The sequence below is a fragment of the Equus asinus genome, chromosome 26 (assembly GCF_041296235.1).
Source record: "Equus asinus isolate D_3611 breed Donkey chromosome 26, EquAss-T2T_v2, whole genome shotgun sequence".
Classification (NCBI taxonomy): Eukaryota; Metazoa; Chordata; class Mammalia; order Perissodactyla; family Equidae; genus Equus; species Equus asinus.
The window spans coordinates 42,358,565-42,429,233 of NC_091815.1; the positions used below are offsets into that span (position 1 = coordinate 42,358,565).

The 70,669-nt window shown below is 47.4% G+C and overlaps 2 protein-coding genes across 17 annotated transcripts in view; both read left to right on the top strand.

Annotated features, from left to right (window-relative positions):
• The first annotated feature begins 4,307 nt into the window (after positions 1 to 4,307).
• On the top strand, positions 4,308 to 29,455 carry ZNF274 (zinc finger protein 274). Of its 6 annotated transcripts, none has more exons than XM_014865588.3 (8): positions 4,309 to 4,651; positions 5,108 to 5,181; positions 5,899 to 6,025; positions 6,791 to 6,886; positions 21,710 to 22,192; positions 25,970 to 26,070; positions 27,230 to 27,356; positions 28,130 to 29,455. In XM_014865588.3, exons 2-8 carry the CDS (start codon positions 5,149 to 5,151, stop codon positions 29,035 to 29,037), a joined length of 1,875 nt encoding a protein of 624 aa, XP_014721074.1. In that variant the 5' UTR covers positions 4,309 to 4,651; positions 5,108 to 5,148; the 3' UTR covers positions 29,038 to 29,455. The 6 variants fall into 6 exon arrangements, with proteins under 6 accessions (XP_044616114.1, XP_014721074.1, XP_044616116.1 ...); XM_014865589.3 differs by lacking the exon at positions 4,309 to 4,651 and adding an exon at positions 4,665 to 4,975; XM_044760179.2 differs by lacking the exon at positions 6,791 to 6,886 and having other exon boundaries at positions 4,308 to 4,651.
• A 13,235-nt stretch (positions 29,456 to 42,690) lies between these two features.
• Positions 42,691 to 70,669, top strand: part of ZNF544 (zinc finger protein 544) — a 31,069-nt gene continuing 3,090 nt past the window's right edge. The window contains exons 1-8 of one of the 11 annotated variants that reach the window (XM_070499319.1): positions 42,694 to 52,429; positions 52,819 to 52,917; positions 61,619 to 61,759; positions 62,561 to 62,947; positions 64,175 to 64,266; positions 65,039 to 65,165; positions 65,462 to 65,545; positions 69,552 to 70,669. The exon at positions 69,552 to 70,669 is cut by the window's right edge and continues 3,090 nt beyond it. In XM_070499319.1, coding sequence (XP_070355420.1) covers positions 62,905 to 62,947; positions 64,175 to 64,266; positions 65,039 to 65,165; positions 65,462 to 65,545; positions 69,552 to 70,669 — 1,464 coding nt within the window. In that variant the 5' untranslated portion in view covers positions 42,694 to 52,429; positions 52,819 to 52,917; positions 61,619 to 61,759; positions 62,561 to 62,904. The other 10 variants (XM_070499320.1, XM_070499327.1, XM_044760164.2 and 7 more) reach the window with 10 other exon arrangements.

Here is a 70,669-nt window from a genome sequence, read left to right on the forward strand (position 1 = left end):
TCCCAAACATTTTATGTTTTTATGATTCTACTGTGAAAGGAATCTCCTTTTCAATATACTTGTTAAGCTTATACTTTTGTGTGTATGTGTGTGTGTTGACTTACGTATCTTTAATTCTTATTCTCTCTGGTTTAACGCAATCTCATTGATTTTTAAAGTTTTCCAATTGGATTTTTTGTGTGCTAATGTTATCTGTTAATAAATGCACTTTTGTATATTTTTTTCCAATAGTTATAGCACTTAGGTCTGTTTCATATCTTATTTGTGGTAACAAGAACATCCAGAAATTTTAACATTAAGACTGCTGAGAGCAGATACCTTCTTTAGTTTTGGATGTGTATGTCTATCCATGGCTATTGACCAGAGGAGTGAATAGACAAGAGAAAGACTCAAGAAGAAAGATGGGGGTCGATTTTCATCAGGGAGGAAAAGGGTGACTTCCTAAGGCAGAGAGAAATGTTGAGATGGGTTGTATTCAGGGCCAGCAGTAAGCATGTGGCTGGCTTGTCTCTTGTCTGTGCCCTAGTGGCCAAAGGATGAGACACTCCCACACTGAGCATGGCAAGAAGGAAGGAGCCCAGTCCTGGGTGATGCCGGTGGACAGCTTAAACCAGTACCAGGAACCATCTGTTTACAAACCTTCAGTTCTGCAAGGAAATAGTCTGTTATTTACAGTAGTTGGATTTCGAGTATTTACAACCAAACACACCCTATGGGATACAGGACACAAAGGTACGAACTGGATTATTCCAAACCTGATTTACTGGTTTGTCCAGGCTTCTGTGGACTTCCTGCATTCCTCTTCGAGGCAGACTGTCTTCTGGAGGCTGTTTTCAGTCCACCCTTGCTCAGAGCTCAGACTCTTTGCCTTTCCCATGCACTACGAAGAGTTTGGATTATCTTGATGATGACCTCATCTTTGATGTTGGTGAGAACAGGCAAAGAGTAAATGTGTAGCAGTAATAAATAGACCCAAAAGCCTGTTTTATGGGAAGTAGTTATGATACTAATAATTTACAGGTAAAATTCTGATTAATTTATTTCTGCTTGTCCATCCTGAAGTTCTCAAGCTCTGAGGAGTTCCAAGAAGCGTCCTAGAGGCTCATGTTTTAAAGACAAAAAATACATCTTCTTTTTTAAAATGACTTTTAAACATGTGTTCCCCTTCACAGGGAATAGTCTGAGCTGCTCTGTGTGATGAAACAAGAATAGCGAATGGTGAGTGGAGATCAAATCGCAGGTCCACGATTCAGTCGCGTGGCTGGTTTACTGCTCAACTAAATGTCACCAGCTGCCATAGTGATGTGGCCAATACATAGTTTTATATCTCTTATTCTTATATATTGTTTAAGTTAAACCAATAGTGGACTACTGATTAAAGAAAGCATATAGAAGAATGTTAATATATTTTAACAATTCAGTTATCTCAATAAACGTGTCTATACGGAGTATATGAAGTGAGGAAAAGTACAAATTAAACTTTGCAATTGAATGAAACAACTATTATTGCTAATCCAGCCATTTTCATGTAAGATCCACAATGCCTTTTCTGCAATTCTAAATTCCAAAACTTTTTCTAATAAAAACTTTCTTTCTGTATTATGTATCAGCAAAATTTACCTGAACTAAAAACGCTATTTACACCTTGTCTTTCTCCAATCTAGTGTGATTCTTCACGTATTTTGCTACAGATACACTCAAGTGTTTGATGGCAGATGCTGCCCCAGACCTGTCAGGGACGTTACGTACTGCGTGGTGTGTGCACCTTACTCTGCTGCTAAAATCCACATCCTTGTGAATTCCAAAATACTTTTGGCCTTGAAGGTTTTAAACAAGGGATTGGGGCCCTGTATGCAAGCAGGATGCATAACATGTTTCACAGTTTCGTGCATAACAGTTAACATTTCTTCAGAAATGTTTTTTACATAATCAAATTACAGCAAATTAAATAGCATGCTTAATTTGCTAAACAAGAAAAAAAACATGCAGTTATTATTAAAAGTTGTATTAAAGTGGCTTTTGTGAGTCAATCTTCAATAACGGACTTTTTAATTTATTTTTGGTGAGGAAGATTGGCCCTGAGCTAACATCTGCTGCCAACCTTCCTCTATTTTTGTTTGTGGGATGTCACCACAGCATGGCTTGATGAGTGGTGCACAGGTCCATGCCCAGGATCAGAACCCACGAACCCCAAGCCATTGAAGCAGAGTGTGAGAACTTAAGTACCATGCCACCAGGCCAGCTCCAATAATATACTTATTTAAAATCACCTTTGAAGGTAAAGTCACGTTTTCATCCTATACCAATAAACAGTTTGTTTCCTTAAGATGTTAAAGGCCTCCATCAAACTTGACAGTGAACCACTAGAAGCATCTCAGTCACATCCAAAACAAAACAATAATAATAATATGACTAATTAACATGGTTCCGTCACACTACCTAGGGCTATATAACATCGACTTTTTTAAAGTCAAAATATGGGAAAGGAGGGGCCAGGCTAGTGGTGCAGCAGTTAAGTTCACACGTTCCACTTTGGCAGCCCGGGGTTCACTGGTTCAGATCATGGGTGCAAACCTACACACTGCTTGTCAAGCCATGCTGTGGCAGGCGTCCCACATACAAAGTAGAGGATGATGGGCACTGATGTTATCTCAGGGCCAGTCTTCCTCAGCAAAAAGGACTGGCGGCAGATGTTAGCTCAGGGCTAATCTTCCTCAAAAAAGAAAAAAATGGAAAAGAGGCCAAATTACTTATGGAATGAGGATGATGTCTTCTCTACAATAGCCAAGAAAAATCCAAGGAAATACTGTTAGAATAAAAGATATCTGCATGGTTTCTGAGTAAATACTAACGTGCAAAAATCAACAGACTTACTGTCTAATTGCAGCAAATAAGATGAACGATGTGCAGCCTGCAGGTGGATGCTCTCCACAGTGGCCAGAAAAATTAACAACTCATCGAACAAGCTCAGCAGGCAGTGGATAGGACAACCCAAAGGGAGGCATAGGGTTGCTGAGACCTGCTAGGAAACTCCAAGAAAGAGCAGAGTACCAGGCCCTGGGACCGAGGGGCACAAGAGACCTCTAAGCACCAAGGGTGAGAGAAAACATCAGAGCCTGGGCTCTGAGAAGACAAGACCACACGGGGCCTGGGGACTTGAGGAAGATGAGAGAACACCAGACACTGGACTCTGAGGAAGACAAGAGAATATTTCCTCTTAGGCTCCCAAGGAAGACCACGGCACGCTGGGCCCAAGGAAGACCAGCACACACCAGGTCCTTAGCAATGACAACTGTTCTCATTTCCTAGACACAGGCAACTCGGCTCACAGAAAGGACACTGGGCAAAGGATCCTGCGCAGCCCACTCCTCCTCCCTGACAAAGATTCTTTGCTTAACCAAACTTTAGTCAGGTTCTCCTGAACCCTCTCCTGAACAAGCCTGTCCGTGTACTTCCTTGGAGAATCCAGTTTTAGCAAGAACCTGCTAAATCAGTTTATCAAGAATTCTCTACCCTGATATCTGATCAAACCCCCCATCCCACTCCCCCAGGTGCTATATGATCACCTTGGCCTGCCTCCAGCAAGAATCCTGCTGGGTTGGTTCAGCCAGAATGCCCCCCAGACTTGATGTCTCTTCTTCCCAATTTTCTCTGCCACAACGCCACCCTGCAATCCAACTTGCCCCCCGGCTATCAACCTCACTTGTTCTGGCTGTATTCAAAACGAGCCCAGCTCTATACTGCAGCCTCTCGACCCCTGTGGCAATAGGTTTATCGAATAAAATCTATTTTCACTGCTCTAACTTCGCTCCAGCTCGGGTTTATTTTTGACAGGCCTCACCCACCCGCGCCTGCCCCCTCCCATAACTTGGGTGACCTTTCAGGCCCGGCCCCTCCGCACACTTCCGGGCAGACACGCCCTTCTTTTCCTCCTAGGACCCGGGGCGAAGTTTACCCCGCTCCAGCCCACTTCCTGCTCTCCCAGTCCTGCCCCTTCTTCCTCTCCCTTAGATATGGATGAACATTAAGGCCCCTACAAGCACTTCCGTGCATCCTGTCTCCCTCTTCCCGGAACTTGGGAGGTCTCTGGCTCCTCCCCGTGCGCTTCCTGCCCGCCCCTCCTCCTCCCCGCGGAACTCGGGGGACGTTAGCCCCGCCCCCTGGGCGCTTCCCGGCCCTCCTTCTTCTACCCTGGGCGTGAGGAGCAGCCAGCCCCGCCCCCACAGTTCCGGTTCTGCCCGTCCCACGGCCCCCACCAACCGACTCTGACCCACCCCTCCACTTCCGGCCCGCCTACCCTCCCACGCCTTCCCCTTCGCCAACTTCCGGCTCTCCCCACGCGTGGTCGCCCTCGTGGCGGGGCACGACCCTCTCCTGGACCGCTTCGCCGCCCACGCACTGCTGGAGCCCCGCGGCGCGGCGTGCCCCACCCGAGGCCTCCTCCTGCCCGGCTGGACCGCCGAGGGACGCCGGCGAGGGCCCTCTCCTGCCTGCCCTGGCTTCGCCTGGCACCCCGAGCTAGCCAGCCAAGATGGCCGCCGCCTGGGAGCGGTCGGGCGCGGTGCAGGGGTATCTGGGAGTTGTAGTCCCGGCCGGCGCGCTGACGCACTTCGCGGCGGGCCGACGGGCGCCATTGTGCGCCGCGCGCGGGGTGAGTGCGGCGCGAAACCTGCGCCTGTCGGGGGCCTTGCGGGCCGATCGGGAGCCGCCGCGCGGGACGCGCCCAGCCTCAGGCCCTTCCCCGCCAAGCGCAGGAGAGGGGCCGGCGTCGCCTGCAGTCCTCCTGCAGCAGAGCTGGAAGGGGCGGCGTGGTCGGGGCCGAGGGGCCGAGGGCGGGCAGCTCCCTGCGGGCGTGGTGGGCGTGACGGCCAACCCCGCCTGCGTGCGGACGGGGCGGGGTCCACCCCTTTAAGGGGGGAGGGGCGAGGGCGGACTCAGCTGGGCGCTAGGAGCGGCTGTGGGTGTCCGGGAGCAGGTGGAGTCGGCCCCTCAGGGTGTTTTCGGAAGCGGGGGAGGACGTGTCGTTTCCCGTTGGGGGTCGTTTGGGGGCACAGGGGGCCCTCCACGTAGCCCTCACGCCCCTCATTCCCTCGTTCGACCTTCTCAGGACCGTCCGCTCCCACGAGGCACGTTGAGGAAGAGGAAGGGATGGCCTCCGGGCTTCCGACGGCCTGGTTCTGTGTGAGTAGAGGCTTCCTGGAGTTCCTGAGTCTGCCGCGGCCCTGGGGGCGGGGTGGCCGGAGGGCAGTGGGACGCCACCCTCCCTGAGATGCCCCAGGTCCCTCTGGGAGGAGGAGGAGGAGAGGAACTGGGTGGGTATGAGACTTTGCGGAGTGCAGGAACCGTGGGCTGCTTAGCTTCCCCAGGGAGTGGTTAGAGGTTAGAAGTCAGAGGACGGGGTTTCTAACTTATCCAGCATACTGGGAGGGGCGTCAGCGGAGGTCAGACTCAGAGTTAGATTTCAGCAGTTCCTTTGGCGTCAAAGCTAGGTGTGATCTGAGCTCAGTCGCCAGGAGAAAAAAAATGAGGATGGACTCTGGGCAGGTGAAGGAGTAGAAGCAGCACGGACGGTGGGTGGGGGCTGAGGCTGGGGTGCCAGGATTCAGCTCGGGGCACAGGCGCTGATGCCTGTGTTGGAATCCCCAGGTTGAGGAGTAAAGGAGAGGTTTTCAGAGAACGGAGGATCCTCTCTGTTCTCTCGTATTGTTTTCTTTACTGTGACCTGAATAGGGTCAAGTTCGGGTTTACTCGGTTTCGGACAAATGCAGGAACACACAAAGAGACAGCTGGAATGCTCTCAGGTCATTTTGTAGCCTGCCTTCACTACTCCAGCAGCCTCCCCCTCCTGTCAGTGTGGGTGACAACAGGCCCTGGCCTTAAGGAACTTGTGGGTTTTAGGAACCAGTGACCTTTGAAGATGTAACCCTGGGTTTTACTCCCGAGGAGTGGGGACTGCTGGACCTTGAAAAGAAGTCCTTGTACAGGCAGGTGATGCTGGAGAACTACAGGAACCTGGTCTCAGTGGGTAAGGCTGGTCTCCGTGTCAATAAAGATCTGTGCTTTGCAGCACCAATGTGGTGCCTCTGAAGTGTGTGTCTGCTTGGGCTCAGGCTGCAGGGATCAGAGTGCAAGTGTCAAGGCTGGGGCCTGAGGGAGAGGGATTTACTTTGTACCCGTAGGAACAAGGCTACTTCACGTCTGACTTTTGAAGCTTCACCTAATCCATCCCTCAGAGGCCTTGAATACCAGGGAGGTGGGTCTGTCAGGGATCTTTTCAGGTGCAGTAGTGGATGCTTAATTGTTTTTCTGACAAGAATTACAGAGGACGTGGTGTCAGTGTCCAGCAGCTCAGGAGTGTCACCAAAGATCCTGATCCCTTCCATTTCTCTGTGTTAGTGTGTGAACTAACCATTTCTAAGTTAGTAGCTGCATGGCTGTGGCACCAAACATCACGTCCCTGTTCAAGGCAGAAAGAAAGAAGGGGAGGGGCAGACCTGGCTACTTCTCTTTTCACACCTGTCACGCTCAGCAAGAAAAAGCCTCAAGGCTGGTAGCTGACAGACTTCCCTGTGTGTCTTGCTGGCCAGAACTGTGTCCCACTGCCACCCTTACTGGCAAGGGAGTCCAGGAAAGCAAGCAGCTGGCAAAGGGGATGAGCGGGGTTATCATCACTGCCCTAGACTAGAAGTTATGCCCTAGCGGGAGAATTCGGGGACTGCATGTGCCACAGCAGTTAAGCATTTTCTCCCGAACACAGACCCCCAAGCCCTGTCTCTTTTCCCTTGGGCAGAACATCAGCTTTCCAAGCCAGATGTGGTATCTCAGTTAGAGGAGGAGGAAGAGCTCTGGTCGGTGGAGAGAGGAATTCCTCAAGACACCTTTTCAGGTGAGAACCAGGCACACGGGAGTCCTGGCAGGGAATGGGCCGACTGCTTAGTCAGGGAGTGGTGTCTTAGAAAAGGTAGATGGGAGAAACCGTAGGTGGGGTGCTGTGGTGAGTAGCCGCAGACATGTGCAATCAAGCTCTGCATTTTCTTCTGGCCTCAGAGTCGGGTATACTGCTTGGTTGAATGTGAACTTGTTGCTGGTGGCAGGTGGGCAGGAGAGCCGCCCTCACTCTGCTCCACTCATTCTCTACTGCCCTCCCCTCCTGTAATGACCAGTAACTGGTGTGTTTCTGAGCAGTTTTCATGTATGTTTACATGTATGCATATGAATACACGTTTATGTTTTGGGGGCGTTATCATAGTCACTACAGACAGGCCTGCTTCATTCATTTTGACAGATGCAGTGTAATCCTCATCTGGTTTTTTCTTTTTGATGGACATTCACGTTGTTGCAAAAAACTTCTTTGCATACATTTTTTGCACATTTAACTTGGTTTTTTTGTAGGTAGGATTTCAGGAAATGGAACTTCAGAGGCAACCAAGATGTAAGCTAAAAATCTGATAGCAACAAATTATCATCTAAAATCCTTTAAAGTACACATAGCTGTTTAAGTACATGAGAGCTCCCTTTACCCTTCATCGCTAGCAATTTATAGTGGTCTTTTTAAGGTTTGCAGATTGATGGGAAAAGATAATGTGTTCAGTTTAGTTCACATTTCCATCATGAAGTTACACATATTTTCATAAGTTTGTGGACCATTTATATTTTTTCTTTTGTGAGTTCATATACTTTCCCATTTTTTTCCTGTTGGTCTTTTGTGTGTGTCGGGGGGGCTCTGTATTATTGATGTTAATGTTGCAAATACCTCAGGCCAACGTTTATTTTCTACCTTTAGTTTCCATGAAGAAGTTTTATGATTTCAGGCATTTTTTCCTTTCAAATCTGTCTTTATTCTTATTCTAGGTTTCTTATCATACATAGGCAGGTTGTACAAATACTCTCTTGTATTCCAGTATTCTTTTTTTGTTTAGCTGTTAGATTTATCTGGAGTTTCCTAGTGTATGTGGTGTGAGGCACAAGTGTTTTTTTTTTTTTTGGTGGAGGGGTTTGCTGAGGAAGATTCACCCTGAGCTAACATCTGTGCCAGTCTTCCTGTATTTTGTATGTGGGTCGCCACCACAGCATGGCCACCGACAAGCAATGTACATCTGCACCTGGGAACCAAACCTTGGCAGCTAAAGCAGAGTGCACTGAACTTAATCACTAGATAACAGGGCTGGCCCCAGGGGCAAAAGTTCTTTCAACACCATTTCTGACTGGGTTCTTCTGCTTATTGGAAACACCATCTTTACCATGGACTAAATTCTCATCATTAGCATGTGCAGGCCTTCTTCCTTGCCCCTTTTGCTCCCTTGATCTGTCTCCGAGTAAACATCATATTGCTGTACTTATTATAGTTTTATAACAAAATTGGATAAATAGTAGTTCCTCTCATTTAAAAGAAAATTCTTGGGACTGGCCCTGTGGCCAAGTGGTTAAGTTTGCATGCTCTCCTTTGGTGGCCCAGGGTTTTGCCAGTTCAGATCCTGGGTGCGGACATGGCACTGCTCATCAGGCCATGCGGAGGTGGCATCCCACATGCCACAACTAAAAAAATATATACAACTATGTACCAGGGGGCTTTGGGGAGAAAAAAAGGAAAACTAAAATCTTAAAAAAAAAAAAATTATTAGTTGTCCTCAACCACCTAGTTTGCCAGATGAACACTTATATCAGCCTGTTAGGGTTCGTTGAGAAAATCCTGTAGAATGTATATTACACTTGATTGGATTTAGAAGTTCCTTGATGCCGAATTGGTCTGTCTTGTCAAGTTTTGGCTTAAGTGTACAAAGAAGGGTCTGCTCACCTCACTGCGCTGTGTCAGGCCTTCCAAGGACTGTCGGCCTTTACGTTGCTGTTATCTGCTCAGGTTAATCTTCCCTTGGATTCTTGCGTAGTTCCTGATGAACCGGTCATGCTGCTGAGTTCTCTTATTATTTGTAATATTTTTGTTAGATTTTCATTAATTTTTTCTAGTACAAAGTCATTTTACCAGCAAGTATAAAGGAAGAGGCATTTGTGTTAATACTTTTTTACTTTTTTTTTCCTCCCCAAAGCCTCAGTATATAGTGTATCCTAGTTGTCTTTCTAGTTCTATGCAGGATGCCACCACAGCATGGTTTGATGAGCAGTGTGTAGGTCTGCGCCCAAGATCCAAACTGGTGAACCCCGGACTGCTAAAGCAGAACCGGCAAACTTAACCACTACACCACTAGGCCGGCCCCATTTTTACTTCTTTTGCACAATCACATAATTAATTCATCACAGTTGGTACTTCTGAAATACTGTGAAGCCGAAAGTGTGAAGAGTGAGTGTCCGGTCTCTGAATGGGCAACCGTTTGGGTTTTGACAAGCACACTGTTGGATTCTGCTTTCATTTAAAACAGTTTTTACCTGGATAAAGAAAAGGTCATCCAGCCCTTCCTAATACATGAAAATCAGTAATTTTCCCTCCAGGGCCTTCCAAAGTGACCATACGGATTTCCTCCTTTGAACAGTTAACGCAGTGACATAACAAACATGGAAGCACCCTGGGTGTAATCTGCTGCTGGTGTCCGTTGACTGACTTTTTAGGACAAAAGCATCAATATTGATGAATTAGGTCCGGGAGGTGGTTTTCTTTGTCAGCTTTTGTATCAGAGTGCACTGGCTTTGTAAAGAAAACTCTGGATGCTCTCCCCTTTATTCTCTGTGCTCTAATGCAAGTGACACTGGAGCTACCCGCTCCTGGCACTATTCAGCTGTGAAATCTGGGCCTGGCCCCAATCTTTGGTGATGACCTTCTGTTTTCCACAAGAGAGACTGGAGTCTCTGCGATTCTTCCTCCCCTGTTTCTGGACTCTGTTTCAGCTTGATGGCTCAGCATTAATGTTTTCTGTTTCTCTTTCCATATTCAGTCATTCCTTTCATTCACTACATTGAAAACCCGTTCTAACCATTAGCACCAGTCGCTAAACTGTACCTCCTCTGGGAGGACCCCAGCAGCACAGGCAGTTTGCATCTGTTCACTGCGGTTTCTGTTCCCTTTGGTGGCTCCCTTGATCCAGCCTCTTAATGTTCCCTCCCATCTTTGTGACTCTGTCAGGTCTGTCTCTCGTCCTCCCTGGAGTTTAAGTCCTACGTCCTGTGTGGGCAAACCTCCCAGCCATGCACTTTTGGATGATCCAGTAGTTCCCTGAATCTAGCTGCCATGGGAGGTGTTGGGCACCTGTGGTTCTGCACATCTCAGGAGAGCTGGCTTGACAGGTGACAGGAGATTCTGGTGGGGTGCAGGGAGGCTTGTCAGGTCACCCTTGCAGGCTAGGCCTGAGAGGATAAGTGCCTGGCTCATCTCCGCTCTGTCAGAGTCCTTTATGTGATGTCTTCCCTCCCCTGCCTCCCTCCTTTCACTCACAAATACTTGTGGAAGGCCTTTTGTGTCCCCTGCAGTATACTAAACACTTAGATAGTAAGCCAAAGACCCAACATAATCCCTGCCATTGTGGACGTCGTAGCCTAATAGATGATCGCCTTCTACAGACAGGTTACACAGATGTAATTGTGTGAGCACTGAGAAAGAAGAGCATGATGTAAAGCAGGGAGCAATGGGGAGTTAGTCTAGAGAGGTGGTCAGGGGACACTGCAGGTGAAGAGTTGAGCTGATCTCTGAAGAAAAAGAAGTTGCAGCCCTGTAAGAGTGGCAGTGAGGACAGCTTCCAGGCCTGGACAGAGATGCTGTTTGGGGAGACCATGAGAATGGAACAAGCTCAGAATATTCAGGGAAAGCTGCCCAGTGAGCTGGGAGGAGGAAACAGGTGTGCTGACATGCAAGTTAAGTTTGGCAGAGCACACAGGGCCTCCACTGTGAGGGGAGTTTGATTCTCATTGAGCAGGTGTGTGGCGTGGCTGTTCGCGGCTCCCTCTGGGTGCTTGTGAAGAAAGCTGTGGTAGGGCACAGAAGGAAACAGGCAGGGGGCCGTGGTGGTATCTCGGGAAGAGATGGTGTTAGCTGGCCTAAGAGTAGCTAGCATGGGTTTCTCCCCATCCAGTGGGGAGATTCATCACCCCATCCCCAGGTGGATTTAGTTTGACTAGGTGAGTAATTGACCAAGCGGGCAAGGGTAAGCAAGCCACCTGGAATCCCTCATAGGTGAAGGCTTCAAGGGATTTCCTGCAACTATTCTTTGTAATGTAGGTATCAATATCTCGTTTTAAAAATACAGTAAAAGAGGAGCCGGTCCAGTGGCGCAGCGGTTAAGTTCACACGTTCCGCTTCTGTGTGGCCTGGGGTTCGCCGGTTTGGATCCTGGGTGTGGACATGACACCGCTTGGCAAAAGCCATGCTGTGGTAGGCGTCCCACATATAAAGTAGAGGAAGATGGGCACGGATGTTAGCTAGCTCAGGGCCAGTCTTCCTCAGCAAAAAGAGGAGGATTGGCAGTAGTTAGCTCAGGGCTAATCTTCCTTAAAAAAAAAAAAATACAATAAAGGAGAAAACTATTACTCCTGAGTTTTTGGCCTTAGTCAATGATATGGGGAAACCTGGTAAAGGCACAGACTCTTGAAGGGTGGAAATAGAGGTTTTGTGTTTACTTTTTAAGTTGAAATAATTTAAACAGAGTTACATGAATAGTACAGACAACTTTCTAGTAGCTTTCACTTAGACTCAGGAGTGTTTGGAACTGTCTCATGTATTCACTGGTTCTGTTAGTGACATATGAATGGAGCGGGGACTTAGACATCCAAGTAGAGGTTTGTAAAGCTGGTGAATGCACTTGTCAGGACCTCAGGAGGAGGTCCAGGCTGTGCATAAAACCATGGGACTCACAGGTGTTTGGAATGGCTGTATTGTCCAATGGGACAACCATCTGCTGCAGTGGCCTCTTCCTCCCACACTGGTGTGGCTGTGCCTCTCCTTAATGCAGAGAACTAGGATGGAATGGAAAGCTAGGCCTTTCTGATGCAAATCAGTTTGCGTGCCTCTCCAGCTTTCCATGATAGCAAAAATGGCAGCATAGGCATTGGCTAAAGTAGGTCAGATGGCATTTGTCTTCAAGAAGGCATTGATTTGGAAAGATGCTTTGAAGGAATGTGGAGGAATATTTGATGGCACTCAGCCATCCCTCTGTTCTTGTTTTGTTTTGTTTTGTTTTTTAAGATTTTATTTTTCCTTTTTCTCCCCAAAGCCCCCTGGTACACAGTTGTGTATTTTTAGTTGTGGGTCCTTCTAGTTTTGGCACGTGGGATGCCGCCCCAGCGTGGCCCACTGAGTGGTGCCATGTCCATGCCGCCCAGGATTCTAACCATTGAAACCTCTGGCCGCCAAAGCGGAGCGCGCGAACTTAACCACTTGGCCGCGGGGCCTGCCCCTGTTCTTTCAAGAAAGTATTCCCACGTGTGGTTTTGGTGGAAAACTTGAGACATAGGGGCCAGCCTCGTGGCATAGCAGTTAAGTTAGCACGCTCCACTTTGGCAGCCCAGGGTCCATGGCTTCAGATCCTGGGCACAGACCTGCACACTGCTCATCAAGTCATGCTGTGGCAGAGTCCACATATAAAATAGAGGAAGACTGGCACAGATGTTGGCTCCAGGACAATCTTCCTCAAGCGAAAAAGAGGAAAATTGGCAACAGTTGTTAGCTCAGGGCCAATCTTCCTCACCAAAAATTTTTTAAAAACTCACAAAACCTTGAGACATAATCTTCGTTTAATCATTAGGAAAGCAATGGAGTGGGCACTATTTTGAAGGTCATGATTGTAGGAAAGCCTGCAGGACATTTAACTTTTTCAGCTGGTCAAGAAATTAAGCAGGAGATGAGCCCTACAAATATGAATGTGGCAACTCTCAAATTAGTACAAACATCAATAGAAAAAATATACAAGGAGATCATTTTGTTGGGAAGAGAAGGAAATCCTTCTCTGGATTTCCTTTGTGTAGCCTGAGAGGATTCACATGGGCATTAAATGTGGGGTACATAGGAAATTAGTTGTTTTTACAGAGGATAATTCATTCAAGAACAAGATTGAATAAATTAGTGTAAGAAAGCCTGTTTTCAGCCCTGCTCAGCCTTCTTTAACTGAGAAGGCTCACATGGGAGACTAAAGTGCAGAGACCCTGAGTGGAGGAAGTCATTTTCATGAGTTTTTTGACATGAGAACTCAAATAGAGAAGAAATCTCAGAAATATGATCATAGCAGGAGAGGCTTCTGGCCAGATTCTGTTTTACTTGAGAGAGTTCGTACTGGACAAAAAAAAAATTCCAGTTTGATTGAATTTGGAAAAGTTCTTATACCCAATAATTACATCTGTGAACTCTGAAACCATGGGAATGTGATTGCTGTGGAAAAGGTTGCATATGTAGCTCTCTTACTCAGCCCTAGAAGTCGTACTGGAGAGGGCCTGAGAGTGTAATCAGTGTTAGGAAGGCTTCAGGAGTCACAGAACCCACTGGCAAGAAGCCCTTCAGTAGGAGTCCTCATTGTGTTCAGCATCAGAGGACTCATATGAGAGCAGACTCTCAATGTAATCTGTGCAGGCAAATTATTAGCCTTAGCTCTCACCTTATTTGACAGAAGAACAACAATAAAATTCACACTGGAAAGAACCACATTGAATAATAAAAATGAAATGTCTTACCCTATTTTTATACCAGGTAAGTCATACAGAAGTCAAACTCCATAAAACTTTGATCTCCTAAGTACATAAATGGAGTAAAACAGGTCCTGTCTTTGCTAACTTGTTCTGTTATCTGATCTGAACATCTAGAACAAATATTAAATAACATGAGTGAGAGCAGGCGTCCTTATTTCAGTTTCCCATATATATCCCCAGTTGCTAAGACAATGTGTGAATCTCTAGCTCAGGAAACTGTTGGGTAAATAAATGGTTGAAGAAATTGCAAGAAACAAGAGGGCATCTTCAAAGAGGAGAGTTCGAAGACGAGGCCGGCTTTGAGACAAGAGGGTGGGTAAAGGATGATGAGAACTCTTGAGAGAAAGGGCTACGAAGAACTTTGAGAGGCTCACATCTTTGGGGACGGGGTCAAGAGTATAGAATCTTGAGTGACTATCAAACATGTTTTGGCAGGAATCCAGCCTAGCAGAGTGTTCACATATTGTGTGATCTGTATTCAAGAATACTTTATGTTCTCTGTCACCTTCCACATAGATGCTCTCTAGGACTCATGTAATCTTGATCTCTTATCCGGGAACTGCTCTCTGGCAACCAGATGTAGTTCCTGGGGTAATTTCAAGGCCTGAAATGCCTTAACTGTTAATTGAATAAGAAGGAAAACAAATGAACTAAGCATTTGACTCAGATATTTTTTGGGGGAAAAAAATACCACCGAAAGTTCTAAGGAAAGAGGAAAAATTAAAAGATAAAAGCAGGAACAAATCAATCAGAAATGTAGGAGAAAAAAAAGAATCCAAGAGCTTATTTCTGGATAGACAAAATGCAAAACCAACTTTGATTAAACAGGAATAAGTAAAAGGCAAGCTAAAAACTTGTTCAGGGGAAAAAACTCTTTACAGATACTCAGCAACACATGTAGTTGTTTTCATCACAGTACTTGGCACAACTGTTGCAAAGGGTGAGCCAGCTCTACATGCTGATAGGAAACAATCTCCAAGATACATATGTGTGTGTTTCTTAAATATATTATCTTTTAATGTATCTTAACATATATAAAGATATATAGCTGCACATAATATTGAGGTCTATTTTTTTCCTTAAAAATAGACATACACACACAAATATGAATGTGTGTCGACTGGTTATCACTGGGAGAATGTAGAAACTGATAGGCTGTGATTGTCTCCTGAGAAGGAAGCTGGGTGGGAGAGTGAGTTTCCACTTTAAAGGTGCTGCCCATACCTACGCTCCTAAAATGGAAACAGCTATCGCCTGTCTGCTGTGTCACCAGTTCCTGACACAGCACAGGTGCTCAGTAATTATTTGCTGAGTGTAGGAATGAAGAAACAAGATGGAAAGATTTCTGGCAAAGTATAAAGTTGTCAGAATTGGTCCCAGGAGAAATGTTAAAATTAACTTTGGAAGAAAGTGGTCAGTTGCACTTCCTTACTGACCTAGGCAATGAGTATTTTCCAACTTCCTGTTAAAAGATACTTTCCATGGAACATGAGCAGTTCAATGACAGAAGAGAGGCTGACATGTTAACAGGTTCTGTCTGCAAAAGTATACATAGCATTGTTTTTACCAAAGCACAAAATGACAAAAATGTTAGAAAGGAGGAAATATTTGTAGTTCATAACAATTAACCACCTTTAAACACAAAAAGGTAATTCTCTGAAATAGCTATAATAGAGTTTAGCAGTGTGACGAATTACAAAATAATACAGAAGCTAATAGCTTTGGCTTATACCAGGAATAACCAATTTAATACCAGATGGAGGAGAGATTTTGTTAATAATTTTTTGAAATAGTACCTAAGAATAAATTATTAAGGAATGAGCAGGCTTTATTTGGACAAAGTTGTAAGTAAGTGGGACATGGAAGACTTGAACAGTAGAAGCTTCAGTGTCTTTTGAGGGCTTACAAAGCCTAGAAGTGTATGAGGTCCCTTTCTTGACTCAAGTCCTATAGTCATGCCAGCCAGCAGCCTCTACAGAAGTGCTGGAGCCACTGTACCTGTGGGAGCAGGAGAGCAAACCTCTGACCTGGCTGGTCTGGGAAGAAGCAGGTGGGATGTAAACCAGGTGTCCTCTTATCCCGTGGCTGCAGTCCCACCCACTGCTCTGGCTCCCAAGGTGAAGATGGGAACTTTGTAGCACAGCAGTCCTCCCATAATTTACAGATTGGACACTATTACAAGGCTAGTGAGATTTCCTGGAATTTGACAGACGTATGGTAAAATCCAGACAGAAGGCTAAAATGCCCAAAAGTCCCGGTGAAGGAAATTCCTTTACCAAGTCACTTAGAAGCTGTGTTGAGTCGTCAACTACTGCTTGAGCACCTGCCAAAATGCCAAGTATGTTACAGGGTCGGGTCCCAGTGACAAACAGGGTCTCGAGGCCCGACTGTGGGCCTACATTCATCCCGGAGCTGCCACAAGCTCATGTCTCTAAATTTAAACCAACTAACATATACTTAGCACTTCACCTCCTCAGTCACACTGGCCATCTTTCAAATGTTCATTGGTCACCAGCTAATGGCCACTGTGTTGGAAAGTGCAGACCTAGAACATTTCCTCCAACAAAAAGTTCCAATGGGCAGTACTGCTCTAGAGAAGGTGGAGAGGTGATCATAAGTGAATTAACCGGATACTTTGAGGTGGCAATCACTGCTGGGAAGAAAAATGAAACCATGGGATATGCTGGGGGAGTGGAGAGGCGTGAGTGTTCAGTACTAGTTAGAACCAGGCAGGAAGACAGCTCCAAGGAGGTGACATCCAAGCTAAGAGCTGGGTGGCAATGGGGAGCCAGGTGAAGATGGGAAAGACTGGCAGGCAGGGCTGTGGCAAGTGCGGAGACCTTTGGACAAGACATTTGCGGGGGCACCTTTGATGAAAAGTAAGATGGTGGCTGTGGGAAGCCCCCTTTGGTGTAAAGGGCGTAAAAGAACAGGGTTTGGATTCCAGCTGCTTCGTTGCCCAGTGTGTGGCCTTGGGCAGGGCTCCTAGCCTCTCCCAACAATTTCCTTTCTGTAAAAGTTGGACTCTGTCACTTACTGGGACTGTGGTGGTGTAAAGCCCAGGTCCTGGAGGGCCATCATGAAACAGTAGTTACTCTTATTGATTCGAAGACTCACTAATGTAAGGATGATGATCAGTGCCTTTGGCAGATCCTCCTTTGGGCCTGGCTTTGGGGGCTCTGATGCACAAAACCCAGTTGGCAGCCTCAGCAGTCCAGTTGGGGAGACATACTTAGAAGGTGATGCAACAAGGTGCCCAGGAGAGCTGAGGAATGAATGATAGGGAGAGGAGAAAGGGTGGGGAGCTAGGGGCATTCTGGACAAGGAGGGAAAGGCACAGGGATGAGGGGAGCTGAGGTAAGCACTCCTCTTGATCCTGGGCATCGTTAGTATATTTGTGAACTGGTAGCCCTAGTATACCTGGTTAGTCAGTCAGCATTCACTAGGAAACAGCACTGAGGGAGACAGCTTACCCTGGAAGGGAAGCTGCAGAGAGAGAGAAAGAACACGAGAGAAGAAAACAGCAGCTCCCATCAGCCTTTACTACACACCGTACCTGGCATTGGGTACCTGACCACTTAGGGTGGGAGAACTGAGGCCCAGATGGGTTAAGCCCCTTGGCCACAGGCTCAGTGAATTTGTGTAACAACCCACTAGATAGACAGGGAGTTGCAGGTGAGAGAACTGAATTGTCCAAATTCCCCCAGGGGTCATTCAGCTGGTGAGTTGAAAGCCAGTACCTGGGGTACAGTTCCACCCCTGCCAGCTAGTAAACTTAAGAACTTTCATTTTCTCTGTGAAGTGGGGCAAATAATATTTCCTGGAGCAGACAGCAGTAAGGATTACCTTAGAGGGCTTGGGGAATGGTCCAAGGGATGAGAGATTGAGAACTGAGGTGCCTAGAATGACTTACCCATCAGCTTCCAGGCTTGTGGCCTAGCACATACTGCATGGCACTCAGTAGGTGCTTTATGGTAACTGTGCAGAACCTGTGTTGGCCTGAAGGGCTGCTACAGCAGGGAGAGCTGCACTGGGGATCCACTGGGCTCTCAGCACCATAAAGACTGGCAGAGTTTCTGACACGCAAACCCACATAGGCTCTACAGCTTAAACAGTTAACATTTTTGAGTGAGTATTCAATGCAAGATTTTGAGAAAGCACCCTGATGCCCCACAGATAAGAGGAGGAACAAAATACATGATCAAGATTAAAGGGGAAATAAGTAAATTAGAAATGGATTGGGGATGGGGGTGTGGAGTAGAATAAAAAGAAACCAACATTTTCTTAAGGGAGAAAGCACTAAATAAAAAATCCCTCTGAACCAAGGAGTACAGAACAAAGATAGAAATTAGAAAGCTATGAAGCAATCTGGAGAATGAAAATTGCTTTTAAGTGTCATGCATGATTACTGCTCAGAATGTTGCCTGTGGCCTAGCACAGGGCCCTAGGGAGTCGTCCAGCCGCCCCCGCCCCCCCCCATATCGGGGCACTCCTCAGGCTAGTGCTGCTGGGACTCCGGTGAATTCCTATCCCTGGCTTCTCCAGTTATCCTCAGAGGGAAACTTCAAGCCCTAAGAGCTTTAACTGAAAGGAAAAATAGGGGCCAGCCTGGTGGCATAGTGGTTAAGTTCCACAGGCTCTGCTTCAGCGCCGGTTTGCAGGCCTGGATTTCGGGCGCGGACCCTACTCCGTTCGTCAGCCGTGCCGTTGCGTCGACCCGCATATAAAGTAGAGGAAGACTGTCACACATATTAGCTCAGGGTGAATCTTCAACAGAAAAACAGGGGGCCCGCCCAGTGGGGTAGCGGTTAAATTCACGCGCTCTGCTTCGTGGGCCCGGGGTTCGCAGGTTCGGTTCCGGGTGTGGACCTACACATCACTCATCAGGCCACTCTGTGGCATGCGTCCCACATAACATGGAGGAGGATGGGCACGGAGGTTAGCTCAGGACCAGTTTTCCTCAAAAAAAAAAGGGGGGGGGGAATGAGCTGGCTCCAAATTAGTGGTGGGGGGGAGGGATAAAGCCCCCAGAGTCCTAGGGAAGAGGCGGGGACTCAAATGCCTAACGTAAGCCCAGTGTGTGATAGGGAGTAGCCGGTGAGGCGAGGGAAGAGCGAGCCCCCAAATGAAACTACTCCAGAAGTCCATCTCGGGCAAGAGGTGGGAAACGAGACCAAATGCCTCTGATGATTCTTATCCAAAAAAAAAAACCACACCTTAAACACAGGGAGGGAGCGGCTGGCGGCGGCCCGGGACCTGCTTGGCAACCCCGGGGCGGGTGGGGCTCCCGACCGGCCGGCTCGCTCCTCGGGCGGTGCCCGGTAGTCAAGCCCGAAGAGCGTAAACAGGAAGCCGCAGGCAAGCGCGGCCTGTGTCCGGGACAGGGCGCCCACAGGGACCGGGACGCGGAGGGATTCGGAGCGCGGGGCGAAGCGGCCTGGGGGCCGGACGCTCGCCCCGACCCTGCGGCGCCCGAAGGGGAGCCCTGCCGCTCGGGCCGGTGTGTGCGGAGGCTCCCGGCACGCATACGCGTCACGGGGGTCGGGGGAGGGGACGAGAGCCCAACCGCTCGCCGGGCGGACCCATCCCTCAAGGTGACGGCGCCGGAAGTCTGCACCGCGGAGGCTCCCGGGAGTTGTAGTGCGCGGGCGCGTGTCGCACGTCTGTGCGCGGCCGGAAGTCGCGGCCGTGGGGAGGTGGCGGGCGGTGCCCGTCGCGCCACCGGAGAAGGGGCGGAGGCGGGCAATCGCGGCCCGTCCTTTTCCTTCCGCGCCGGCTGCCTTGTGATGATAAACTTAATTTTCTTTTCCCGCTCATTGTCTCTGTTGATTCCCGTCCTGGGGGACAATAAGAACCCTCGTGCCGTTGACCTTCCCGCCCTGAGCTGACAGCCTGGCCGAGCCTCCTCTGTTGTGTGCGGGACGCTTCCGCAGCGTGGCTGGCGGTGCAGCAAGGCCGCGTCCAGATCCGAACCCGCGACCCCTGCCGCAGAGGCGGAGCGCGGAACCTTAACCGCTCATCCGCCGCCGGGCTCTCTTTCCTTTATTCTTAAACGCAGCTGCAGTTGCTCCACGCTAGTCATTTCCTGCTCCGCTCCTTTTAAGTTAGTGTGACAGAAACTTTCCTGTTGTCATTCTCTCACTAAAACTGATGTAATTTTTAACGCTTACGGGGGAGTTTTTGACCATTTTCTCGAGCCGTGTCTTAATACGACCTGTGTTTTCCAGTTTTGCTCCATCCTATGCCACGCTGCTCAGGAAGCGCGTGTTGAGGACAAGCAAGCAGAGGCTGTTTACTCAGAGGCTGCATAGCAAGGGGCTCAGCCCCCATCGCTGTGTCCAGTAGAGGCTGTAAGGCAGGCAGGGAACGGGAATGTTTATGCGAAAAAAGAACGTTGGAGGTTATTGACTTGGGCAAAAAAGAGAAACCGGCAGTGATTGACCGAGTCCTGCCCGTCTGGGCTTGTTGTCACCGAGGCTGTGGGTTGCAGTTCTGTTCTGTGTGGTCTGGTCCTTGTCTCTCAATATTCTTTCCCTCGTGCTTCTACGTCCGTCTTGTGTCCGGATAGCTCCCTGGCCGTGAGTAGGTTAACCTGCTGAGAGTCCCTGGGCACCCTCTGCTGAGGCCTTGCTTCGTGCGCTAAGTTCCTTCCCGGGTAGAGTTTTGCTAACCCCTTATGCTCACAACAGCGAGGATGAAAGTGCAGGTTTACCTTGATGTCAGCCGTGGCCTTTCTGTTTTTATAAAACATCGTGAATCTAGTTGGAAGTAAATTATAATCCATGGTTATTTATGCTTTTTCTATTTTTTTTTATTTAAAAAATTTTTTAAAGAGAACATGATTTGTTTTTTAAAGATTGGCCCCTGAGCTAACATCTGTTGGCAGTCTTCTTTTCTTCTTCTCCCCAAAGCCCCCCAGTACATAGTTGTATATTCTAGCTGTAGTTCCTTCTGGTTGTGCTGTATTTATTTTTCTAAAGCCTCTAAGTCATTTAGAATTAGCGTCTCTTTTCAGAGTCTGGAGAGCTTGCTTGTTTTCTGTCGCTTTGAGCGCCCTCCTTAGCACTTAAGGGCGATCCCGGAGCTCTGCTCAGCAGATGCTGCTGTGGACTCTGTGCCAGGACCCAGAGCCCTGCCCTTTCCAAACAGCCTGGTTCTTGGCTCCCATGGAGACAGGATCAGGTACTATTCTCCTCACGGCTGCAGGCATCTACAGCATCACACGGTCTCTGCATCCCTCTTTTCTCTTTGCTCTAATTTTTTATTTTTCTGTATTGAGATGTAATTTACATACCATAAAGTTCACCCTTTGAAAGTGCACAATTCAGTGGTTCTTACTATATTCACAAGGATGTACAACCATCACTACAATCTAATCTCAGAAGATTTTAATCACCCCAGAAGAGAAACCCTGTATCCATTAGCCATCAGCCCCCAAACCCCTCTATTCCCCCATTTCCTAGAAACCACTAATTTATTTTCTGTCTGTCTATATTTGTCTATTTCGGATGTTTCCTATAAATGGAGTCATACGATATGTGGTCTTTTCTGTCTGCCTTCTTTCACTTAGCATGATGTTGTCAAGGTTCGTACATGCCATAGTGTGTATCACTATATGTCTTTTTATTGCCAGATAATATTCCATTGCATAGATAGACCACATTTTGTTTATCCATTCATCATTTGATGGATATTTAAGTTGTTTTCCCTTTTTGGCTATGATGAATAATGCTGCTATGAACATTCTTGTACAAGTTTTTGTGTTGACATATGTTTTAGTTCTCTTGGATATATACCTAGGAGTAGAACTCTTAGGTCAGAGTATAACTCTATGTTTAGCTTTGTGAGGAGCTGCCAGACTGTTTTGCAAAGTGGTGCAGCATCCTGTGTTCCCACCAGCAGTGCATGAGGGTGCCAGTTTTTCCACATCCTCACTGACAGTTGTCACCATCCGTCTTTGGTAACAGCCACCCTCGTGAGTATGAAGTGGTATCTCACTGTGGCTTGAATTTGCATTTCCCTGGTGGCTCATGCTGTGGCACATGTTTCCACGTGCTTGTTGCCATCTGTCTTGTTCTGCTTTGACTTCCAGAGTGTCCTGAGGCTCAGTTGGACCCTCAGTTGGATCTTCTTCCTGCTGGGAATCCCCTGATGAAGATTGAGGTCATCGAAGTCCTCACACTGAACCAGGAGCTCGCTTGTCCCCGGAATGCCCAGATCCAAGCCCTCTATGCTGAAGAGGAGGGCCTGAGCGCAGACGTCCTCAGGGAACCCACTCAACAGCCGGGCGAGCATCCAACTGACCCCGAGGCTGCTCGCCAGAGGTTCCGGGCATTCCGCTTTGAGGAGGTAGCAGGGCCCCGAGAGGCCCTGACCCAGCTGCGTGAGCTGTGCCGCCAGTGGCTGCAGCCTGAGGCGCACTCCAAGGAGCAGATGCTGGAGCTGCTGGTGCTGGAGCAGTTCCTAGGCGCCTTGCCTGGGAAGCTCCAGATGTGGGTGGAGTCACAGCACCCAGACAACTGCCAGGAGGCAGTGGCCCTGGTGGAAGATGTGACCTGGATATCTGGGGAGGAAGGTGAGTGCAGGGGAAGGGTGAGGAGAAGGGCACTCCTGCAGGCACCTTTGAGGATCAGGGGATCAGGGGAGAAGAACTCCAGGCTTCTGGTGCCGGAGTCCTGCTCTGGCTGAGTCCAGGTTCTTGAGGGAGGGACGGAGTCGGCGCAGGGAGGGAAGAGACGTGAGACTTGGGTTGGTGTAATCAAGTCCAGCTTTACTGTGCACAAGTGTCGTTTTTATATTTTTCAGGATTAGTACAGAAATAGCTCTATAGATATTCTCAGAGAGATAAGGAAGTAAAAAACGAGCACAAGAATATTTATTAGCATTCTGTTCTACAGAGCATAAGGTTAATGATCGTCTTCTCCGCAATTAACTATTGTTTGTTGTCTCTAAGCTAAAAGAGATAGGTACCTTGACATCTGTTGTAATTCATGGTAAAGTTAAATCAAAGAGAGAAGGTCCAGGCCTCTGGACAGGACAGCATTCCGTCTGTTTACGTCCTGGGGGAGCCATCCCTGCCTGATGGTTAATGGGAACAAAAGGCAACTCCAGGGTATCTTATCCCCAGGGCTATTTGCATTCTCAGCGGGTAGTTAAACATTTTTACATTCCCGTGCCCCTTAGGGGGTGAAAGCATTCCTTTGTCTTTCAGGAGGAAGGGCTAATAGTCCCTTGAGCACACTGCCCGGAGAAAATATTTTGTTAGTAAGGTAAGGGGCTGAAAAGCTAAGCTAAACTATGTATCTTCAAGAATAAAAAGCAGAAACAAGTATAGTCATAACCTTGATAGAAAGCATGCATGCATTTCAGAAAATATCAGGGGTGTCAGCTGGCCATCCTTCACCGAGGGGCGTCCCTGCACCCCCCGGCCCTTCTCAGCCCAGACCCTGTCAGACGGCTGTATAGGCGTCGGTAACACGGCTCCCGGCATTCCGGGGGGTAGGGAAGGGGTCGTGTGCACTCCGTCATCTGCCTCCCTGGCGTGTTCCCGAGTCAGAGCTTTAGGTGCTTTCTTGCTGATGTACGTACTCTTGCCCCTCATCTTGGGACCCATTTGTGGAGTGGAAGGTCTCAGGCCCCACCTGAGAGCTACTGAAACCTTCGGGTGGGGCCTGGCACTGCATCCTTTAATAAGCCCTCTACAGGTTTCTGACAGGTAAAGTGCTGCGTTTTCCTCCCTTTGGGATCCGTGCCGCACACGAGCCAATAGAAGAGCTGATTTCAGTGACTCAGGGATGTTCCCAGAGTGTCTTCTATTCTCACGTGCTCAAGGGGGCTGACGATAACATGGTGACCAAGACAGATAGGACCAGGGGACTCATGAGCTCAGCCGGCCTCCGGTCAAGTAGGAAAGACGAGAATTTGACAGGTGAACGTGCATGTGACAGTGGTGGGGCCAAGAGGCGCTTGGGGTGCAGCCAGGGTGCCATAGCTGACCCATGACTTGGAGTGGAGGTTGGAGGCGGCAGGAAGGATGTGCCCAGCAGGAGGAGCGTCACCTGTGAGGCCCAGGATGCGAGCAATCACAGTATGTTCAGAAACCCGAGAGAAATTGGGTAGGTCTGTGGTAGAAGGGGCAGAGGCATAGCTAGCAGGATCTCCGGTGGGATTTTCCTGTTGTCCTAAACCGGTGGAACCAGTCCCTGAGTTCTCAGGGCAGGTGGCACCATCTGAGCGAGCTTTAAAGATTCCCCGGGCCGCAGCTTGTTGGAGGGGGGATGGAGAACAAGGCAAGCCAAGAAACGGTTGGGCCACCAGAGCTGTTGCCATGCCCGGTGGGAGGTGTGTTGGCTTGGGCAGGAGTGATGGTGGTGGCGGGCTGGGGAGAGTGCGCGTATGGGACGTATTTGGGAGTGAGACTCCACGAGACCTCACTTCTGTGGGGCTAAGTTCCATAGACCACACTTTGCTCTCTGCTTCCCACACATGCGATGGCTTCCAGCGTCTGGTGGGTCCCTGGAAGATGTTTCTTGAGCAAACAGATGATTGACTAATTGACTTTTGTGATGGAGGGGGAGGAGAGGAATCAGGGTGGACAGTGGGATTCAGAGAACAGGGCTCCCTGGAGGAGCAGGTGTGGGAGGGAGTGGGTGGGCAGGAGTGTGAGTCATCTCTCATATGCACTGAGTCTGGGGTGCTGTTGTTAGCGGGACAGTGGCCTCCAAAGGTGTCCATGTCCTAATCCCTTGAACCTGTGAACATGTTACCTCACGTGGCAAAAGGGACTCTGCAGATAGGATTGAGTTAAGGATCTCAAGATGGGGGGATTGTCTTGGATTATTCGGGAGGGCCCAGTGTCATCACGGGTCCTTATGAGAGGCAGGCAATGGGGTCAGAGTCAGGAGACCTGAGGACAGGAGCAGGGGGGATGCAAGGAAAGGGCCATGAGCCAAGTGTTTTAGGCAGCCTCTAGAAACTGGACAAAGCAAGGACTATATTCTCCCCTGGAGCCTCGGAAAGGAATGCAGCCCTGCCCACATCTTGATTTTAGCGCAGTGACACTTGTGTCAGACTTCTCATCTTCTTAATCATAAGATAGCAAATCTGTGTTATGTTGAGCCCCTGTTGTGGCAATTTGTTAGAGCAGTAATAGGAAACCAATACAGCTGCCAAGGTGGCAGTTGTGAGCTCATGAGATGAAAGTCAGCAAGTGTGTCCTGCGTTTACACCTTGGGGGTGACTGAAGTTGGTCAGGATTGCAGAGGATGCTGGGGAGAAGCCTTCCAGAAAACCCTGCATTTGTGGGCCCCGAGTTAATTGGGACTCTTGGGTGTGACTGCCACACCACCTTGCACAGGATGGCCCAAGGGAGAAGGAGAATTTATTGAAGAAGTCCCAGGGTGAGCTAGCTTTAGGCGTGGCTGGACTCAAGGGCTCCAGTAGTGTCCTCAGGACTCATCCTCTCTCCTGTATCTCCTATATCCCTCCTATGCTTGTGCTGGTCTCTGTGGGCTTCACTTACAGGCAGGCTGTCTCTATGTGGAGTCTCCCTGCCAGTGGAATTTCTCTTTCCTAAATGTTCCAACAAAAGCTTCTTTGGCTCTCATCGGCTGGCTGTGGCTTCCATGTTCACCCCTGATGCTGTCATTGTGGCCAGGAGAAGCAGTAGCCTGGTGGCCAGCCTGGGTCACAGAGCATGTCCCGCTTGATAGTGGAGGTGGAGTCATCAGTATAGAAGCCTGTGGACCGTGTGGGGACACAGGAAAGCTGGCTGTGAAGGCGCTGTGGTTGAGAGGGGCCATAAAATCAGACAGAGTATTTGCTAAGGTGGGGGGAATTTGGTAAATTCACATCAAGATGGGTGTGTGTTGGGAGAGTGGGTCCAGCTCTGGGGATGAGGGGAAGTCACACCCTCCATATAGCAGGAGTTGAGGGGAACGGGGTCGGGGACTCAGAGGCCAGAAATGGGGTCTTGGTTTCTGAGGAAGAAGTGTGAGGCCAGTTGCTGAGGTGAGTGTGGAGATGCGGCAGGTTCCTCAGAGGAGGGACTGGTCTGGAGCAGTCCTTGGAGAGGAAGGGAGGGGACCAGGGGTCTCAGCAGTGGGGAACACCGGTGCACTGTGATCGTGTGGGTTGATGCATCCTGGGCTATCCAGGTTGGGAGCTTTGGGCCCCGGCGGTGAGGAAGAGCGAGTAGGGAGCTGAGCTGGTGAGAAGAAGGGACAATCACAGGATAAGATGTGGCTGCGGTGGCCCCGCGTCCCCAGACACAGAGATGTAGGCAGAACCTGCTCCCCCCTGAGGGGGCAGCTGGCTCCACACTGGCTGATCCCTGTGCTGCTGTCTCCCCCAGTGCTGCCCAGCCAGGACCCCACCTGCCCTCTGGAGACCACAGCTCTGCAGGAGGAGGAGCAGGAGGCTGTGGCTGCCCGGCCAGCAAAAGCGCTGCCTGAGGTGAGTGGGGAGGGTCACCCTCTTCTCTGGTCACAGCATCCCCCGTGAGGTGGGCCCACACCGAGGCCTCCCACAGGCCAGGCCTTTCAGTTTCTGAGGGTGAAGCACAGGCCTGTCCTCCAGCCCCCCTGGTGTCACTGGAGACCAAGAAAGGGCACAGTGACTGGGAGTCAAGACATCTGGAGGCAAGAGGGAGGGACCAAGTGTTTACAGACTCATGGGAGGCAGGATAGCCTCAGGCAGGGGCCCCAGCCACATCTGGATCCCACATCTGGATCACAATTAGAACCAGAGAGCTCTCATCCTTCAGAAATACAGATTTAGGTGTTTGTGACTAAAACAAAGTCTGGGATTTGCTTGAAAATGACCCAGAGCTGGGACATGAATGAAACAGGACTGGCCCAACTGTTGAGGCTCAGAGTGTGACCAAGCGGTGGCATGTGTGTCGGGGTGGGGGGGGGGAGTGGGGGGGGTTGGTGAGGGCTGTTTCTGCTGTGAGTGGCTGAGGCTCAGTTTATTGGCTCTCATGTAACGAGTGGTCTGGGGTAGGCTGCAGGCAAGGCTGTGTTCAGGGGCTCCCAGATGATGGAGGAACCTCTCTCCAACGCCAGTCTCATGGGTCTGCTTTCTCCTGGTCCTTTTCAAGCAGGCTTTGCCCTTGTGGGCAAAATGCCTCCCAGATCCAGGGAGAGGGCCGGGAGGAGGCCTCTTCGTCCTAGAGTCCTGGTCGCCTTCTCAGAAAGGACTGACCACAGGGCAGCCTGGGTGACCGCTCCACACTTAGGGACTGGTTCCGCCACATGGGGAGGGCCTGTCCTGGAAGACGTGAGTCTGCCCCGGGTGGGGCAGTCTCCTGTGGAAAGTTGTAGGAAGGTGGGCTGGACACAGCTGGGGAGGGCAGAGGCAGTTTGCTGTGGCACTTCTAGCTCCTAGCAAAGTAGGCGCTCTGCCCCCAGCCTGGCCCCAGACTCTGGTTTCGTGAGAAAGGACCCACTGCACCTCTTAGGGGCCCCAAGTCAGCGTTTCTAGGCAAACCCCAAAGCAGGGGCATCCTCAACACAGCAGGCTCCGTCGGAACGTCTCGGCCAGCCTTTCTTCTGTCCCCATGAATGATTCCCTGACCCTCCTGCTGAGGAGACACAAGTGTGTGACATTGCAGGAGCCAGTGACCTTCCTGGATGTGGCTGTAGACTTCAGCAGGGAAGAATGGGGGCTACTGGACCCAACGCAGAGGACCGAGTACCACGATGTGATGCTAGAGACCTTCGGAAACCTGGTCTCCGTGGGTGAGGCTGCGCTCCTGCTGGCCGCTCCTCCCTTCTGGGACTCTGATGCTTCAGGGACCCTGAGTCAGGGCTTGTCCTTTCTCTGGGCCAGTGCAAGGACTGAGCATGCCCTCGAGAGTCCTTGCACCATCCAGGGCCTTTAACTGACAGTGTGGACCTGGAGGGGTGGGCGTTGTATGGGCAGAGGCAACCTCAGGTCTAGCAAAGGACTAATTTGCCATCCACCTTGAGGGTGTATGAGAGAAGATGAACTCAGACAGCCAGGAAAACTCCCCCAGCCCTCGCCCATCCCTCCATCACCAAGCTCCATTTTGCCCCCTTGCCCACCCCTCCATCATGAAGCTTCATGTTCCCCCTCAATCACCAAGCTCCATATTCCCCTCTGTGCTGCTTCACTGCTTTTTTTAAGATTTTACTTTGTCCTTTTTCTCCACAAAGTGCCCCCAGTACATAGTTGTATATTTTTAGTTGTGCGTCCCTCTAGTTGTGGCATGTGGGACGCTGCCTCAGCATGGCTTGATAAGCAGTGCCGTGTCTGCGCCCAGGATCCGAACCGGCGGAACCCTGAGCTGCTGAAGCAGAGCGTGCAAATTTAACCACTCGGCCACGGGGCCAGCCCCACGCTTCACTGCTTTTCACGGTCTCTCTCCCCAGCTTTCATGACTGTACTTGGAAAAAAAAATCCCCCGAATTTGAATACTTAGTTATGTCATACTGTCAACCCAATTTAACACTTTCTCTCCACTGTATCCACACCCTCTGGTTTCTTTCAGGGTGGGAGACTACGCTGGAAAATAAACAGTTAACTCCAAACTCTGACACTCCTGAGGAAGAACCAGCCCATGACCTGAAAGTGGAAGAATTCTCAAAGGATGACGCCTGGTCCTCTACCTCAGAGGACATCTTGCAGGGTGGGGCCCCGGAAGTCTTGGACGCAGGATTGAAACACAGGGGGCTTACTCAGGAAAAAACCCTTCCCCAGAAGCAGCTCTGCGAACGCCCCAGATCCCAGGCAAACGTGGGTCTTGACACAAGCCGCAGTTCACCCCAGAAGACTCTTCCTAGAAAACGCTTGCGCAAGCGTAGCTCACGGGTTAAAAAGATGATGCCTAATCCACGTGTGAAAACTCATCAGAAGAAAGGAGAAAATGCCGGGGAGAGCGGTGGCTGTGGGAGAGCCTTCAGCCGGAGTGCTCAGCAGATCACATTTACGAGGATTCGCAAGGGGAGCCAGGTGTGCCGGTGCAGTGAATGTGGCAAAACGTTCCGGAACCCGAGATACTTTTCTGTGCATAAGAAGATCCACACGGGGGAGAAGCCCTACGTGTGTCAGGACTGCGGGAAAGCGTTCGTTCAGAGCTCCTCCCTCACGCAGCACCAGAGAGTTCACACTGGAGAGAGACCATTTGAGTGTCGAGAGTGTGGGAGGACCTTCAATGACCGCTCAGCCATCTCCCAGCACCTGCGGACTCACACCGGAGCCAAGCCCTATCAGTGTCAGGACTGCGGAAAAGCCTTCCGCCAGAGCTCCCATCTCATCAGGCATCAGAGGACTCACACTGGGGAGCGCCCCTACACGTGTACCAAGTGCGGGAGGGCCTTCTCCCAGAGCTCGCATCTCATCGGGCATCAGAAAACCCACAGTGGGGTGAAATGCAAGAAGAAACAGCCCAGCTCCTAGCCCTCCAGCCAGCACTTTTCAACCCAATCCTGCAGTTGTAACATGAGCAGGCCTGGGTGGGATTCAGAACTGAAGTGAAAAACATTGAGTGATGATGTTCTCAAGACCAAAGGACAACCCTGGAGACTGCCCTGGACATGAGTAAATAGGAAAACTGGGGAGGAGTTGTTGCCAGTGAATATAACAGTTGGAAAAACAGATTAGTTTTTCACTCAGTTGATTTGCTGTTGTAATTTGTTAAATTTGATCATTGAAAGTGATATTAGTGAAACCTTAAAATTCTTATTATAATGTAAGTTTAAAGAGCCAGGTACCAAAAAGTCGGTGCACTGATATTATATTTGTGGTAAAGTATTTATGTGTTTGGGCAAGGACTAAAAGAGAACATGGATAAATAAACTATATTTCTGTGGTAGAATCTGCGTGTGTGTTTTCCCACCTGTTTAATTAAATATCTCTTCATTAATGATTTGTTATTTAAAATAAGCAATGTTAAGAAGAAAGGAAGGCGATGATCAGACCACTTCTAGCAGATTCCATGTAAGACTGCAGCCTCTCCAGCCCAAGATTCCAAGTGAGTCAGGATGCACAGGTTGTTCATTCTGTAGGGCATCATCGAGATACCGTTGGGAGCAGGGAATGGGAACCTTCAGGAACCACTGGAGGCCTAGAGGGCTGGAAACCCCAGGCCAGCATGGGACCTTCCTGTGGCTGTTCATTTGCTTCAGATTTCCACTTTTCCTCAAGGACTCCTCCGAGGGAGGGACCTATGCTGGCTGGGTGCCCATCACCAACTTAAGCAACAAGACTGGCAGTACTAAGCCATGTATTTGATGCCCACATTTCACATGAGATGACAGATTAAAATTCTTTCTCCAGGTCACAGCCTGTAGCCTGAAACCCACTCCATCTCTAGCTTCTTGACTCCACCTTTGCTCTCTTGAGTGCTACCTAAGATTTCAAAACATTTTCTAAAACTCTTCGGCCTCTTCCATGCCTTTGGGGTCGTGTTGAGCAGAGTGAGGTGCAGTCCTGCCTTCTGCAGTGAAAGCAAGCACCTCACTCTTTTCCCTGCAGGGTGAGCAGCCTGGGAGACAGGACTAGAGATGCTGGAGGCCAGGTGCCTGGAGAAGATGAAGATGACACCGCAGCCCACTGCTCTTCATGCCTTGGGCGCCGGGCTCATGGCTGCTGTCTCACATTTAATTGTCTTTTCCACAGCCTGATAGTGCACATTAGCTTTGAGCAATGAGAACACTTGGGGTTGAACTTCCTTAGAGTCCCACTGCCCTCCTACTGCACAAGGTGGAGATCTTTCCAGGGAGAGAGCCGTTTTCCATGGAGAACAGCAGCTCCTTCTCCAAGTCCTGATGATGTAGAGATGTCCATTCGTGGGGAGTGGCACCTCCAAGGTGCCCAGTGTCTGCTGGTGAGGGCCACAGAAATGTTCTCAAACAAGGTCACTTCCTCCTGAAATGTCACACACTGACTTGTTGCCAGAAGATGGTCCTCGGAGGAGGTGAACTGAGTGGTTTTCAATCTGTGACAGTTTCACATAGGGCTACGCGTGCCTCACCTTCCTGGAATTTGGCCGGGCTTGTAACTTCTTCGACCAGTAGTGCAAGCAGAAGTCACACCATGTGACTTCTGTGAGATGAGGTCATAGAGGATGCTGGGGGCTTCTGTTTCCTTGGTGACATGAGAAGCAGGGTTGTCAGCTGAAACTTCCACTGGGCTGCAGGATGTTGGCGGTGAGGAGAGTGACATCACCCCCTCAAAGCAGGGTGAATGGATAGGGGTGGGCTTGCCTAGCAGCTCCCCCAGGGCCCCTGAGATCTGGGGTCACTTGCTGAAAAGTGAGCTTGTTGGCATGGTTATGTCTCACCAGCTTTGTTCAGGCGCCCGTGTGCAGGTGAGCAGAGATTTGGGCTTAAGTCGGAGTGAGATTTAAACTTAATTCACTGATTTTTTTTTTTTTGAGATTTTATTTTTCCTTTTTCTCTCCAAAGCCCCCCAGTACATAGTTGTATATTTTAGTTGTGGGTCCCTCTAGCTGTGGCATGTGGGACGCCGCCTCAGCATGGCCTGATGAGTGGTGCCATGTCTGCGCTCAGGATCCGAACCGGGAAAACCCTGGGCCGCTCAAGCGGAGCACGCAAACTTAACCACTTGGCCATGGGGCCGGCCCCAATTCGCTTGATTTTTAAAGAACGCAATTCATGATTTTTAGGGTATTCACAAGGTTCTGCAACCATCACCACTATCTAATTCCAGAACATTTTTATCACCCACAAAAGAAATCCTATACCCATGAACAGTTACTCTATTTTCTCTTTCACCCACCTCTAGAACCACTAATCTACTTTCTGTCTCTGTGGATTTGCCTATTCTGGGCATTTCATGCAAGTGGAATCATGCAACATACGGCCTTCTGCATCTCCTTGTTCCACTGAGCATAATGTCTTCAAGGTTCATCCATTTTGTAGCACGCATCAGAACTTCATTCCTTTTTATAGTCCACTGTATGGATAGACCACATTTTGTTTATCCATCAGCTGATGGACATTTGGGTTTGGATTTTGCCCCCCAAAATTATGATGGAAGGAGAGAAGGGCAAGGGAGTATTGTGATGGGTCATGAATCTAAACGGCTGAGGGACGACAGTGAAACAGCAGCTGGATCGGCATCCTGGAGATGCTGATGGGGTTGACAAGTGTTTGGAGTGAGGGTCCCAGGGAAAGGGAACCGGGAAGGAGCTGGTGGGATGGGTGCTGTGTGGACCCAGGAAGTAGTCCTGCAGGGCTAAGGGGAGCGGGTGTGGAGGCAGGTGGAGGAAGAGCTCTCAGAGCATGGTCACAGGCGGGAGGGCAGGGTGCTGCACGAACCCCCTGCATGTGAATGGACATCTGTCAGGATTATGTGAGGAACCTGGATGATGGAGTGGAGGGTGATCAAGGGGATGGTGGATGACACCATCAGGAGGGCCAGCAGGGCCACTGTCTCATGGCCTGAGCCTCTCCTCACCACTCTCACTAAAGGAAATGTGAAGGTAGTAAATGCTCAGTTAGGAAAGATTTAAAGCTATGGTTAATTTGATATCAGAATATGAAATCCAGTTGACTGCTTCAGAAGACCAAAGAGACTCATGGAAGAGTCTCCACTTTCCTTAAAATCGGATCAGATGATGCAAGATTTGAATATACAGAGCTCGTGGTTACCAATCTTTTTCCACACTCACATAAGTCATACCACTGGCACACACCATTACACTCATGAATTTGCCATCAGGGCTCAGGGTGTTTCCAAGTCTCCTGGGGGATTGTGGGAGGCAGAACAATGGCCCCCAAAGATGTCCACTGCTAATCCCTGGAGCCTGTGAATAAGGTGCCCCACCTGGCCAAAGGGACTTTGCAGATGTGATTACATTAGGATTTCAAAACAGAGATTATCCTGGATTATCTTGGTAGGCCCAATATTATCACAAGCATCATTAGAAGAGAGAGGAAGGTCTGAGTAAGAGAAGGAGAGATGATGACAAAAGCAGAGACTGGAGTGATGCAGGGCCATAAACCAAGGAATGTGCCAGCCCTCCAGAAGCCTAGAAAAGGCAAGGAAATGGATTCGTTCCCTAGAGCCTTCAGAAAGAATGCAGTCCTGGTGACACCTTGATTGTAGCCCTTTGATAGACTTCTGACCTCCAGAATGATAAAATAATAAATTAGTATTGTTCAAGCTGCTAAGTTTGTGGTAATTTGTCTCTGCTGTAATAGCAGACTAATGTAGGGGGTATGTGTGATTTGGAAGTTGCTGCCAATGGATGCTGATACTGTGCCTGGAGGGATGGTGTATCCTGCTGGGAAGCACTGGATCCAGGGAAGGGAAAGAAGATGGTAGGCGCTCTGCCTAGGATTGGCAACCCGAAGGGAACTAGGGGTTTGGGGTTTGTAGAATGGTTCTCGGTTCTCATAGAAATGTGGGGATTGTTTGGGTAGGAAAAGTATTAACAATCTGGCTGAGTAGGATGCTCAAGTTTTTGCTGAGCTTGGGACAAGGGCTTTTGTCTGGTAGAAAAGGGAGCAAATGTAACATCTGGGGAGAGGCAGCTGCGCTTGCAGAAATGGATGAGTGTAGTAACTGGTTAGAATTATGTTGAGTCAACTGAAGGCTGGAGAAAATAGACAAGGGTCCTGATCATGAAGTAAGATCTGGCTTTCTGCTGCCTCAGATCCCCAGATCACATAACACAGAAACCACCACCCTGCCTGTTGTTCTTGGAGCTGGAATGTAATGAAAGCCAACCATCTGGATGACATGAGAGCCCCTGCTTGATTTCAGTGTCTTCTTAGTGCTCACAGTAACCTTCCCAGGCCAGCAATATTCCTCTTGATTTGTGGGTGAGCAGTGGAAAACTCAGAGTAACTTGTCCAAAGGGACAGAACTGTGAGTGACAGAGCCGAGAGATCTACAGGCATTTCATCATTTGCTCAACAAGTAGTGCTTGAAGGCCTGTGGAAGAGAATTCAATGGCCACATTGAGAACCATCCACCAGCCCCAGGGGCTTAGATTATAGTTGGAAAAACATTGCCAATAGAAAATCATGAGAGGTACAAGATGAAACATAAACAATTAAAGCAAGTCTTCCGGGCTGTATAGAAGGGTCAGAATGAAGCAGGACTTTGGTGTATGAGAGTGGGGCTTTTTCAGAATGGGGAATGAGCTGGTGGATGACCAGTTACTTAGGAGATGCATCCACTATAGTATATGGTCTCATTCTTTTCCCAGATCCTTATCATTCACAATAACCAACCACCACTTCCAAAATCATTCATGATATTTGGGTATGTCAAGACCTACTGGAGGTCAATGTCAAGTTTGAAACCATCCTTCAAGGGACGCTTAAAACAATTGTGGGATGTGTGTTTAGGTCTAGAATTAGAATCATAGGACTTAAGTGGAAGAAGGGCAAAGGAACGGGGCCCAGAGATGGAAGGGAGAATGGGATTTGGGGAGGAGGAGATGGTTAGGAGCTGGCTCAGCAGGCACAGAAGCAATTTGTTAAGCAGACTGCTATCTCGACCTGGATGTGGGTAGTGATAATTCTGTGCGAAGATGTGGATTCCAGTAGTACAGGTGTGCGTTGCTTAACAGCAGATTACATTCTGAGAAATGCATCATCAGATGATGTTGCTGTTTGAACATCACAGAGGGTACCTATTGTAGGGACCTGAAATTGGCCACCCCAAGATATGTCTCTTTGGCATCAGGATTATTTGAGGCTGATTGCTTTTGATAAACTGGGACAGGGCAGGAGGCTCTGAGGAATGGAACTTGCCCTTTGTTAGGACACTTAGATTTGTAAGGTAAATCTCTATCTGTAAAAGGTGCCTCCCTCTCTGTACCAGGAAGAAGAAAGGAGATGACCTTCTCTCTAGAAACTCTTAATCACTACCAAAGGCAAGTACTTAAAATCTGCATTTTATTGTGCTTCTTTGGTAACCTCCTGTAACTGACTTCCCTCCCCCTCCCAACGTTGGCATTTCTTTAAGGATTAAGCATCTTTCCTTAGGCTGGGAACCGATTGCAGCGCTCATCTGTGACCCCCCAGGCCGAGGCAACACACCTGTCAGCCCACGGCAGTCACTGAGACAGCAGACCTATCTGCCGTTTCCATCAAGCGCTGTGCTGACAGAGCAGCCTCGTGACTATTGTAAAAGGGACATTTCAATCATACGTGAAACACCCTGTTTGGGGGTATATAACCACTATGTGCACCCCACTTCTTCGGTGCCCTTTCTTCCTTCGGGAAGAAAGGCCCCGGGCCATGGTTCCTCATAAAGCTTTGTTTAATTTTCTCTTGCTATTCTGTCTCATGTGAATTTAATTCGTTCTCCAGCCAGACGAACCCACATTTGGGAAGAGGAAATGTCTTCCTCCCCTACACTGTACAAACCTAGATGGTATAGCCTACTATACACCTAGGCTATATGATACTAATCTTATGGGACCTACATCATATATTCAGTCCATCATTGACCAAACCGTTGTTACACAGTGTGACAACTTAAAAAGCAAATTTGCCAACTATTTGACCTTCAAAATGAGTTTATTCAGGAACAGCCAAAAGAACTGCAATTTGGGATGTGCATGCTATGGGAAACCACAAGGAAACCCAGAGAACAAAGGAAGAAAGCAGGCAGTTATAGAAAAAAAGAGGAAGTGGGGAGAGGCCGTCCTAAATGAAAGTCTGTTAGAGTAAAGTAACAGTTCAGGGTGGTGACTGCTTCTCATTGGCCGAGCTGCGGCGTTTCTCATTGGCTGGGCTATCGCCAGGGTGGAGCGAAATCTTCCTTCCTGGTAAAGTAGTTTTACATCCTGCCAGAGACTCAAGAGGACCTTTCTCCCTGTTTGGAGTAATTGACAATGCGTGATAAGACCTGACAGCTCCCCCTGCAGGCCTTACCCACTCCAATATAGTTGAGGTTTCTCATTCATTTCACACGTTCCTGACTAGTCATACCTGTGGTAGCCGAATATATTTTGTTCCAGTGGAAATGTGACAGCAAATCAGAAATGGTTGTGTACAACTGATTGTGGCGAATCCAGAAGAAAACTTTGTCCCAGATCCTAAACCAGAATACTGGGGTTTCTAGCTCCTTCAGTGTTTGGAAAGCCAAATTTCTGAACCATGAAATCAAACTAGATTCTAGGGACACAGCAGAAAGAAGGCTGGCCCTGATGCTTCTCCTCCCAACTTCCACATGGTTGTGGGCCAGTGTCCAGTTGTGGCGATGAGGCATGAGAGGAGGTGCACTCAGAGGTCTCACAAAAGGTTGGCACACCGTTTAAGAGTCACAATGATTTCTTCATCCCCTGTACATTGTTGTTTCTGGGTGTGACCCCTGGCTCTGTAGCAGCCATTGTGAAAACACACCGGGACCAAATGTGAGGCACAGCCTAGGACAACAGCAGAAGATGGAAGGAACCTGGGTCCATGGTGCCTCACCAAGCCCCAGAGACCCCTGCCTCAGCACTTCTTGGTATGTGGGCTGATGTTTTCTGCTTTTAAAAGTCAGTTTACACTACACACTGTGTACTCAACTGCTAGCCCCCCACTGCTTCTTTGTTCTTGGAGTCCCAGTTCTTTCAGGTGCTTATTTTCTCATGCATCTCAATCCCTGGGGCCGAGTGTGCATTTGTATAAGCCAATCAGCAATTCCACCCTCTTTGCCAGATATTGGGCATGTGAGCTGGGCAAGATTCTTCTTCTTCTTTTTTTTTTTTTTTGAGGAAGATTAGCCCTGAGCTAACATCTGCTGCCAATCCTCCTCTTTTTGCTGAGGAAGACTGGCCCTGAGCTAACATCCGTGCCCATCTTCCTCTACTTTATATGTGGGATGCCTACCACAGCATGGCTTGTCAAGCAGTGCAGTGTCTGCACCTGGGATCCGAACTGGTGAACCCAGGCTGCGGAAACGGAATGTGCACACATAACCACTGTGCCACCAGGCTGGCCCAGATTCTTCTTTTCCTTGGCTCTTCTCCATGTGAAGATAACTGCTGCAGTCATCTTGTGAACCTGTGGAGGATGGAAGAACAGAAAAATGGCAAGTGTCTGGGTCCACAGTATCTTCACTTGCCACTAACCCAACCCTGCTACCATCTTGCTTCTCGTTATATGAAATGACTCTCTTATTGTTAAAGCCATTTTAGCTGGGTCATTCTGTTACTTTTTGTAGCCAAAACGTCCAACTACAGAAGAGGAGGTGAAAACATTCTAATGTATTATCTTTCCCCATGGTGGGGGTGGACACAGAGAAGTAGTGGGATGGTGACATTGCTGTCCTGTTTAATATCTAATATTCATGAGGTAATATGTTATGATACTTGTTAGAAGTGTAAGAGTGGGAAGTCATCAGCAGTGAAATGGGAAAGCAGAGTAAGACTTCAAAATAACAGAGGAAAGAAAATGGAATGTATGAGCAAAAACAAGGGGGAAAAAGGAAGAAGTGAAGTGAATAATAAGCATAGAGCTATAGGAATAATATCAATTATATAGGGTGGCACTAAATGTGAAAGGAAAATTCCTTACTAAAAACTTGATTAGGTGAAAAACAGTCTAGTTACATCTTTCTATTTGAGATACTTTTTTTTAATGACAACTTTATTGAGTTATGTGTCACATACCATGTGATTCATCCATTTAAGTGTACAATTCAACAGTTTTTAGTATATCCAGAGAGTCGTGCAGCCATCACCACAATTTTAGAAAATTTTTGTCATCCTCAAAAGGAATCCTGTACCCATTTCTAATCACCCCATGTTTCACCTCAATCCCCCCTGGGGCCTACTGCAGCCCTAGGCAACCACTGGTCTACCTCTGTCTCCATGGAGTTGTTTACTAATTTGAGATACTCTTAACCAAAATGTTAAAGAATGATTGGAAATAAAGCACCACACAAGTGGCACCTGACATGAGAAACAAAACAAAAGATGTGTCAATACTAATGTGGAATCCAGCAAAAATGGAAGTTAAGGTTGGAGGGTTAGTGAAGATACATGTACTCCTATGTTCATCACAGCATTATTCACAATAGCCAAGACTTGGAAGCACCCTAAGTGCCCATCAAGGGATGAATGGATAAAGAAGATGTGGTATAGATACACAATGGAATATTAGCCATAAGAAACAATGAAATGTGGCCATTGGTGACAACATGGATGGACCTTGAGGGTATTATGCTAAGCAAAATAAGTCAGAGGGTGAAAGTCAAATACCGGATGATCTCACTCATAAGTAGGAGATAAAAACAATGACAAACAAACACATAGCAACAGAGATTGGATTGGTAGTTACCAGAGGGGAAGCGGGGAGGGAAGAGGGTGAAAGGGGCGATTAGGCACATGTGTGTGGTGATGGATGGTAATAAGTCTTTGGGTGGTGGACATGATGTAACCTACACAGAAATTGAAGTATAATGATGTACACCTGAAATTAATATACTGTTATAAGCCAATGTTACTGCAATTAAAAAAAAAGATTAGAGGGTTAAACCGGACAAAGACATGTTGGTGTGATCAAAGTGCTATAAAAGATATGACAATTGAAAACCTATATGTAACCAGAAAATGGCACTTAAAAATACCAAAAATCAATTTTGAAATATAAGGAGAACTTGATTAGAGAAAAGAAGAGAAAAAACAATTAGGAGAGAAAATTTAATATACTGCCTTAGGAATCTGATATATCTAATATATGAAATAAATTTAATAAAAAATTGAGGGGCCAGCCCAGTGGCACAGTGTTTAAGTTCATGCACTCTGCTTTGGTGGCCTGGGGTTCACAAGTTTGGAGTCCAGGCACAGACCTACACACTGTTCATCAAGCCATGCTGTGGTGGTGTCCCACATACAAAATAGAGGAGGATTGGTACAAATGTTAGCTCAGGGACAATCTTCCTCAAACAAAAAGAGGAAGATCAGCAACAGATGTTAGCTCAGGGCCAATCTTCCTCACCAAAACAAACAAACAAACAAAAGAGTAATACAATTTAACAAAGTGAATTTAACAAATGTACATAGGATTTTGTACCCTAAGGTTTCAAGAATATGTGTGCTTAACTACAAAAAAAGTTAACAAATATTAAAGTATAGATTTTTTTCTTTTTTTTTTTTGAGGAAGATCAGCCCTGTGTTAACTGCTGCCGATCCTCCTCTTTTTGCTGAGGAAGAACGGCCCTGAGCTAACTTCCATGCCCACCTTCCTCTACTTTATACGTGGGACGCCTAGCACAGCATGGCGTGCCAAGTGGTGCCATGTCCCCACCTGGGATCCAAACTGGTGAACCCCAGGCCGCCAAAGCAGAACGTGCAAACTTAACTGTTGCGCCACTGGGCCAGCCCCTAAAGTATAGATTTTTATAGGCCACATTATCTGGTCATAAATTAATAAGAGTATAAGTAAATAATAAAAAGATCACCAAAAATATCTTAATTACCCAGGCATTAAGAAACAGCCTCCAAACTAATCCTTGAACCAAAAAGAAAATAAAATCAGATTATTAACTCCCTTTAAAAAAGAGAGGGAAAACACAACCCATCAAAATAAATGGGGCACAGCTAAGCTGTATAATAGAGTAAAAAATTATAGCCTCAATTGTATTATTAAAGTGAAATTATTAAAAATGAAGAATTTTTTGTTTTAAAGAATTGGAAAAACAGCACAATAAACCAAAAATAAAATAGAAGTTTATTAAAGTTAATTAAGATTAAAGCCAAAATTAATGAAATGGAGAAGAAAGGGAAAGGAAAGAATGAGTCTAAACGCTGGTTCTTTGAAAAGGTAAAGATAATAGATAACTGCCCCCCAAGCCTGATTCAGGAGAGAACAAAAGTATTATGATACGAAAGAGAAAGAAGATAACCACAGGTTCAGAAAAGATTAAAAGATTTATAAGACTATTACACAAAACTCTCTGGAAATTTTCCTGATATAAATGAACAAAACTGACCCAAGAAGCAGCAGAAAACTCGAATAGAACAATTACCATGGAAGAGACATGGGCACAAAGCCCAGGAGGCTTGATGGCTGGCTTTGAATCTAACATTTAAGGAATAAATGATGCCAAATTGTTAAACAATTCCACGTCAAAAGAAAATGGACAGCTTCACAAAGTATTAAATGAAGTTAACATAATACCCATATCTGATAAAATGGTATAAAAAAGAAACTTTTCACCGAGCCTCATCTATGAATATGAATATATAAGTTGAGAATAAAATATTTAAACAAATCCAACAATGTATCAAAAGAATGACACTATGACCAAACGGTTTATTTTGAGAATGCAAGAATGCTTTAATTTCAGAAAATTTGTTAATAAAATTTAACCAACACTCTAAAGAACTCATATTCAAGAAAAACTGTATGTAATCCACATGGGAAGTCTTTTAGCTGGGGCACCCATGTTAGACGTTATATAACTCATACTGGGGAGAGACCCCAGGAATGTCATGAATGTGGGAGAGCTTCCAGCAGGAGGTCTCAACCAATAGGCATCTGAAAACTCACACTGAAGAAAAACCATTCTGTTGTAATTGATGTGGAAAATCTTTCAGCCACATCCTTGATTTTAACGTGTATGAAAGAAAGCATAGTGAAGAGAAGCCTTACGACTGTAGCCAGTGTAGGAAATCTTTCTTTCCGAGCTCTGATTGTATTTCCCTTCAAAGAACTCACACTGAAGAGAAGCCTTATGAGTGTAACCAGTGTGCAAAGTGCTTCAGCTGGTGTTCTCACTTTGTTACTCAGCAGAGAAGTCATACTGCAGAGAAACTGCATGAGTATCCTGAGTGTAGAAGGCCTTTCAACTGAAGTCCTTTACTCATTAGGCATCAGAGAACTCACACTGGAGAGAATCCCTGCAAGTTTAGTCAATGTGGGAAATCTTTTAGATGGAGCCCTTATTTTATTGTGAATCCAAAAATTCATACGGATGAAAAACCACACAAATGTAATGAATGTGAAAAAGCCTTCAGACCTTATGGAACACCAGAGAATTCATAGTGGAAGGAAACCCTCTGCACACAATCAGTGCAGGAAGGCCTTACAGGCAGTGCTTTACCCTTGCTGGGCATCAGAGAACTCACTCTTGAAGAAAAGTGTTAAATAACATTTTTTAATGTAATGCCATATGGTCAACCTTTGCCCTTATGACAATCCTACAAAAGTTGATCAACTAGACAATGTTCTTAATAGCACTGAGGCCTAAATCTGAGAAAGAACCATTACAAGGACAAGAAAATTAATTAAACACTGATGTGGGGAAATTGTTCCTCAGATGACTGCATTATTGATACAGACATTGAAATAGTAGATGGAAATGTAATATTAATGTTCTTGTTTATTTAGACATTTTCCAATTTGGGGCTACTAGTGTAGTTTCTAATCTGTTTTATGCAGATTCTATAAGATATAATTATGATGTGAAGTGAAAAGTACATGATATACATGATTGTGCTGTTATATTAAAATGTTCGCACATGCACAAGAACAGAAGTAGAATAAACAGTTGATGTGATTTTCCCATTTAAAAATACTTAACCAGGGGCTGGCCCCGTGGCCGAGTGGTTAAGTTCGCGCGCTCTGCTGTAGGTAGCCCAGTGTTTTGTTGGTTCGAATCCTGGGCGCGGACATCAAACCACGCTGAGGCAGTGTCCCACATGCCACAACTAGAAGGACCCACAAGGAAGAATATACAACTACGTACCGGGGGGGTTTGGGGAGAAAAAGGAAAAAATAAAATCTTAAAAAAAAAATTTAACCAAACATTCCTGTGATAATTATTTGACAACAAATAAAAACAGTTCAAAAGGAAAATAGAAGCCTACTTACCTCCTTTGTCTGAGGATTTCAGGAAGATGAGGGACAAAGAATTAAGAAGTCCAACCTGGCTTCCGGGAAGCATTCCTGGAAAAGTGTGAGACAGCCACACTTTCTATCATTTCTACCCATTGGACAATCCCATCACAGGTGTAAGTGTCTGGGTGGTACAGAAGGTATGTGTGCTCAAAACAGTGTATATGATAGTGCCATATATCCAGTGATGCAGGGAGCCTCAAAGTGGGGAGGAGTCATTTCAACCCATTGCCTATCCGGTGAGTCTATCTCACCTGAGCGTCTGACAGGAAAGGAGAGTGGGGTCCCTTCCATGAGCTGGGCTGTATCTTCCCTGGTGGTCAGTACTTTCTGCTTTCCCTAAATCAGGAGATCTTAATCTGGGTTTCACTGACCCTTTGTGCTTTATGCGAGGGTGTGTGGAATGTTGGGTGTTGCGTGTCAATGCCTTCTCCCTGGGGTGCTGCATGAGGTTTTTTTCTTTACACACTTGGAAATTCTAGGGTATATGGCCTCAGCAAATGCCTGACTGAGAGACTTCTCAAAACAGACCATATATATGTTTTTTTAATCTTGGCATATAAATATTTGTATGGAAAAATCTTTAGTGAGGCTGAGTGTGAGTCAGGCACTTTCTGGATGTTTTCAGTTGTGCAGATCCACGTTCTATCAAAAACAAACGACCCTGTCTTCTCCATAACTGACCAGAAGTTTCTCCCCTTTTGCTGCCTTAATTAATATCTGATCCCACCTCCCAGGTGTAGGGCTGTTTTCTATGGAGACTATTCACAGCCCAGCCTTATCTCAGCATCCAGGAAGGAAGAACTGCCACATTTCAGGAACACCTGTGGAACCCAGATCCCTTCTCTCCATTCCAGCTCCAAGTTACACCTTCTGCTTAACCAAGTGGCTGCTGCGACTTGTCAGAGATGGCAGGTAGGTGAGGCAGGGGAGGGAACTGGTGTAGGATTCTCTCCAGGATTTGATGATACAGGAGCATCTAAGCCCAAGGTGAGGATCAGAAGGCTTCAGATCCTAGGATATACTTGCAGCAAAAGGATGGGTGATGTCTTAGTCTGTGTGGGCTCCTACAACAAAATACCACAGACTGAGCGGCTTATAAACAACAGAAATTTATTTCACACAGTTCTGGATGCTGGAAGTCTGAGATCGGAGTGACAGCGTGGTCAGGTTCTGGTGAGAGCTCTCTTCTGGGCTGCAGGTTTGTTTCCTCATCTGGTGGAAGGAGGGAGAAAAGCAAGCTCTCCAGTGACTCTTATAAGGGAACTAATTCCATTCATGAGGGCTCCACCCTCATGACCTCATCCAATTCTTTTTTTTTTTTTTTCTTTTGGTGAGGAAGATTAGCCCTAACATCTGTGGCAGTCTTCCTCTGTTTCATATGTGGGACACCACCACAGCATGGCTTGATGAGCGGTGTGTTAGGTCACACTCGGGATCTGAACCCATGAACCCTGAGCCACCAAAGCAAAATGAGCAAACTTAACCAGTATGCCACTGGGCCAGCCGCTGACCTCATCTAATTCTGATTAACTCCCAGAGCCTTAATGTCCTAATACTATCGCCATACTGGGGGGTAGGGTTTTCACATATGAATTTTGGGGGGACACAAGCATTCAGTCCATAGCAGGTGGTCTGTTGTGGGATGGTTTATACCAACCCCCACTCACTTTATCAACTTTCCCCTAACCTAAAGAGCTAGGGGGTGGTTACATTGTCCCATTGGCCTTTCCCTCTCATTCTCCTGCCTCCTTTCACTAATAAGGTGCCCTGTGACTATACTGGGCTCACCAGGATAATCTCCCCATCTTAAGATCCTCAGTTTGATCACATCTGCCAAGTCCCTTTTGCCACATAAGGTAACATTTTCACAAGTTCCAGGGGTTAGGACATGGATATCTTTTTTCTTTTTTTGTGTGTGGAAGATTGTCACTGAGCTAACATCTGTGCAAATCTTCCTCTATTTTATGTGGGATGCTGCGACAGCATGGCTTGATGAGTGATGCTAAGTCTGCACCCAGAATCTGAACGTGCAAATCCCAGGCCGCCAAAGTGGAGTGCACAAACTTAACCACTATAACACCAGGCCAGCCCCAGGATATCTTTGAGGAGAGCATCATTCTGCCTACTACAGAAAGTTCCAGAAATACCAGATCCAGAGTTTGGACGCATGTCTGCGACAGCAAGGCCAAGGAAGGCATCTGGCTAGGAGGTCTCTGCCACCACTTCCCTTGATTCCAGTCCCTTTCCATGCCTCCTTCTCCAGCTCATCCTGGCCTGAACCGCTTCCAGCTGTTCTGCTCAAATGGGTCACAGTCAGTTTCTGTCACTCGCTACCAAGGACAACCAAGTAGACCTATTTGGAAGATATGAGAAGGCATTTACCGTCCTGCGTGGCATCGGTTAGTAGATCCAGAAAGGACCTATCCTAAGCTGATAGGATCCTGTTATTTGCAGAAATCACACCCTCAGCAACAAATGTCAACCTCAGAGCTGGTTCACTGTGCACACTCCAAGGTACATTTTAGGTGTTAATTTAAATGAGACATGGACTCTCAAACTCTTTGTGTAAATATGAAATCTAGCAGAAGCCTGTAATTCCACTCCAGGCACAGGGGGAGAGACAAGATGTGGCAACAACCCTCATCTGGGGCTTAACAAAGAAGCTCTCCCAGGACCTTGCAGGCATCAAGTGAAAAGAAATCCAGACTGAAGGAGACACGTTATTGGGAAAGACTCCTGTAACAGAGAGGAGACTCTGGCTCTAACATCTGGGTCTCAAATGTTGGGCAGAAAAAGGTTTTGCTTTTATAGAGATACTAGAAAGAACAGGCATTGGACAGTTGCTCAAGAAATGTTTTGGGGTTTTTTAGCTGATTTTCGGGAGGAGTGTTAGGGAGGGGCTGTTCTGCATTCTGATGCTGGCCCAGGCTGACGGTATGTTAAAACTCAGGGTCCTGTCAGGAGGATGGAAGGTTAACTAAATTTGGTCACGTCAAGGTGACAAGCATTTTGTTTCAACTGATCATGGGGACAAACAGTTCAGCTAATCACGTATGAGACAAACAAAGGGAAAGTCTCTGGCTGATCCTAGATATACAAGAGGTTATCTGTGAGTCTTCTCTAACTCAAGCGGGGAATGGTGGTGGTTCTCTGCAGTAAGACGTTTCCAGGAACACAAGAGGGAGAGATTTCTTCCACTGCTGCTATATTTCAGGAGGACAGGGCTGGGGTAAGGTTCACATTCTCACAGGAAGCAAAGATATTAACAGAAGTGTATCATCAGGGCCACACTGGTGAGGAGACAATCAATCAGAATTAGAGACTGTCCTTAGAGGTAACGTTTATTCACACAGGGCATGGCAACATCTCAAGTCCAGGTGGCTAGCAAGTCTCCTCGCCTCTGCAAGGTGACTCCCTGATGCAGCACAGAGTCCTTCTGCAGCCCCGATGGCAGAGGGAATATTCCTGCTCTCGTCTCACTGGGGGTTTTCTTTTTTTTTTCTTTTGAGGACGATTAGCCCCGAGCTAACTACTGCCAGTCCTCCACTTTTTGCTGGGGAAGACTAACCCTGAGCTAACATCGTGCCCATCTTCCTCTACTTTATATGTGGGATGCCTACCACAGCATGGCATGCCAAGCGGCGCCATGTCCGCACCCGGGATCCGAACTGGAGAACCCCCAGGCCTCTGAGAAGCAGAACGTGCGCACTTAACTGCTGCGCCACCAGGCGGGCCCCTCACTAGGGTTTTTCCACCTGCATTGGGAAGAACCAAAGGCAGGAATTCCATTCATAACACCAAGAGAAAGAAAAGCAGGTTTGAGAAACTAAAACCCCACAAAACAGGAAGAAAAAGGCCGCATGAGCAGTGCCCTGCATGGGAGTGGCATTCCCGGGAGCTGTGTGAGGGGCTACCCAGCCGGGGAGTGTCACACAGGATGATGTTTTATGCCTAGAGCTGGGAACGCACCCAAACCTGGAAAGCCCAGCCGGGTCAGAGAAGTGGTCAGCAGTGTTCCCTCCCGTCCCGGGGGTGGCGGTGCTCTGGGCTGCTTCTGCCTGCAATCTCACCTCATCTGAGTGAGGTGAGTGGTTCTTGCCAGCAGCACCAATGCTCAGCCTGTACACCCCAACTTTGAGGGCTCCACTTGAGGCCTCCTCCTGGCAGCGCTGGGGAAATTGAGGGTCCAGTAGAAGAGGAGACATGGCTGAGAACTAGGAGTTGAGGGAATCCAGAATTTCCAAGTCAGTCTGGTCTAAAACTGGCAGATAGTGGGAAAAACCCAAGCTCTGGAGCAAGATGGTCTCGGTTCAAATCTGGGCTCCTCCACTTACCAGCTGTGCCAATTTGGGCCAGTTACTTAACCCCCCTGTGCCTCAGTTTTCCTATCTGTTCCGTGGGGAAGTTAATATAGTGTCCATCTTATAGGGTTGCTGAGAGGAGTGCTGACTTAATACACACTCGTGCTTTACTGGGCTGGCAGTCAGTAAGCTCTTTATTACTACTGATATTACTATTATTACTAGCTCCTCTTCCAACCCTCCATAATTTATAAGGGCTAAATAATAAACAAGCAAGAGTCAGGCACACCCTGGGAAATGGCAATGAGGGAGGGCTAGCTCTACTGCACAGTAAAACATATTACAAAGCCTTTATCTTTGAAAAATTGTAGTATTGGCACATGAATAGACAGACGAATCCAACAGAAAAGAGGATCTAGAAATAGATTCAACTGCATGTGGAAATTTAGTGTATGATAAAAGAGGCACCTCAAAACAGGAAAAGGTAGTCTATTTACCTAGACTACTTAGTGTAACTGTGGAAGCACATGGCAAAAGGTAAGATGGAAGTTATTCCTCACACCCTACACTAGGATGCATTCCAAGTGGATCAAAGATTTAAATGTAAAATATAAAGCTATACAAGTACTAGAGGAAACATGGGTGAATTCCCCCATAACTTGAGAATACTGCTTATCCATGAATCAAAATCCAGAAGCAATAAAGAAAAATATTAATAAAGTTAATGATGTAAAAATAAACTTTTGTGAGCCAGACTTGATGGCCTAGTGGTTAAAGTTCGTTGTTCTCACAGCTTCAGCAGCCCAGGCTCATTACCTGGTCTTGGAACCACACCACCCATCTGTCAGTTGGCATGCTGTGGTGGTGTCTCACACAGAAGAACTACAAAGACTTACAACTAGGATATACAATCATGCACTGGGGCTTTGGGGACGAAAAAAAAAAAGAGGAAGATTGACAACAGATCTTAGCTCAGAGCAAATCTTTTCTTGCAAAAAATAATAATAAACTTTTGTATGGGGAAAAAAAAAACCCACGATACCATTAGCAATATAAAAAGATTACAAACTGCAAAAAACTGCAATTTGCAATTTAAATTACAGGTTAATATTGCTAATAAATAAAGAACTTCTTTTTTGCATGTGGAGGGGGCTCAGACTTTATTTATTTTGGTGAGGAAAACTGGACCTGAGCTAACACCTGTTGCCAATCTTCCTCTATTTTGTGCCTAGAGCTGGGAACACACCCAGCGTGGGACACCGCCACAGCATGGCTTGATGAGTGGTGTAGGTCCGCACCTGGGATCTGAACCCTCGAACCCCGGGCCACCAAAGTGGAGCATATGAGCTTAACCACTACGCCACCAGGGTGGCCCAAATAAAGAACTTCTAAAGCCAGACTAAAAGACTAACAACCCTACAGAAAAATGGGCAAAATATGATCAGTTCACAGAACAAGAAACGGAATGGCTCTGAAACATATTAAAAGATACAATTAGAGAAACCCTCACTCATAATTAGAGAAATGCAAATTAGAGGTACACTGAAACACCATTTCTTACTTATCAGATTGGCAAAGATTCAAAAGTTTGATGCCAAGCCAGTGGATGAGACTGTGGGGAACACACCCTCTCACACATTGTTGGTGAGATGCAAAAAGGTACAACCTCAAAGGAGAGGTACTGGGCAAAAGTACATATACGTTTACCTTTGACCCACCTTCTAGGGATCCATTCCAAACATGCACTGGAGAAAATACAAAAGGACGTAGGCACAGGAGTATCTCTTGCAGCACTATCTGTAATAGCAAAAAGCTACACACGGCTTACACGTCATCAATAGGAGACGGGTGGAAGGAACTGCAGTCCTGCCATACAATGGTGCCCTGGCCAGCTGCCGGGGACTCTTCTCCAGCCAAATGGTTAGGTGGAACCCACAAGGTATATCACAGCACTGGGTGGTATGGGACCCCTTATCTAAGGAAAGGGGAGGGATACACATGCAGAATGTACTTATTTATATATATTTTTAAAATGAAAGGATAATCCAAAATTTATATAAATGGTTACCAATGGGAGAGGGCAGGAACAGAGGGAGGAGCAGGCACTGAGGCTAGGCTTCTCTGAATGTACACTTGTTTTTGTAGTTTTCACTTTGGAACCATGAAAATGTTTTTGCATAATTATAAATTAGATTATTTTTTAGTGATCTCTAAAAATTGAAAGTATTCAATGAAAAGCTTACCACACAGATAAAAAAATCAAAGCATAAAATAAAAAATCAAAGCCCTGTCATCCTAAATTTGAATTAAAAATATCAGGACAAATCCAAAAATGTTTTATCTCTTAAAAAAAAAAATCCCAACTTTGTCTACTGTAGAGGTTTATAATAACTACCCTAGTAGTAATGAGTACTCCTAGTGCCCAGAGCGTGGTCTCTGAAACACATTTCCCACTAAAAAGAGCCAGGTTCCTCAGAGAAATGGCCAATTTTAGAGTTGGGGTAGGAAATTTACAGATTATGTAAATCTGAGCCTTGCAACATCTTCTTAGACTGGAAAGCAAAGAAGCCATCAAAGGCTTCTGAGGTCCTGTCAAAAGGATACAGGAGCCAGCTTGAAGGAGCTGCTCCTGGCCAACATTTGGACAAGTGGAGCATCAAATTCTTCACTGCAGGGGCTGGCTCTGTGGCCGAGTGGTTAAGTTCGCATGCTCAGCTGCGGCGGCCCAGGGTTCGGATCCTGGGCGCGGACATGGCACCGCTTGTCAGGCCACGTTGAGGCGGTGTCCCACAGCCCACAACTAGAAGGACCTGCAACTAAGATATACAACTATGTACAGGGGGGGTTTGAGGAGATAAAGCAGGAAAAAAAAAAAAAATTGGCAACAGTTGTTAGCCCAGGTGCCAATCTAAAAAAAAAAATTATTCACTGCAATAGATCAAAACACACAGAATATGTTAAAAATCTATGTATATAAAACATACTCTGGCTACTTTTGGAGGATGCTAGCACATCTCAGTCTTCTCAAAGCAAAGGGAAAGAATAAAGCATTTATCCTAGCTTTTCTGAACAAACCATACCTCAAGGTAACCAAAAGGTTGGTAAAGGAAAGTTTTTCCTTATGGACGAATTCCAGCAAATAGATGCAGAAATAATGGTATAATTAGAAAACCATGGGGCTGGCCCCATGGCCGAGTGGTTAAGTTCACACGCTCCGCTTCAGTGGCCCAGGGTTTCGCCGGTTTGGATCCTGGGCACAGATGTGGCACTGCTCATCAGGTCATGCTGAGGTGGCGTCCCACATAGCACAACCAGAGACACTCACAACTATGTACTGGGGGGCTTTGGGGAGAAAGAAAAAAAAAAAAGATTGGCAACAGATGTTAGCTCAGGTGCCAATATTTAAGAAAAAAAGTAATTTATTAAAAAAAAAGAAAACCACCATTTTGCAATTCCTAATGAAATAATGGGTGTAGGCAATGATCATCAACGTTTGCTAAAACCATTCTGTGAAAAATGTTGAAGAACTTTGTAACAGGTGGATCAGGCTGTCAGCTCTTCAATGATCAAAATAAACATCACAGAAGGGCACCAGACATGTGCCTTCTGATGTGATGCAAGAGGAAACACCTTCAACACCTATGAAGGATTGTCAAACAAACGTGCAAACTTGAACCTAATTAAGCCTCTAGATCCAACTACCAGTTTACAAGAAAAACAAGGGACAGAGAAATGACACAATAAGGGTACCATCACCAAAATCCAGAATATGGTAAATCCTATGGGAAAATTTACCTGGTTTCAACAAATAAAAGGCAATAAAAGTAAAAAGCCCTTATGGGAGAAATCCATAAATTATAAGACTTAAGCATACATTAACCAAATACAAGGTGTGAACCTTGTTCAGATCCTAATTTGAATAAACAAAATGTAAAAAAATTGACACATACATTAACCAAATGCAAGATGTAAACCTTGTTCAGATCCTAATTTGAATAAACAATGTAAAAAAATTGACACAATTTGGAGTAAACACTGGATATTTGATATTAAGGAATTATTAATATTTTTAGGTGTGTTAATGATTTTGTAGTTATGTATTTAAAAATCTTTCTTTGGCTATCAAAATCAGCTACATAATGAGATTATCAAACTCAGAACTAATGTCCAATTAACTTGTAGCCAATCAATTTCTCAATTAAAAGAATTAACATGGTAAAGATATATGAATGGCCCTTAAAGTTGGAAGAGGTCAACATGATTTCATTGATGAAGAGGAATCCAATGCCCAAGACCAGCACTTGCCCAAAATAACACAGCAGAGTCAAGACTAGAAACCACATCTTCCCATGACCAGCACTCTACCTCCCAGATCAAGGTCTGTCACCAAAAACTAGGAACCATTTTCTTCCTCTCGATATTCAATCTCCGAAAACACAACATTTTTTCCAAGAGACAGGGAAGACTGCGATGGCTGTCGCCAGACATTGGTACCTCCATGTTGACATATGCACTCTGCACCAATCATTACTGATCACAAACTGTGAGATGACTTCAGGACTGTGGGTGGCAGCTGTAACAGAGAGACAATCCTTGGTAATGCTGGATGACTCCAAGTTCTTTGAAAATGCAAAGGGCAAGATGAAGCACAAACCTGTGCATTGTCATATATTAATGCTGAGACTGTTCAGTCTCCAGGGAAATATTCAACAAATCTGAAGATCTTAAGAACAGAGAAATAGTGAGTGGAATAAAAAAATTACCATCCCTAAACTCAAATAGTAAATAACACCATAGTTGCTGGTACCTTAAACATGAAATGGGTTTTCCGACAGATCGTTAAAATGTTTCTAGTCTGCCATTTAAATGAATTTTTTGGAGAAAAACATACTGTTAAGTCTGCAAATGGTTAAACAAAAACTGGTAGAGAAAAAAATATCTTTTTCCCCCATTATATATTTTTTATCTCAGTAGGTGTTGGTAACCTTATGTACTGATTTTTAAATAGCTTTATTGAGATACAATTCATATATAATTCATGCACTTAACGTGCACATTTCAATAGTTTTTAATGTACTTAGTTTTAGAACCATGACTACAATCAATTTTACAACATTTTCATCACCCCCAAAAGAAACTGATATCCATTTAGCAGTCACTCACATTTCCCCTCAAACTCCCCCCAGACCTAGGCAACCACTAATTTACCTTCTCTACGGATTTCCCTATTCTGGAAAAAAAATCATCATCTTTTAGGGAGCCACTCTTAGGTATTTACGGGTGAAATGACGTATGCGGGATTTACTTTAAAATAATCCAGTGGTAGCTGGGAGCAGGTGGGGATAAGATAAGTCTAAAGGCAGAGCGCTAACAGTAAATAAAGCTGGATAATGCATGGGGAAAGCATGACGTTTCACCATTCCATTCTCTTTACTCTTGGTACGTTTGAAATTTTCTATGACAAGAACACAAAGCGTCGTTTATTACCTCCGAAGGAAAAGTTCCAGAGCGGATTCAGCGACTCAAGGAGGATCCCAACACTGACCCTGGTCCTTTCCACCTTTCAGCTCTGCCGTTCTCAGCGCCGACTTCGCCCCGCGGTGCCGGCACCGCGTACTGTTCGACACCCCACGCAGACGACGCCGTCCAGAGCCAACAAAAGGGCACACTAGCGTCCCGCGTCCACTTTGGAGAGAGGAAAACCGCAGACGCGCCATCCCTCCTTGGCCACAATGCCCTCGCCTGAGTCAACGCCGCTCCCTGAGCCTCTCCCTTCCAAGTCGGACTGCAGACTCCGGGAGGACTAAAACCGCGTCAGCAGGTGCGGAGCGCCCGCCCCGGGGGCGTCCGCGCCAGGCAGGCCGGCCACAGGCACGGAAGGCGACGCTGGGGCCCGAGGTGCGAGCGCGGCCAGGGCGGCTCCGCGGGAGCCCTCCGCGAACAGCCGGGCGGGCAGCGGCGGCGGGTCTCCGCCCCCGAGCCCAGGCGGCGACACTGAGCCCGCAAGCGACGGCCGAGCAGACGCAAGGCGACTCTGCGGCCCACACCCTGCGGCCCCGCCCGGCCCGCCGGCTGGCCTGTGCCTGCCGCTGTCGCACGGAGGGCAGGCCGGAGAGAGCCAACGGCGCACCCTCGGCCGCCACCGGGGAGCCTCGCTTCCAGCCGCCCGGCCTCCGTCTCTCACGCTCTCTCGGGCGCCACCAGACCTCCCTCTCCGCGGCGGCCGAGACCCAGGACGACGCCGGGCTCGGAGCGCTCACTCCCGCCGCCCCCCGCGCGCCGCACCCTCCTCCGCGGGCAGGCGTCGGAGGACCACGAGGCGGAGACGCCGGAGGCGCAGCGCCGCCCGGACGCGAACCCCGCGCTCGACGTCGGCCGCAGGCGTCCGCTCTGGCGTCGCGGCCTCAGCCCCAAACGAGGAGACCTGGGGCCACGGGGAGAGGCGCACCCAGGAGAAGAGCCGAAGGAGCGACGCTCGAGACCAGCACGCGAGCCGCCGTCTCGTGACACCCGGCCTCGGGCTGGCGGCGGCAGCAAGACACTCGACCCTCGACGCCGCTGGCGGGAGAAACCGCCGCCGGCCCGCGGTCTTCTGGGACTTGTAGTTCGTTGTGCCGAACGCGCGCACTTCCGCCGCCCACCGGAAGCGCCGCCATTGCCCCGCGCTAATAGGTGAGCCTTGCGTTCGGGGCCCGGGACGGAGACTTAGATGTTGGCGCGGTGCGGCGGGATGGAGGACTGGGCCAGGGCGGGCTGAAGGGACCTGGGCCGCGCCCTGGGATGGAGCGGGCCTGGGCAGCGGCCTGTCAGGTTCAAGTCCCTCCGGCGGCGTGAACGGGGCGGGAGCGGGTCCGGTCAGGGCCCCGTCTGCAGCGGAGCCCGACGGGGTCTGATCTGGTCCGAGGCTGCCTTGCTGCAGGACGGGGCCTGGGCTGGGCTGGGCTGGTGGACGCTCCGACCGCGGCGTCCCCTCAGCGCCCAGCTGGTGGCGGGGACCTCGGGCGGGCGTAGGGGATGGGGCTCGTCCGGCAGCCGCGCCTCACGTCTCGTTTCCCCCTCAGTGCGCTCACGCCGCCCGCCGTGGGAGGCTCTCTGTGCGGGAGGGTAGGCGACAGCCTCCGTGCGGCTGCCCCGGGACGTGGACACGTTGTCTTCCACTGGTACGTGAACTCTGAACTCAGTTTGGAGAGAAAACGTATGTTTCCCAAGCGATCAGAGAACTAGGAGCCGTTCAGGCGGGGCAGACGGCATCCATGAACCCCGGGGTGTCGGGGCCTACGTTGCTTGTGTTCGCTGGCGCCCCAAGTTAGGCGCTGGAGAGGCGAGCGGGACTGGGGTGAGGAGAGCAGGGGCTCTGGTCTGGAAGCTTCCCTGTCCGTGAGGGCTCGAGCCTGGGTTTCAAGGAGCCTCATGCAGTAGAAGCATCTGGCTGTGGAAGTAACTCAGTGCAAGGGGGAGTGGAAAGAGCTGAGGACTCTGAGTTTCCACTTCTAGCGAGGAGCCAAGATGGAGGTCACAGGGCGAGAGAGAGAGAGAAGGAATTCCTGGTCTCTCTAGCGGTGTTGAGTTTAGGATTCTGGAGTGTGTGGCTGGATGTGCAGGAAGGAATGGCAGGGACAGGGAGCCCTGGAGGCAGGCAGGTCTGGACTAGAGACGGAGCATGGGGCGGTCCCTGAAACCCCACCCCACTAACAGGGAAAGAGGAAACCGGAGAAGGAAGGAGAAGAAGCACCCTCTTCCCCAGCCTTGCAGCCAGACTAGTCCCCTTCTGGGTGCAGCATGACGAACGAAGGGGACTTTTGTGTGCAGGTATAGTGATAGGACTAAATCTGCTCTGCCACTGCTGTGTGTCAGCACGATGTTAAGGTCTATAAATAGTACTCATTTAGTCCTCACAGCAGCACCATGAGGCAGGGCCTGCTATTCTCCCAGAAGTCTATAGATGAGGAAACTGAGGCCCAGAGAGGTGAAGGAGGGCTGTTCAGGGTCCTACAGTGGCAACTGGTGGAGCTGGGACTTTGAGACCAGGCAGGCTGGCAGCAGAATGGGTGCTCCCAGCCCTCACCCTTGGATGCCTCTGGACAAGGAAGGAGAGAACAGAGGGTGGAGGTGGACACAGACAGTGGGAGACTGCCCAAGGATGGGCAGGAGTGTCAGGACACGATGGCTTCATGTAGAGTCTTGGGCAGCTTTCTTATGTGTGGTGTACATTTGTGTGTGTGTGTGTGTGTTCCTGAGTGAGAGGGCAGGGAGAGGACGAGACTGGGCGTGTTGGCCCCTCTGCCAAGGGCTCAGCTGTTGAGGAGCAGCAGCCTAGGGGTAAGAGCGGGGCGCTGGGATGCAGGAATTACTTTGAGCAGAAGGAAAACCTCTCCCCTGAGAAGTTGAGAGGACCCACTAGGGAGGGTGCAGGCCTAGAGGAGTTTGTGTGCCAGGAAAGTGGAGTTGTCTAGGGTCATCCCTTGGAGTGAATTAGGAGGCAGGTTTGTCTGCACAGAGAGGATAATGGTGAGAGGGGCTGGAAGAGGGAGTTCGAGCATGGACTTGTTGCTGTAAGGGGGATGGAGATGGAGTGGATGTCGGTATCGCAGTCTTATACCACACAGGACTCAGAAGCCAGCAGGGGCAGGCTGAGAGGGCAGCCAGTGGCGTGGGGCAGATTGTGCACAGCACCCAAGTGAGAGAGGCTGACTGCTGAGCCCTGGATGGAGGATGCTAAGAGAGAAGGCAGGGGCAGTGGACTGGGCAGGGGTGTACCAGAGCAGGAGGCTGAGAGCTAGGATGGCAGGGTGCTTAGGGCCATGGGTGCAGAGTTCCTGGCTTCCTACTCCCTAGCCATAAGGCCTTGATTAGGGTTTACTCAAGCTCTTTCTGCCTTGGTGTCCTCGTCTACAAAATGAGGACAGTACTGTTAATCTTCCTTGTGGGGTTGCGGGGAGGATCAGATGCATGAATTCAGGCAAGTACTGGGCACAGCACCTGGCTTACAAGAAGTACAGCCTGAGTGGTTGGTGGATTCTGAGGGGTGAAATGCAAGGAGAGTGAGGCAGGGGAGGAGGCTAGGGTCAGAGGCCCCGTGGTGTTTTAATTCACATGTCTTTGACTCAGAGAGCAGCTTTTTTTTTTTTTTAAAGATTTTTTTTATTTTTTCCTTTTTCTCCCCAAAGCCCCCCGGTACATAGTTGCACATTCTTCGTTGTGGGTCCTTCTAGTTGTGGCATGTGGGACGCTGCCTCAGCGTGGTCTGATGGGCAGTGCCATGTCCGCGCCCAGGATTCGAACTAACGAAACACTGGGCCGCCTGCAGCGGAGCGCGCGAACTTAACCACTCGGCCACGGGGCCAGCCCCTCAGAGAGCAGCTTTTTACATGGATCAGCCATGCCATTTATTTTATTGTGAATTACCTGTTCATGTCTATCACTTGCTCCTCTTCTTTCTCATGTCTTTATTTTAATAAAGAAGCTTGAGTCTAATTTTGTCAAGTTCAAAAAATAATTCTGGTGGCCTTTTTATTGAATTTACACATTAAATTTAGGGGAGTTAATTATTTTTTTTAACAGGTTTTGGTGTTCTGATCTCAGAGCAGAGGGAATCGACCTCTCTCACACATTGTTGGTGGGAGTCATAGTAGTGTGAATGCAACAGCCATTTGCCGGAGCTTCTGCAACATTTACTGAAATTTTTAAATGCAGCCATGCTCTTGGCCTTGCAGTTCTACCTCTTGGCATTTCTGTTTCAGAAATCCACAAGTGTGTAAAATATATGTGCAAAGAGATTTGTTGCCCATTGCTTATAATAGCCAAAAAACAGGACAAACTTAAATGTCCATCAGAATAACTTATGGTCCCTGTGTAGAGTGGATGATCAGATAGCTTTATAAAGGAATACAACTGATGTGTTTGTATGGATATGGAGTGGAGTCCAGGAACCGTAAGTGAAAAAAGCTTCCAGTTAGTACACGTTGATTACATTTGTGTATGTGCCTGTGTGCAGATGAAGCACATATTTTATATTATAAAGTATAAAACACAAGCTTTAGACACGACATTTCTGGAAGGATACACAATAAATCACAGCATTCTGTTTTGAAAATGGGACAGAATATTCTGACTTTTCATCTTGCATCTTTGTTTTTTATATCATGAATACGTTTTTGCTTTTTAAACATTATATCCATTATGACTGTGATGGTGTTTGATAAAGAAATAAAAACTTTTAAATCTTTTTTTTTAAATCTAAACTGTCGTTGTTAATTGGTTATAACTGTTATGTAGGTTTCAGGAAAGGGTTTTTAAAGGAAACCAAGCTCTCTTTAAGAATAGAAAAACATAATGTTTTTGGTAGGCAGAATAATGGCCCCAAATATTTCCCCATCCTAATCCTCGAAACCTGTAGATATATTAGGTTACATAGCAAAAGGGTCTTTGCAGATGTGATTAAGTTAAGGATCCTGAGGTGGGGAGATTATCCTGGATTATCTGGGCGGAACCAATGTCATCACAAAGGTCCTGATAAGAGGGAGGCAGGACGGTCAGAGTCAGAGTATGGGATATGAGGACAGAAACATGGGATTGCTGACTGTGGGCTACAACCAATGAATGTAGGCTCCTCCAGGGCCCCAAGGAGTGCGGTCCTGCTGACACCTTGATTTTAACCCGGTGACCGTAAAATAATAACTTTGTGTTGTTTTGAGCCAGGAAGTTTATGGTAATATGTTACAGGAGCACTAGGAAACTAATACAGTGTCAAATTAATCTTCTGAACTGTTTCAGTAGAAATTGAGGATTGTGAGGAGGGCAAAACATAGATGTTAAAGAGGGTTGAATTTCTTGTCTCCAAGCAGGCAGGCTTACAAGAAATTAAATTATTTAAATTACAAGATATTTAAATATCTTTATGTTGCTGGTGCCCAGTTTCTTCTCAGGCTGGCAGATCTAACTGCCTGTGTAACATCTCCACTTGGAAACTGTGTCCAGTCTTAACCTGTCTTGATTCTCCTCCCCCTTTTCTGTTTCCACAAAAGGTACAACCTTTTTGTAGTTCTTCCATCCAGAACGAGAGATGTCATTGGTGACCCCTATCCCCAACATCTGTTGCACAAGCCATTCTGCCTCCAAGGTGGAGAATGAATCTGCCCATTTCTCTCCATCACCCTGCAGTCCCCTGAGTCCAGGACTCTGGCTGTAGCGCCTTCTTTTCTGTCACCACAAGAGAACTTCCTCTTGCTACCTCTTTGTATTCACACCCGATCTGTACCCCATCCTATCCTTTGGCAACCACTGGTATGTTCTTCATCCCTATGGTTTTGTGTTTTTGAGAATGTTTTACTAATGAAATCATACCTAACTTTTTAAAAACTTTTTGTTTTGAAATAATTATAGATTCATAGGAAGTTGTAAAAAAAAAAAAAGATGTACAGGGAGATCCTGTGCACCTTTCACCCAACCTCCCTCAGTGTCCACCTCTCTCATAACTATATACAATATGAAAACCAGGACGTTGATATCGGTACCCTCCAAAGAGCTTTTGCAGATATCACCAGTTTTACATGCACTCATTGGTGTGTGTACGTGCATCTGTATAGGTCTATGCAGTTTTATCATGTGTTGCTTCATGTAACCAGCTCCGCAGTCAAGATACAGAACTGTTCCATCACAAGGCTCCCTGCTACATGCTTATATGGATACCCACTCCTTCCCCCTAGTCTCTAACTTGTGGCAACTACTAATCTGTTCTCCATCTCTATATTTTTATTATTTTAAGAATATTATAAAAATGCAGTGATACAGTATGTAACCTTTTGAGCTTTACTTTTTTCACTCAGCATAATTCCGTCAAGGGTCATCCACATTGTTGCATGTATCATTACTTTGTTCTTTTTTGTAGCTGAGTAGTATTTCATGGTATGGAGGTATCACGGTTTAACTGTTCACCCATTGAAGGACACTTTGGTGGTTTTCACTTTAGCTTATTACAAATAGAGCTGCTATGAACTTTCGTGTACAAGTTTTTGTGTGGACATAAGTTTTCATTTCTCTGAGATAAATGCCCCAAGTACATCTGTTGGGTTATATGGTAAGTCCATTTTTCGTTTTAAAAAACTGCCAAACTATTTTCCATAGCACAGGTGGCCGCACCATTTTACATTCCCACCAGCAATCTATGGGTTATCCAATTTCTCCACATCCTCTCCAATACGGTATTGTCACTTTTTAAAAAATTTTAGCCATTCTAATGGATGTGTAGTGATATCTCATTGTGGCTTGTATTTGCATTTCTGTAATGACTTACTATGTTGAGCATCTTTTCATGTGCTTATTTGCCATCTGTTTATCTTTGGTGAAATGTTTGTTTCATGTCTTTCATCCATTTTCTAATTGGATTTTTTTTGTTTATTTAATGTTGAGTTTTCAGAGTTCGTTGTGTGTTCTAGCTATGAGTCCTTTGTCAGATATGTGGTTTGCAAATATTCTCCTAATGTATAATCTGTGTTTTTCATTCTGTCCACATGGGCTTTCAGGCAACAAACATTTTTTAAAATTTTGATGTCCAGTTTATCGTGTGTTATGCTTTTGATGTCAAGTCAAAGAACTCTTTGCCTCATTGTAGGTCCTGAAGATTTTCTCCTATTTTTTTCTAAATGTTTTATGTTTTATATATGTCTGTGATCCGTTTTGAGTTGATTTTTGTGTAAGATGTGAGATAAGTTGAGGTTCGTTTTTTTGCCTATGCATATCCAATTGTTGGCACCGTTTCTTGGATGCTTTTCAGTCCTCCATTGGATTCTTTTATACCTTAAAAAAATAATAATAAACTGGGCATATGTTTCTGGGTCTGTTTCTGGGTTCCCTATTCTGTTTCATTGATCTAGGTGTTCATTCCTCTGCTTATTCCGCACTGTTGATTACTGCGGTTCTGTAGTGAGCCTTAATGTCAGGAAGAGTAACTTGTCCCAGTTTATTCTTCTGTTTCAAATTTGTTTTAGGTATTCTAGGGCCCTTCTCTTTCCATATAAATTTTAGAGTAAATTTGTGCGTGTCTACAAAAACCTTGCGAGGATTGTGATAGGATTGGTTGAACCTATAGATGAATTTGGGGAGAATTGACATCTTTACTATGTCAAGTCCTGTAATCCATGAACATGGTATGTTTCTCTCTCTCTCTCTTTTTTTAATTGACCTATGAGATTAATGTTTTTCACTAAATTTAATGCCCTTGAGAGCTATCCAGGTTGTTACATGTATAATAGTTCATTCTTTTTATTGCTAAGTAATTTCCCATGTTATATATGTACCAGCCTTCAGCCATTCGCCCATTGAAGGACATTTTGGTTGTTTCCAGTATTTGGTTGTTATGAAAATTTCTGCTGTGAACATTTGTATACAGGCTTCTGCATGCGTGTTTTCATTTATCTGGAATAAATGCCCGAGATTGTGATTGCTCTGTGACTTTTAAATAAATTAAAAATTTTAGAACTTTGAACATTCCTCATGAATATTATTCATTGAAAGTCTTACTTTAAAGGTTCCACAATAAAATATCAAGAGGATGTTCCACAGACTGCTTAACTCTTACCATCAAAGATTTAGGCTACACCCCCACACACCTTTTTTTTTTTTCTTTAACCTTAAAATGTCTTCCATCACTTTGGTGATGGGATTTCTAGACTTGAGACCTTGATAACTCAGTCTCTTGTTATACATTGCCATGCTGCTCTCCATTTGTAACAGATTTCCTCTGAGCAGTTCTCGTGGCCACACCTCAGCCTGCATTTGGAGTTCTTGGTTCTGGTGAGGTTGGGCAGCTTCCTGGGTATTAGTTTACTCGGTTCTGACTTGGCTGTTCAGACCTCTTCACTTTTACCTATTGGTGACTTTTAAAAAGAAAATCATGAGTTAGGAATTCCCTCCTAGATGTTTTATAGCCTCAGCGCACCCATTTCTCAGAACAAATTGCAAAGAGATGAAAGCAATAAATAAAAAGGGCATTCAGCAGAAAAGCTTCTTGCCTCCAGAACTGTGGGAGAATAAGTTTCTGTTGTTTTAAGCTACATGTTTGTGCAGTTTGTTTCAGCAGCCGCAGGGAACCGATGCACCAGGTGAGCAGCTTGCTCATCTCATGCAGTTTTGTCAGCAGATTTCTTAGCAAGTAGGGTAGGGGTACTGTGGGTTCTGGTTTCAGTTTGAGGCCTCCACTCTGGTGCAGCACAGCCTGGCACGTGGTTCATCCTCTCAGGCCACAGGAACCAAACCCCAGCCTCTGCCAGCTTCCTGCATGGCCCCCAAAAGCCCATCGCCCAAGGACCCCACTTTGCTGTACTTTCCACTCATCCATGGAGACTTCAGTGCTGCTTTTTATCTGTGCTGTGTCTCTTGTATGTTTCCTTTTTGTATCTTATCTGTCAAAGGATTAGAGTGGACACCCCAATGTGTGAACTTCGCTAGAAGCCCAGAGTTTCATTTGCATGGCCCCTAATTGGCATGGAAACAGAGACTTGAGGAGTCAGCAAAGTGATGAGGTGCTTGTCAGATGGGAAAGCACGTACCAATGACTAGAGGTGCAGCATTGGGAGCACGGGGAACTGAAAGATGTTCACGTGACTGACACACACGGTGGGCATCTGAACCAGAACTCCATGGGTGGTTTCAATCTGGAAAAGAACTTCCAGAGCCTGTGGAGGAATTTGGAGTTTAACCTGAGCACAGCGAGAAGCTGCACTTAGAAGAGTGTTGTGATAGATGCTGCATCCCGTAGGTCCCCATGGTTTCCTGGGAGAACAGGGGAAAGATAAGAGGCAGGACCCAGTCGGGTCTGCTGTGGTATCCCAAGCAAGAAGCAATAGCAGGGCCAGGCATTGAGGACCAGGGGTGTGTGATATTTGAAAGGCAGGGTCCCCGGGTTTTTGTGACTGACCGAATGTGACAGTTGAGCATGGAGGAGGTGTCAAGAAGGACTTTTAGTGTCCTAGCTCGGCCCCCCGCATTCTTGGCACAAGGGTGGGGATCAGGTGTTAAAATAAACATTTCCAGGTTGGGAAGTACATACATGAGTGGTTTGCAGCACAAAGGGCAGGGACAACGTGTTGGTTAACAGCCCAGCATCCTCTGCTTTTGTTAGCACCTCTCCTCCTCCGTCCCTGACCCTCCTACCTCCCTCTTTGTAAGGAGCACTGTGATGACATTGGCCCACCAGAAAATCCGGGACAATCTCCCCATCTCAGGATCTTGAATTGAATTTCATTTCCAGAGTCCCTTTTGCCATGGGAGGTGACATAGTCACAGGTTCTGGAGATTAGCACATGGACGTCTTCTGGGGGCCATTTTTCAGCCAACCACAGTCATGGTAAAAAAATTTGCAAAACTTGGGGCTGGCCCCGTGACTGAGTGGTTAAGTTCGCGCGCTCCGCTGCAGGCGGCCCAGTGTTTCATTGGTTCAAATCCTGGGTGCGGACATGGCTCTGCTCATTAAACCACACTGAGGCAGCGTCCCACATGTCACAACTAGAAGGACCCACAACGAAGAATGTGCAACTATGTACCGGGGGGCTTTGGCGAGAAAAAAGGAAAAAAAAATAAAATCTTGAAAGTTTAAAAAAAAAAAATTTGCAAAACCCCAATCAGTGTGCAGAGGGGTCGACTGAGACACCGTGAGCAGAGGAGGAAAGAGTGGAAGGGGATGTGGTCGCAGGTGTGGTGGCATCCGGTGGGTGACAGCCTTTTGTGGTGAGTGAGAGGTGAGGATCCTGAGAGCTAGCTGTCACTTCTGACGTAACCAGCCTCTGAGTTCTCCATTTCACTCAAGAAGAGAAGTTAGTGAAAATAAAGGGGGCTGAGTGATCTATAGCCTCAGATTTTCTGCAGATATGCTGATCTGTAAGATTGCCCTGAGCTGAAGAATCCTGGTGCCCCCGTGACGCAGCATTGCCCTCAAGTTCCTGTCTGTCTGTGAAGCGGAATCTCTCGTCCCTGGCACTTTCCACGCAGGAGGCCGGTCATTCTCTGGTGAGGCTGTCCTGTGCGCTTCGAGATGCTTAGTACATCTCTCACCTCTACCCACTAGATGGTAGCCAGTAGTTTTCCTCTCTACATCCACCCCTTGGCAAGTTGTGACAACCATAAATGTCTTCAGACATTGCCAGATGTCCCTCGAGGGCAAAACCACCCCCAGTTGAGAGCCACTGCTCTACAGAAATGGCCGACTTTCTTACACGTCCTGGAGACATCTTCCTCTTGGTGGCCTTGTCCTTTCATTGAGTCTGGCACTCACTGTGGAGGGGTCCCCGAGGAAACAAAGACATTTTATCAGGCAGGATGTCCCCAAGGACTCAGAGGTGACCTCCCTGCAGCTGGTCACGGAATAGACCTTTCCTTAGGTTGTGCAGGACGTGGAGAACTCAGGTCTGCGGAGTCAGCCCCTTGTGTGCTGGCCATGTGGCCACCCCATGTTGTGGATGGATGGAGCTTTTGCCTTTTTGGGGGGAGGTCATTTTATTCTTTGAGTTTAATGCTGCGAGTCAGGTAAACGTGTGCTCACACCAACTCTAAGAGACTTGAACGTTGAACGTTTGTTCACAGACTTATGTTCTGCCTTAAACATTTTTTAGTGGGATATGAATGGTTTTCCCCCCAAATTCCTTATTTGACAGCAATTCTGATCATTCTGGCATTCCATCCGTTGCCTGTGCGTTGCTGCCGTATCTCCTGGTCGGGTGCCAGGTCAGACACAGCCCTGCAGTGTGAAGGCATCATCTTCTGTGTCAGCATGGAAATAGCTGCTCAGCTTGCTTTCTGTTCATTTTCTAGTTATTCTGAGAGGAGTTGAATGCTTGTTTTGCCTGAAGAACCGTAAGTTTGTGTGAGAAAGAGAGATTGGGACCCACCGCCTAGATTGTGCCCAGAAGGAGAACGTCCTTGCAGAGTTAAGGGAGCTCTCAGACCCCAGCTGTGTGTCGAAGCAGTAGGGTTCCCAGAAGAGACTGTCTTGGAAATAAGAGCTGGCGGGAAGCTGCCTTGGAGGGTTTCATGGTTCCAGTAGCTGCTGGCCCTGTGTTCCTGCTGGCAGTGTCCAGGAGCGGCCCCCCGACACACACTCTCGGGAGCTCAGGACCTAAGAGAAACCCCAGCACCTGGAGAACCACAAAGAGGAGATGATGCTGGTGGAAGAACTTACCCAAGCATTTGAAGACAAAGGTGAGACCTGCCAGAAACATGAGGCACGGAGAGAGCATGAGTTCCCTGACTTGTGACTCGATCCTTGGTTCTCCAGGAAAATGGGTTTTATAGAGAAAGTGAGGTGAGGAAAATGCCAGTGTTCAAAGCTGGGAGAATGGTGAATGTCTGCCTCCTGGAAGTCACGAGTGACGGTCGTCGTCCCTTGGGGCCTCTAGGCCAGATGGTAGTTCCGAGTTTCAAGAGGGTGAGAGTTCACCCACAGGCGCCAGGTGAGTGAGAGGCGCCATCTGGCCAAGTGAGCGGTTGTTGGGTGTGAGCAAAGGCACCGCACAGGATGCATTTCTGGGGTGTTGGGCCATCCCGCTGACCAGTGACTGGGGAGATGGTGTGCGAGCACGGGCATGGGTGTGGGTGTGCTTTCAGTGGGGTCAGCTGGAGTCAAATATGGGGAAGGATTGGGGGCAAGATTTAGGAGGGTTTTTGCCTGGCTGTCTCAGTGGGACAAGCAGAGTGTGGGAAATGATGACGAAGTGACGGAAGGCAGAGGGTGATGAGTGAGCCACCCAGGCTGTGGGACAGCATCCTTGCACCTCCAGAATGGCTCGAAGGAGGGTATGCCTGTGACAGCACCCCATCATCGAGTGTCCTCAGCTGTCCTCCTGGGAATTTTCATATCTTCCTTATCCCCATTCCCACCCCCCCAGACCCCTCATTTTTGGAAACCAGCCAGTGTTTCATTGTGATATTTAAAATTTTTTTTCAATCAGCTCATGTTTCACTGGTATCTGAAAACTAAACAGGTTTTTTTGGAAACCAGCTGATGTTTCATTGGGATATTTTAAAATTGTACTGTTGTTTTGACACTCTGCCTCCTCCTATTTGGTCTCTTGAAATGACTGGAGAAATTGGCCCTTCCTTCTCTGACTGTAGAGGGACAACTGTGTATCTATGGACTCGTGGTTCTGACACCCCAGTGCGTGCCTGGGCACTCACCTCGAGCCTGGGGCAGCCCAGGCCCAGACCCAGGCAGCTGGCCCACTCTGCAACTGGAAAGCCAGCTTTACCACCTCGTCTGACCTCAGAGCCTTGGCGAGGTCGGAGCCCTGCCTTCCTGCTCCTCACACCCCAAGAGAATATTCCTCAGCTGTACCAGCCACCTTCTCGTTTGTTGGGGGTCGGGGGTGGGCTTGTGAGCCTGGGGCTTCTGAAGTGGGGCTGAATCCCTAATTATTCCCCTAACCCCAGCCCTGCCTTCTGAGGATCTCTGCCCTCTTCACGACAACTTTTTCAGCTATGAGGAGGAAACAGAAGCGCATTCTCAGCCGGTCCCATCCCAGGTGAGTGAGGGACCTTCACTCTCTTTGCCTCAGTCTCTTCGGCTGCAAAATGGCTCCACGAGTAGCACCAGCCTCCTCAGGCCGGCACACATGGGAGCTCAGTAATGCTGCCTTATGCCTTCGGGAGACGCCCAGGGGCTCCCTGCCTTCCTTGTGTGAATGGGCCAGGAGCTCCTAGGACCCGACCCAGCCTGAGCCTCCCTTACTTCGTTCCATGGGCCCGGTCTCTGCTTCAGACCTCCTGTTTGTGGTCGTTGCTCAGTGGGCCCTCGAGGGCAGGCAGAGTGGAGCCTCCATACCCTTAGAGACCAGCAGCACGCTATGGGGTAAGGAGCGGGTCCCTGACCTTGTTCAGGGTCCCAACACCACAGGCATTGTCTGCATGCTTCCCGGGTGCCAGGGCCCAGTTCCCCTCATGTCCTGTGAGACTCCCTGATATGGGAGGCTGTCTTCATAGTCATGTCAGGGCAACTCGTGCCAGAGAAGTTCAGAGACATGTCCAGATGTCCAGCTAGTAAGTTGTGAAGCTAAGATGCCGACTTGGGCCTGGCACCAGAAAAGGCTGCTCAAGCCTGCTCTCAAGGAAGGCTGGCAGGTGAAGGGCCATGTGCCTGGGTCTGTGTTTGACCTGAGTACAGCCCAAAGCCAGGAACCTTTGGGGCACTCCTGGACATTATCTTCAGTGCACGTCATCTCCGTCCCCTGTGCCACCCCAACCTCCCACCCTCCACGTCGGGAGGCAGGGCCTCATGGTAACACAGCGATGTTTCAGCCCCCTGTGAACTTCAAGGACGTGGCTGTGACCTTCACACGTGAGGAGTGGGGACAGCTGGACCCAGCCCAAAGGATGCTGTACCGTGACGTGACTCTGGAGACCTGCAGCCACCTGTTCTCCCTGGGTAAGGCGGGCTCTGGGGCTCAAAGCTGTGGCTCTTCTCATAGGTGCACCTAGGCTGGGAGGAAGCATTCCAGAAGTGGGTTCCTTTGAGATGCAGATCCTGGGTGGGCCACTTGTTCTGCCTCCACGGCAGGTTTGTGACCTGTAGTTCAGGGAGCAAGGAGTTTGCTTGGGATGGTGCTGGGGCCCTCCTAGTCCATCCACATCTGACCCCAGGGCAAAGGGCCGGGCCCGAGGACGTGGTTCTCCTTGTCTCCAAGCAGAGCACCAAGTCCTGTGTTTTCCCCCGTTGACCAGGGCTTCTGCTTTCCAAACCGGACATGATCTCCTGGCTGGAGCAAGGGGAAGACCCATGGAGGGCGAGGCAGGGACCTCCCCAAGGTGAGAGCAGGCCCACAGCCCAGTCGGTTAACATGGGCAGAGGGCTCTCTTTGGGCCCCGGGTCTGAGGAGGAGGGAGGCCATTTGTGGGGAGCCTCCTCGGTGTTCTCTGCTGCCTCCTCATGTCTAAGAAGGCAGCCACGTTCCCATCCACGTCAGCCTGTCCCTCTGTCCCAGGCCATGAAGAACACATGTCACTGTCATCCAGCCATTTGTCACATGAAGGTTCACTCTGTTCACATCTTCCCTTTGGTCTTCACCCCTCAGCCAACTTGTCTTATTCCCAGGTCCTTGTGCCGCCTCTCTTCCTTGAGTCCCTGATCCTGACTTGCACCTGGGGCAGCAGCTCCTTGGGCCTCCCCTTCAAGCCTGGCCTTTGCCCTGCAGTTGGATGTCCACCCCTCCTCCATGTTGGACGTTTCCATGACTTCTAGGTGATCCTGAGGTGTGATGAGAACTTGTGTGACCTAGGAAATGGCAGCAACCCTTCCAGGATTCCTACTAAGTGGCCATTCCTGGACCTGCTTTCCCGCCTCTCCTCATCCCATAGACCCATCTCTTTATACGTCCCAGTGTGTCAGCCTAATTGGAATTTTTTTTTTGCCAGCTGTATCAAGATACAATTCACATACCATACAGTTCACTACTTTAAAGTATGCAAAGGCTTTCGGTATATTCACAGCTTGTGCATCCATCACCACAATCAGTTTTAGAACATGCTCATCACCCCAACTAATTGGGCTGCTTCTGATTTTTTATTGTTTTGTTTTAACTACAGACTTTATTTTTTTAGAGTAATTTCATGTTTACAGAAAGTTGAACAGAAAGTACAGAGTTCCCATATACCACCTGCCCCCTACAGTTTCCCCTATTGTTAATATCTTGCATTCTGTGGTACATTTGTTAAAATTGATGAACCTGTATTGATAACATTATTATCAATAGAGATCAGTAGTTGACATTAGGTTCACTCTTGGTGGTGTACATTCTGTGAGTTTGGACTAATGTATAATGTCATATATCCACCATTATAGTATCATACAGAGTAGTTTTACTGCCCTAAAAATCCTCTGCCCCACTTGTTTATCCCTCCCTTTACCCTAACTCCTGGCAACCACCGATTATTTTACTGTCTCTCTGAGTTTCGCCTTTTCCAGAATGTCCTGTAGTTGGAATCATAGATGTATAGCCTTTTCTGACTGGCTGCTTTCGCTTAGCAATAAGCATTATGTGTGTCCTTCACATATCTGACATGCCCCTGGCCTGGAGGTGTTGAATTTATCCCGTGTATTCCTGCTCCTTCTTACCCTGTGACTCTCACCTGCAGCCTGTTACGTCTTCCTCTGAAGTCTCACCTACATGTACTTATCTTTGATTCTCAAATGACGTCATTCTGTATTCGGTTTACTGGCAGCGTCTCCCTTCTAGTCTGTCATAGACGTTACTTTCTGGCTGACCTGCACAGTCTGTCTTCCTCATTTCATGTTCCTGATGGAGATACTGCTGTAGAATGTTTAGCCTCCTTTGCCCATTTTCCAATGGCTAGGCACAACTTGGACATATCTTAGCCAACCAAAGATTTTTTTCCTCCTTCTCATCCTCAAATACCCTTTCACTCTCCTTTGTTGAACCATTGTTGCATTTGAAAAGATTCTTTATCAACAGGGATTCCAAGGCCATACTCCAAAGGAAAACTGGAGAGTTTTAGGAAGGAGAACTATGTTGATTGTGGAGGATGTTGAGTGTAGGTAAGGACGTTGCCCAAGAGAGAAAGAGGGTCTCTGACATGAGGGAAACATCCTCTTGGAAGTTAAGGGATGGCTAGAGAGTGTAGTTAATACTTTGCCAGAAGGAGGATCTTTGTCTCCTTGGCAGGCCTGGAGAGCAAAGCATGGGGACTCAAGCAGAGGCCTTGATAGCACTGGATATGAGTGGCTACATGACTAAAATGGACAGAGTGACAAGTAAAGGGGGAATCTTGGAGGACCAGGCCAGAGTCCTGAGCTGGGAGCCTGTGGCACTCATTGTTAGACGCCCAGTATCTTCAGCAGAGGGGGGAGTCCCCAGTAGGACTGTAACAAGTGTGACTTTATCAACAGTACCATGTGCTAACAGTGCACCATGTACCACACACTGTGTGAGGCTCACATATTGACTCATTTACACCTCACAGTAAACCTTGCAAACAACACATTCTTGTTCCTGGCTTACTGCCCAGGAAAATGAGCCTCAGAAGTGGCCAGTTGGTTGCAACCCAGTTTGGCCGACCATGCTGCTTCTGGGATGACAGTGCTTTTCTGGGGAGTCTGTGGCATCAATTCTGGGGTGATTCAAAAGACTTTTTTTTCTCTGTGGGCAGCCTGAAGAAATGGTAGAAGTGATGTGTTAAGAATATTAAGTCATGGGGCTGGCCCAGTGGTGCAGTGGTTAAGTGTGCACGTTCCACTTCTTGGTGGCCCAGGGTTCGCTGGTTCGGATCCTGGGTGTGGTCATGGCTGTGGTAGGCGTCCCACATATAAAAAAGTGGAAGAAGATGGGCATGGATGTTAGCTCAGGGCCAGTCTTCCTCAGCCAAAAGAGGAGGACTGGCAGTAGTTAGCTCAGGGCTAATCTTCCTCAAAAAAAAAAAAAGGAAAAAAAAGAATATTAAGTCAGGGCCTGGCCCTGTGGCCTAGCAGTTAAGTTCTCACGCTCCACTTTGGCAGCCTGGAGTTCACTGGTTTGGATCCTGGGTGTGGACCTACACACTACTCATCAAGTGATGCTGTGGCAGCATCCCACATAGAAGAACTAGAATAACCTACAACTATGACATACAATTATGCCCTGGGGCTTTGGGGAGAAAAAAAAAGAGAGGAAGATTGGCAACAGATGTTAGCTCGGGGCCAGTCTTCCTCACCAAAAAATATATATATATTAAGTCAGATCAGCGATGATGGTCTAGTAGTTAACTTCACCACTTCAGTGGCCCAGGTTTGTTTCCTGGTCGCAGAACCACAGCACCCATCTGTCAGTTGCTGTGGTGAGGCAGCGGCTCACATAGAAGAACTAGAAGGATGTACAACTAAGATATACAACCATGCACTGGGGGGCTTTGAGGAAAAGAAAAAAGAGAATATTAAGTCAGTATTGGTATTTGGAATCCTGTTCAAGATCCAAAACTAGGAAATAAATAAACTAAGGGTCAGTAATCCAGGTAGAAGCACCAGTTAGGATCCCATCTTAGTTTCCTGTGGCTGCTGTAACAAATTACCAACTGAATGGCTTAAAACAGCACAAATTGATTCTCCCACAGTTCTGGAGGCCAGAAACCTGAAAGCAATATCATTGGGCTGAAATCAAGGTGTCAGCAGGGCCATGCTCCTTTGGGAAGTTCCAGGACAAAATCTCTCCTTGTCTTGTCCAGGATCTGGTGGCTATGGCATTCCTTCGTTCATGCCCACATCACTTCAGTCTTTAAGGCCAACATATTCAAACCTCTCTGCTCCATTTTCATATCACCTTCTCTGTGTGTATCAGATTTCCCTCTGCCTCCCTCATATAAGGACATTTGTGATGACAGTTAGGGCCCACCAGATAATTTCCCCATCTCGAGATCCTTAATGCATCTGCAGAGACCCTTTTTCTAAATAAGGCACTGCATTCACAGGTCCCAGCAATTAGGACATAGGTATCTTTTGTGGTTATTGAGGGCTGTATACTTTCAGACCCAATTCTTTCTGTGAATTCTCCCTTAATCTTCACCCTCCCCTGCTGCTTCTTATTCCGTTGCTCCCTCTTTGGGGACCAGTCTTCCTGGGTCACCACGTCATTATCTTTGCTTGTTTTTTGTACTTTACCACTGATTTCCTGTTTCTGATCCATGCCTCCCTTTCATGTCCTGTGTGAAATTACAGTCTATGGATTAGAAACCAACCCAGAGACACTTCTCATACTTAGTGGTCTCCTTCATCTCACCCTCCCCTCTGATGCTTCTCCATTTTTCAGACATTTTGGATTTCTTTCAGACTGGAAGACTACACTTGAAAAGAAAGAGCCAACTTCCAAAGAGGGTACTGCTGCAGAGGATACATCCCACCACGTGGAAGTGAAACACTGTGTCTGGGAAGAGGGCTTCTGGTCCCTGTCATTAGGAGAAGAGCAGGATTGGAGGGACCAGCTAGGAGAGCACCAGGAGGACTCTTGGAGTCAAACAAGACTCACCTCAGAGAGACTGTTTGCTCAAGGGGAACATTGTGAGCATGACCTTTGGGGAAGTTATCTGAGCTTAAGCCTTCTACCTTCAACATTACCCATAAGAACACATTTCCAAAAGTTCAATGCACAGGTTAAAAAGTTGAAACAGAATTCAGTTTTCATTAATCATCAGAAAGACTGGACTGACTTGAAGCCCTGTGAAAGTCATCAAAGTGTTAGAGCCTTCTGTCAGAGCATTTACTTGAATAAACTTGCAAATGGTGAAATGGGAAATAAAAAACCTTGTGAATATACTGTCAGTAGTGACTCTTTCAACTGTGATACCTCCCTTCATTTTCATAATATAATTTCTTCAGCAGAGAACAGCAATGACTGTAAGGACTATGGAGACATCGTTAATCATAGTCTATCTCTGAGTGAACACAAGCCAATGCATTTTGGGGAAAGTCAGTGTGAGTGTGACGAATGCCTTGTACAAACTGAAATAAGAGATCCTGGAAAGGTACCATTCAGGTATGAGGAGGACTGTGATGCCTTCCATGTGGCCTCATCTTTTACTGACTGTGACATTCAGACCAGAAAGAAGCCATATGCCTGTAATCAGTGTGGAAAATCTTTCAGCTGTTGCTCTAAGCTTGTTGTGCACCAGAGGACACACACTGGAGAAAAGCCCTATGAATGTAGCCGGTGTGGGAAGTCTTTCAGCCAGAGATATGACCTTGTCGTACATGAGAGAACTCACACTGGAGAGAAGCCCTATGAATGTAACCAGTGTGGGAAATCCTTCACCCAGAGTTCCAAACTTATTAGGCATCAGCGAACTCACACTGGAGAAAAACCATATAAATGTCATGAATGTGGGAAATCTTTCAGGTGGAACTCTAACCTTATTGTACATCAAAGAATTCATACTGGAGAGAAGCCTTAT

Excerpts from the sequence above, each read along its gene's own strand:
- ZNF274 (XM_014865588.3), top strand. The coding sequence starts at position 5,149 with ATGGCCTCCGGGCTTCCGACGGCCTGGTTCTGT. Across the intron at positions 6,887-21,709 it reads TCCTCAAGACACCTTTTCAG|AGTGTCCTGAGGCTCAGTTG; the intron begins GTGAGAACCAGG and ends TTTGACTTCCAG. Across the intron at positions 27,357-28,129 it reads CGGAAACCTGGTCTCCGTGG|GGTGGGAGACTACGCTGGAA; the intron begins GTGAGGCTGCGC and ends GGTTTCTTTCAG.